The sequence below is a fragment of the Leucopleurus acutus genome (assembly GCF_964270905.1).
Source record: "Leucopleurus acutus genome assembly, chromosome: 3".
Lineage (NCBI taxonomy): Eukaryota > Metazoa > Chordata > Mammalia > Artiodactyla > Delphinidae > Leucopleurus > Leucopleurus acutus.
Window position 1 is genome coordinate 10,644,068 of NC_139145.1, and position 72,089 is coordinate 10,716,156.

At 39.6% G+C, this 72,089-nt stretch overlaps 1 protein-coding gene and 1 pseudogene across 3 annotated transcripts; both read left to right on the forward strand.

The window, feature by feature from the left end:
- The first annotated feature begins 6,080 nt into the window (after positions 1-6,080).
- On the forward strand, positions 6,081-38,991 carry LOC309958819 (putative KRAB domain-containing protein ZNF788). Of its 2 annotated transcripts, XM_082834959.1 has the most exons (3): positions 6,081-6,134; positions 37,166-37,292; positions 38,654-38,991. In XM_082834959.1, the coding sequence occupies exons 1-3, from the start codon at positions 6,096-6,098 to the stop codon at positions 38,665-38,667; spliced, it is 180 nt and encodes a 59-aa protein (XP_082691085.1). In that variant the 5' UTR covers positions 6,081-6,095; the 3' UTR covers positions 38,668-38,991. The 2 variants fall into 2 exon arrangements, 1 of the variants encoding a protein (XP_082691085.1); XR_014326054.1 differs by lacking the exons at positions 6,081-6,134; positions 37,166-37,292 and adding an exon at positions 38,214-38,277.
- A 32-nt stretch (positions 38,992-39,023) lies between these two features.
- LOC309959979 (olfactory receptor 2G3-like) lies at positions 39,024-48,433 on the forward strand (annotated as a pseudogene). Its single transcript has 2 exons — positions 39,024-39,573; positions 47,623-48,433. The product of its transcript is annotated as an olfactory receptor 2G3-like (transcript).
- The last annotated feature ends 23,656 nt before the right edge of the window (positions 48,434-72,089 follow it).

Consider the following 72,089-nt stretch of genomic DNA (forward strand, 5'->3'; position numbering starts at 1 on the left):
CTGTGACCCTTCTGTGGTATAAGAAAGATATTTGGTCTTTGTCCATGGTTCTTAGCAAAGACCTCCTAAAGCCCTTGGAATTTCCCATGTGATAAGGGTGATAGTAGCATCTTATGTTCTAATGAGGCAACTGTTTCCAGACCCATAGATGATTTCATGATGGGGGATGGTTACCAGGAAGAACAAGCTATGATTAGAGGCTTAGAGCTTTCAGCCCAGCCCATGCTCAAGCCCCCAATGTTGAAAACTCCATCAAAACCCCTAAACCTCGGGATTCAGAGATATCTGAGTTGGTGAACACATCACTGTGCTGGAAGGCTGTCATGCCAGGAGAGGGCATGAACCTTCCTACCCCTGTTCCCCTACTTTGCCCTGTGCACCCTTTCCATTCGGCTGTTCCTGACTTGTATCTTTTCAAATAAACTGATAATAATAAGTAAAGCATTTTTCTTAGTTCTAATAGTCATTCTATCAAATTAACAGACATGAGGGGTTATAGGGAACTTCCGAATTTGTAGTCAGCCATCCAGAAACGTGTGTGGCCTGGGCCTTGCATTTTCAGCTGGCATCTGACACGGGGGCAGTCTTGTGGTGTTGCAGGAAGGGGGATCCCTTCCTGGGCCTGAGAGTGGGCTCTTGTCTACTCAGAAATGAATTGTCCAAGAAGACACACATGCTGACAAAGCGAGAGATTTCACTGGGAAGGGGCGCCCGGGTGGAGAGCAGCAGGGTAGGGGAACCCAGAAGAACTGCTCTGCCACATGGCTCAAAGTCTCATGTTTTATAGTAATGGGGTTCGTTTCTGGGTTGTCTCTGGCCGATCATTCTGACTCAGGGTCCTTCCTGGTGGCACGCCCATCGCTCAGCCAAGATGGATTCCAGTGAGAAGGATTCTGGGAGGTTGGTAAGATACACAGACTGGCATCTCTTTTCTCCTTTTGACCTTTGCCGAATTCTTATGGTTGGTGGTAGCTGTTAGTTCATTCCTTACCAGAACCTCCTGTTGTAAGATGACTCATTGCAAGTGGTTACTATCGTGTCTGGCCAGGGTGGGCAGTTTCGGTCAGAGGTTCCCCCAACAACAGGACTGAGCCCTTCAACTGTGGAATTTGATGTTAACTTTGGTTAGTGGTAGAACTGAGTTGTAAGACACCCAGTTGGAATTGGAGAGCTGGTGAAGTGGTTTCAGAAAACACACCACGTTTAAACAAAACAAAACTCTCAACCTCACAAGTCTTTCTGAGGTCTCTCTCTCCCTCAACTTAGGTCAGGCAGAAAGGCTAGAGGGGACTCAAGTTAGCAAATTTCCCCTGTTGCCAAAAAAACCTTGGCTCTCTGTGCACTGATATTGAACAGAAATATGGAGACAGAGTTTTTGGAGGAAAAGAAAGATAGCTTTTAATTCTTTGCCAGGCAAAGGGGAAAACACAGCAGACTAGCACCTCAAGAACTGTGCCCTCACTTCCCGAGGAGTCAGAGGAGATCTTATAGGTGGGGCTCGAAGTCCGAGGGTGTATGATAAGGATCAAATCATGAAGGTCTTGCATTTTTCTTCTTCTTGCATTATTTTAAAACAGTCACAGCTGGAGTCAGGCAGCCCATCCCGGTAACTGGGCCTGTTTGTCTCTGGTTTACTGGCCTGTGACCTTCTTTCTGAAATGCAAAAAGCGACAAGGGGTGACTTGTAACAAGGGAGTGCAGGGAGCTTAAACACCAGGTGCAGGATGTAATTTACATCACACAGCGTTAGGGGGTGATAGGTGCAGGATGTAATTCACATAGTGTCAGGTAGTGATAGGTTAGCTTTGTGAAGGACTAATCTAGTTACAGACACTACAGATTAGTACCAGTTAAAATATAGCTAGACGTGATTAACTCTTTCAGACCTGTTGGTTTCTTCACTAGCCTGATCACTGTTCCCTTAACTTTCCTCGTTCTCAGGAGAGGAAAAACTTCATTTCTATTTTTGCTGCAACAAACTCCCCACTGCTAGTTCATTCCCTCCATATCAGTGGAGGAAGGGAAACGGGCGTCATTCTTGTCTGGCTGAGGACAAAACTTCAGTTTTGCTCCACTTGACAAACACCAGCTGTCTGGCCCAGGGGCCCATCCATCTCCTACTTCACCCTCCCACCACGTCAGTTAGGCACTGGCAAAACAGAATCTTTTGAGGACAGGCATTGTTAAGAGCAAAATATTGTGGGCGTATTTCAAATTTTCTATTTTACTGTCTCTCCAATTTTGGAGACAGCAGTCGGCCCTGTGATTAATGGTTTGATAGATCCGAGCCGTTAATTTCAGGTTTGTTTGCTTTTTCTGGTGAGGATTATAGGCATGTCCCCTTCTATGCTCTTTACATGCCAGATGAGAATCTAGAAGTCTGACTCCATTTTTTTATGTTTGACTGCTGACAACTTTTAAAGCCTCATCCTTCCTTCTCCTGGTGCCCCACATCTGTACAAGATGACAAGAAGCCCTGAGTGCTTACTTCTTTGGTGCTGGTAAGAGATGAAATCCTTGGTAGCCTCTGCCTTTATGTGCAAAATCTCACACTAGTCCGCCTCCTAATCTCAATTAAAACAAACAAACAAACAAAAACCTCAGGCAAAAATTTGCAGCAACATGGATGGACCTAGAGATTCTCATACTGAGTGAAGTAAGTCGGACAGAGAAAGACAAATATCATATTATATCGCTTATATGTGGAATCTAAAAAAATGGCACAACTGAACTTATTTATAAAACAGAAATAGAGTCATAGATGTGAAAAGCAAACATGGTTACTGGGGGGAAAGGGGGGTGGGGAAGGTTAAATTGGGAGATTGGGATTGACATATACACACTAACATATATAAAATAGAGGGACTTCCCTGGTGTCCAGTGGTTAAGACTCTCCACTTCCAATGCAGGAGGCACAGGTTTAATCCCTGGTCTGGGAACTAAGATCCCATGTGCAGCATGGTGTGGCCAAAAAATTTTTTTAAATTAAAATAAATAAAATAGATAACTAATAGAGACCTAATGTATAGCACAGGGAACCCTACTCAGTCCTCTGTAATGACCTATATGGGAAAAGAATCTAAAAAAGAGTGGATATATGTTTATGTATAATTGATTCACTTTGCTGTACAGCAGAAACTAACACAACATTGTAAATCAACTATACTCCAATAAAAATTTTTAAAAAAACAAACGAAAAAAACTCAGGCCAGGCTCCTGGCCTTGTTCTGTCAAGGCACTTCCCACCTGCTTTAAGAGGCCTTCCCTGCCCTCCCCAGACACTTCCATTATGGAAGTAATAAACTCTTTCATATGTTCCTGGCAGTAATGTGTTGTCAGTCAAACCTAGGGTAGGGACCCCCCTAACACAGTAGGTTACCATACCAGTTATAGAAGGGGTAAGGTATTGTCAACTGAAAAAAATATTCACAACCTGAAAGTTGAGAGTTGTGTTTTCTTCAGTGGACGTACTGAGGAGTCCAAGTCCGGAGGCAGCATTTCAAGTAACCCTGAGAAAACTGCTCTGAGGAGGCGAGAGGGGAGCTAGGATATATAGGAGTTTTGCAACAAAGGGCAGGTAGTAGGAACAAAAGATTACTGTTAATAAAAGAAAACTAGTTACAGTAAGTCCCCTACATAAGAATGAGTTCTGGTTCTAAGAGCACGTTCATCAGTCTGATTTGTTTGTAAGTCCAACAAAGTTAGTCTAGGTATCCAACTAACACCATCGGCTATATGGTACTATACTGAAATAGGTTTATAATACTTTTCACACAAATAATACATTAAAAAAAGAATAAAACATTTTTAATCTTACAGTACAGTCCCTTGAAAAGTACAGTAGTACAGTACAACAGCTGGCATACAGGGCTGGCATCGAGTGAACAGGCAAGACGAGTGACTGACTGGAGGAGAGAGAGGAGGTGGGAGATGGTAGAGCTGAAGGATCTTCAGCAATAGGAGGTGGAGGGCAAGCTGCAGTTTCACTCAAGCCTAACGTTGATGGAACGCTCATTTGCATCTTTGAAAGTCCGCAACTTGAAGGGTTGTTTGCAGGGACTTACTGTATCTCAAGTTAAGGAATTTAGCGCTTTTCTATGTATGGGAAGATGCAAGAGTCTGGGTTCACTGAAACCATTCCTTTGATATGCACCTCAGCTATCTCAGGTCAGTATCTTGTGTTTTCACATCCTGAGTTTCCTCCGGGCTCACCGGCTCACCTTTTCGGCGCTGCAATCGCTGATGACTGTGACATCCTTTGCTTACTGATATGGCAGGCAATATTTTATTTCTCAGTATCTTTATCAATACACTTTGCTTAATTGTTCTATTGATAAATACTCCAGATTTTTACGTATCAGTGCACGCCACCCTTTATTTTTAAAAGGTACAAATGATGATGAATTTATGTAATCCATTTTTTCTAAATATTGGGTTGGCCAAAATGTTCATTTGGGTTTTTCCATAAGGTGGAAAAACCCAAACGAACTTTTTGACCAACACAATAGATACATGGCTTGTTACTGTGGATGAAAAATGCTGCCTGCCATATCGATAAACAAAGGATGTTGCAGCCATCAAGTCATCAGCCATCAAGCCATCCCCAACTGTGCACCCTGAGGGGATTCAGGGTGGAAAAAAGGATACTGGCCCTAGATAGTTAAGGTGCACATCAAAGGAATGTTTTCAGTGAGCCCAGACTCTCGCATCTTCCCACATGTAGAAAAGCGCTAATTCATTAACTTGAGATATCTGGTTTTCTTTAATTAACAATAATCTTTTGATGTTCCACTACCTTGTTTTTATCGCAAAACTCCTATATATCCTGGCTTCTCCCTTACCTTTTTGGAGCCCCTCAGAGCTACCTGAGAGACGGCCTCCCAGGCTTGAGTCCTCAGGAAGTCTGCCACATAAAACATAATTCTCAACTTTTATATTGTGCATTTTTTTCAGTCGATATTACTAATTTTTGCTGCCAAAACCATGAATGAAAACTCAGATTGCCTCCTTACAGGGCAAAAAAACATATACAAATTATGTTATTTTCCAAACTGAATTTCTTCTTAAAATTTTTATCATAAAATATATTCAGGGAAAAAATGTACAAAATGTTTTGTGGTAAGATTTAGTAATAATATACACATCCTTGGAATCATCATGAAGATTCTTAAATGGCCTGTGGGCAGTGGTGAGGTGTCCTGATGTTCCCATCCCTGACTTATCTCCATCCTGCCCCATTCATGACCACTGTCCTGATTTGTTTATCTACATACCCTTACCATCTAAATATTTTTCACTCAGCAGTGTTCTTTCAGTTTTACGTCCTTTGACCTTTCGACAAACGAGTATTGATGGAATTCCATTGAAAAGGTGGTTTCTCTGCCTGTGTTTCCCACATGTTAGTGTTTGAGGCTTCAGGGCTGGTCTAGGACTGTGGGGTTCATCCTCCCACCAGAGCCAAGTGCCTCTGAGGCCAGGGGACTTAAAGTACCAGATGAGTGAGTGTGGGGAGGGGGGACAGAATTCTCCTAAAGGAAATGGTTAAAGATGAAAGTGGAACAGAGTCTTTTTTTTGGGGGGGGGTGGAGGGTGGGAGCTGCTCTGTGATCCACGGGTTGGATCCCAGACCAGGGATCCAACCCGTGCCCCCTGCAGTGGAAGCACGGAGCCCTAACCACTGGACGGCCAGGGAATTCCTGGAACAGCCTCATTATTACCGAATAGTGAGGACACAGAAGTGTCCATGTTTGTGAAGGGTCACAGTTCTGTGCCAGGCCTTAGTGGCCTTACGGTTTGACGATGTGTCCTTGGAGAGAACATTTCCCACGCACTGCCAGGACAAGGTTGGCTCAAAGACGCGACCTCCGCCCTCCTGTCACTCAGGCATGGGGGGGCGGGGCCCTGTGAACTGTCCAATCAGGGGAGTCGCCGATTATTTTACGTGGCGGTGCTGCTACGATGACGCCGGAGGCGTGGACTGCGTGCTCAGTGCCACTTGTTCTGACAGTGGCCGTATCAGCTCCTGCTGCCCTTAAAGGCTCCAGGTAGTTATGCCGCATTCTGTGTCTCTGTGACCGGCACTTGCCGCGGCGGTCATGGGGTGGACAACCGGAAACTCCAGAAACCGAAAAACGGTGAGTGTGCGGGGTCGGGTGTTGGGAGAGGGAGGCGGTGGGACTGATGGAACCGGGCCTCCCGTGCGGCCAACTCCAGAGTCTGCGGACCCGAGTCAGCCGGTGGCGCGCCACACAGCCTAGGGGCTGGGTCGACAGCCGGGACCCCCGGGTGTCCTGTCCTGTCCCTGCGAACCCGAGTCTCCCCCACACGGCGCTGTGGCCATAGGGAGGGACTCGGGGCAATCGTGATTCGGTCTCTGGGGTACACGTGTGGGAGCAGCTGTGGTCTGGGGGTGTCCGGTTCCCCCTTTCTCTCCAGGGGAATCATTTTACTCGCACTTTTTAAAATGTTTGAGGAACAGGATCTCAAATCCACTACCCTGTCCCCCCCAGCCTAGCTCTTCCTAGGTCTGGCAATAAATCCCTAAATTTACAGATGTTTCCCCGCATTCCCAAATGCCATCTTCCCCTCTGCAGTTCATAGTATCACTAATAACTGTTTTTCTCCGTGGTGCGTTGCAAACGGATGCAGTATTTTAATTGTTTAATCATTTATCAACGGAGCCATGGATGGCTCTTTTTAAAGATTTATTGTTACAGCTGTTTTACTTGAGAGGAAAGCAGAGACCCACTACCTGGAATATGTTATGTGGAATGCTTGTGCCTCTCCTCTCAAAATCTTCCTTGGTCACGGACATCCTATGGGAAGACCTTTGGGTGGAGGGTCCTCTTGAGAAACTCTCCTGGGTGATCTTTTTTCAGCACTGCTTCCGTTCCTGAGTTTCTCTCTTTGAAAAGATTTATTCACTTATTTGAGACTCAGTTTTTCAATAAGTGTAAATTTTATTTATTCAGTAGACCTGGGGAGACAGTATAAAGTTTTTCCAAAGAGGCAAGAAAGGTGAATTTCAGAAAAATATTTCATTATTACATTCTGTGTGTTAAAATTTTTGTTTCCTTTTTTTTTTTCCCCCCACCCTGAGTGGATGTAGTAATATTCTGAGGTCTTTTGGGTGATTTCCAATGGCATATCAGGACTTAGACTTGCAAAATCTAGAAGTGTTCCAATACGATTGTTTACAAATCAGTTTCTTTTTTTGGAATTAATTCATTGACATCTTCATTTTCCGACAGGAATAGGTGTTTGGGGATTTTCCTGTTGAAAAAATAAAATTGCATTACAGTCTTCTCTCTTCCTTTACACATAAATACTGGGTTGAGTGATTTTTCTGGATTATTGAATCACTGGGTTTATGTCATTTAAATTATCATTGGTGATCCAAAGTATTGTGACTGGAGCAGAGGCCTGAGGCCAGTGACTCCAAACTAAAGTTCCCATCTGGAGCCGGCAGTGGGGGGGTTTTCTTTGGCCTAGATGTTTTATGTTTGAGTTCTGCATCCATGATATAGGTGCACTCAGAGTGTATTTTGTGTATTAAAAAAGTCTGTGGTCAGGAGTTCTGTCTCCTGGACAAAAAGTTTATGAATTTGGGAGTTTAAGTCGGATCTTAAACTGAATCTACCTGAGAATTTCCTCACTTGTGAGAATGTGAGGAGAGTTCTCTCCGGTGACTGTTCAGGTGTCCCTACCCTCCTTCACCAGGGACTGAGCCACCTTAGGGGTTGTATCTCAACCTGGGTATCTAGACCCCAAGCTTGGGAATGTGTTTAACTTTCTGAATGTGGGTTTTCGTTCTTAACTGTGGGCAAGCAGACTTCTTACCTGAGCTGATTTGAATATTTGTGTTTCTTTTCTTTAGATGCCTTTATCTATTGGATATTTCAGTCCTTTAACTCTAGTTTCCCTTAGCAGTTTGCAATTTTATTTCCTTGGTGAGTGTATGTGATTTTTGATTTCTTAGGCTTTGAAAAATATAAGTTGATTGAAAAATACGTGTTTAAGGCAAGAAAATCCTGAAACCAAACAGAATTTCTGTGCCTTTTAGGCAACAGAATCTTAAGCTGTGAGATGGGTATGTTTAGGTTCTCAGGCACATTTTTCATTTTTAGATCAGTTTTTGTATGTGCTTGTCCCTAAAGAACTTTGATATTTAAAAGGCTGTACAATTCTTAAGGCAAGTGAATTTCAACTTGTGTTGATGAGTGGAAAAAAACTGTTGAATTTCTGTTTTGATTGATATGAGAAAAACTGCTCAAACTTAGGAAAGTCTTTGAAAATCCTAGTAGGTTTCTTCATGGATTAAATGCAAACCCCTAATGCATTATAATATGCTACTCATTCCTGACCATATCCTGAATGTGAAATATAGTGGAGGGACAAACTATGATGTCGTTTGTCCTTTTAGTTAGAAAGACATTTGAAGTTTTTCACTTTCTACAGTTTGCAGTTTTATACCCAATAGTGTTTAAAGAATTAAATTTAGAATGATTTCCTATGTAGAAAAATTAAAATTAATTTAAAAATAAATTTAAAGTAGCAACAGTTAATTAAAAACAGACTACTAGGTAGGAAAGTATGGTGTATATAAATTTCTCTTAATTTTAAATAATGTTTGTAAAGGATTTAAAAAATAGTGAGGTATGAAACAGTGAAATATCCGGTTTTTTAGAACATTTTAGGCTTACAGAAAAATTGATCAGAAAGTACAGAGTGTTTCCACTTGACCCCTCTGCATCCACACAGTTTGTACTATTTTTTTACATCTCATATTATTATGGCATATTTGTTACAATCGATGGATCAATATCGATGCTATAAAGTCCACTGTTTATATTAGCCTTGACTCTTTGTGTTATACAATGTAGGGGTTTTGGCAAATGTATCCATCATTTCTATAGAATAGTTTAACTTTGCTAAGGATACCCTGTGCTTCACCTATCCATTCATCCCTCCCTCAAACCCCCAAATCCTTACCAAGCAAAGATCTTTTTACTGGCTCATAGTTTTAACTCTTCCAGAATGTCCTAAACAGTAGGAATCATACAGTATGTAGCCTTGTCAGAGTGTCTTCTTTCACTTAGCGATATGCTTCTAAGTTTCCTGTTTCGTTCAGGCAAATTATGCTCAGAGACTGAGATTGTCTTTGCCAGTAATTTATTTAACACAGGTTCACTGCGGGAATTATAATTTATAATATTTCACAAGCCAATAGCAAATAGGATAATGTCTCTTAATAAGCCAGTAAAGACATAACGTACCCCAAACCAATGATAGTTTAATTACACTGTTGTTCCAGCCAAAGGGAAGATGAAAGAAATAAAGTCCAAATTTAGTTGAGTTGCACCTTTATATGAATTGGTTCGTGATAGTGTCAGTCCTTCCAACTAAAAGCTGGGTATCAGATGCCCGCTTAGATCCCTCCTTGCTGGGCAAAGGCACTAGTGTTGGCAGGCAAGGTAGGCTGCTTGGTCCAGGGACCATTTCATGGCTTGCACCATTGCCTATGAGGAGTAGGCTCGCCAAGGCAGAAACAAATATGTCCCTTCTCTTCCTGAGACTGCTGCTTGGTTTAACTCCACTGCTATCCAAGAGTAACCTGGCCACAGCAGGAGCAAGTGTCTCGTGATCCTCTGAGAGCTTTTTAGATTAACAAAGAGTAGCCTTGCCCAGACTGAACACCCACATTAAGTCCTCACAAATTCCTGGTATTTAAAGTTTAAATGTCCGTCACATGATTGTCACTCCTCCACATGTTCATAATGGTAAGCACAATTTTGATGGCGTCATCCTGACATGGCCTCCCAAAGTAAACAAATTCACTCTTGGACCAAAATATCTTTACTTGAGCCATAAACAAGTAGATCAAAACAACTTCACTTAAGCCATAAATGCATTAATTTGAAATTATAACAAACCAGTACACAGCAGCTTCCTCCTTTCTGTTGATAGCTCATTTCTTTTTATCACTGAACAATATTTCATCATATGGATCTACCACTGGTTGTTTATTGAACTATTGAAGTGTATCTTGCTTAACTCTAAGTCTTGGCAATTATGCATAAACCACCTATAAACACTGATTTGCATATTTCTGTGTGAAGACAAGTTTTTAACTCATTTGGGTAAATATAAATATACAAGGAGTATAATCTAGGAGCTAGATCCTATGATAAGGGTATACTTAGTTTTGTGAAAAAACCGCCTGTCTTCCAAAGTAGGCATACCATTTTCCATTCGCATCAGCAATGAGTAAGGATTCCTGTAGCTTTACATCTTCATCAATATTTGGTATTCTGAGTGTTTTGTATTTTACCCGTTGTAATAACCGTTTAGTGGTATCTATTTGTTTTATTTGCAATTTCCTAATGATATTTGATTTTGAGCTTCTTTTCATATGCTTATTTAACATCTGTATATCTTCTTTATTGATGTGTGTGCAAATCTTTTGCCCATTTTTCCCCCATGTTTGGGACTTTATTTTTTTTCCCCAGGGATTCTTGCTTATTTTCAATTTTGCCCTTTTTTTTTTTTTTGGCTGTGCCACACAGCATGTGGGATCTTAGTTCCCCAACCAGGGATCAAACCCACGCCCCCTGCATTGGAAGCGTGGAGTCTTAACCACTGGACCACCAGGGAAGTGTCCCGAATTTTGCCCATTTTTTAACTGGATTGTTTGTCATTTTACTGTTGCATTTTAAGAGTTCTTTAGACATGTTGGATACCAGTCCTTTGTCAGATAAGTGTTCTGCAAAGATTTTTTCCCCAATCTGTGACTGTCTTTATATTCTCTTACCACTGTCTTTTGTAGCACAGGGGATTTTAATGAAGTGAAGCTTATTGTTTTCTTTCTTGGATCTTGCTTTTGGTGTTGTATCTTAAAATTCATCAATTAACACAAGATCACCTTGATTTTCTCCTATGTTATCTTCTAGAGTTTTTTACTTTTGCATTTTACATTTAGAGCTATGGTCTATTTTAAGTTTTGTGTAAGGTCTGTGTCTAGGTTTACTTGTTTTTTGCATGTGGATATCTACTATTTCCAGTACTGTTTGTTGAAAAGACTTTCTTTTTTCCATTGAATTTCCTTTTAGTCCTTTATCAAAGATCAGTTGGCTATATTTCTCTGGGTCTATAAGAAAGCAGTTGACTTCTGTATTCTCAGTCTTTCTATACTCTCATTAATTCCTGGAGGGATCTCTGGTGTTATGGTTTCTTTCAGATATTTTACATAGAAAATCATGTCATACACAACAAAGACAGTTTTATTTCTTTCTTCCCAATCTGTATACATTTTATTTCCTTTTCTTGCCTCATTGCATTAGCTAGGTCTTCCAGTACAGTGTTGAATAGGAGTGGTGAGAGGAGACTTCCTTACCTAGTTTCTTACCTTACAAAAAAAAAGCATCTAGTTTCTCACCATTGTGATGTTGCCTACAAGTTTCATGAAGATGTTCTATCTCAAGAGCCTGAACTCCCCTCTATTCCTAGTGTGTTATCATAAGTGGATGTTAGATTCTATCAAATGCTTTTCCATTTTATTTACACTCCTTTCATTCCTGATATTACTAACTTCTGTCTACCCTTTTTACTCAGTTAGCTTGACTAGACCTTTATCAATTTTACTGATTATTTCAAAGCACACCAGCTTTTGGTTTTATTGATAGTCTCTATTCCTGCAATTTTTATGTCTTCCTTAATCATTTCTTTTTTTGGTCATTTTACTTATTTTTATTGAGATATGATTGGTATATTTCAAGTGTACAACATAACGATTTGATATTTGTATACATTGTGAAGTATTACCACAATAAGTCTAGTTAAACTAGCGTAACATCATCACACAGTTACAGTTTTTTTTCTTGTGATGAAAATTTTTGAAATTTCCTCTCAGCAACTTTCCGATGTGCAATAAAGTATTATTAATTATAGTCACAATGCTGCACATTATATCCCCTGACTTATTTTATAACTGAAAGTTTGTAATTTTTGATCTGCCTTCATCTATTTCACCCCCCCCTCAACAGCCCCCCCCCAACACACACACCTTCACGTCCCACCTCTGGCAGCTACCAGTCTATTCTCTATATCTGTGAACTTGGGGTTTTTTGTTTGTTTGTTTTGCTGCATGGCTTGCAGGATCTTAGTTCCCTGAACAGGGATTGAACCCAGGCCCACGGCCATGAAAGCACCACATCCCAATCACTGGACTGCCAGGGAATACTCAGGGTTTTCGTTCTTTGCTTCAGATTCCATATATAGATGAGATCATATGGTATTTTTCTCTCTGACTTATTTCACTTAGCATAATACCCTTAAGGTCCATCCATGTCACAAATGGCAAGATTTCCTTTTTATGACTGACTAATATTCCATTATATATATATATATATATATGTGTGTGTGTGTGTGTGTGTGTGTGTGTGTACACATTTTTAAAATCCATTCATCCATCATTGGGCACTTAGGTTGTTTCCATGTCCTGGCTATTGTAAATAGTGTTGCAGAGAACATGGGGGTGCAAATATTGGGTTGGCCAAAAAATTTGTTTGGATTTTTAAATTTTTTGAGGAACCTCCACACTGGTTTCCATAGCGACTTCATCAATTTACATCCCCACCAACAATGTGCAAGAGTTGCCTTCTCTGCACCTACTCACCAACACTTGTTAGTTTTTGTCTTTTTGATAATAGTCATTCTAACAGGTATGAGGTGATATTTCATTGTGGTAGTAATGTTGAGCACATTTCGTGTACCTACTGGCCATCTGTACGTCTCTGGATAAGTATCAGTTCAGATCCTCTGTTCATTTTTTTAAAATCAGATTGTTTTTGTGCTGTTGAGTTGTATGAGTTCTTTATATATTTTGGATAGTAATTCCTTATCACATTTGATTGCAAGTATTTTCTCCCACTCAGTAGTTTGCCTTTTCATTTTGTTGATGGTTTCCATGGCTGTGCAGAAGCTTTTTAGTTTGATGTAGTCCCACTTGTTCACTTTTGCTTTTCTTGCTTTTGTTTTTGGTGTCAAAACCAAAAAAATCATCTCCAAGACTGATATCAAAGAGGTTACTGCCTGTGTTTTCTTCTAGGATTCTTATGGTATCGAGGCTTATGTCAAGTCTTATACCATTTAAAAAAATTTTTTTATTGGAGTATTGTTGATTTACAATGTTGTGTTAGTTTCAGGTGTACAGCAAAGTAAATCAGTTATACACATATCCACTCTTTTTTAGATTCTTTTCCCATATACGTCATTTCAGAGTATTGAGTAGAGTTCCCTGTGCTATACATACAGTAGGTCCTTACTATCTTTTTTTTGAATTTATTTATTTATTTATTTTTGGCTGTGTTGGGTCTTCGTTGCTGCATGCAGACTTTCTCTAGTTGCAAAGAGCGGGGGCTACTCTTCATTGTGGTGCACGGGTTTCTCATTGTGGTGGCTTCTCATGGCGGAGCATGGGCTCTAGACGTGCAGGCTTCAGTAGTTGTGGCACGTGGGCTCTAGAGCACAGGCTCAGTAGTTGTGGCGCATGGGCTTAGTTGCTCCGCGGCATGTGGGATCTTCCCAGACCAGGGATGGAACCTGTGTCCCCTGCATTGGCAGGCAGATTCTTAACCACTGCACCACCATGGAAGTCCTCTATTTTTTATATATTAGTGTGTGTATGTCTATCCCAATTTTCCAAGTTAGTTAATTCATTTTGAGTTGATTTTTGTATATGGTGTAAGATAGTGGTCCAGTTTCATTCCTTTGCATGCAGCTGTCCAGTTTTCCCAAACCGTTTATTGAAGAAACTGTCCTTTCCCCATTGTATATTCTGGGTTTCTTTGCCAAAAATAAATTGACCATATACGCATGGGTTTTTTTCCTTAGACTCTTTATTCTGTTTCACTGATCTATATATGTCTGTTTTATGCCAATACCATACTGTTTTGTTTTTAGCTTTGTAATATAGTTTGAAATCAGGAAGCATTATGCTACCAGTATTGTTCTTTCTCAAGATTACTTTGGCTATTCAGGGTCTTTGTGGTTCCATACAAATTTTAGTATTGTTTGTTCTATTTTGTGGAAAATGCCATTGAAATTTGGATAGGGATTGCATTGAATTGTTCATTGCCTTGGGTAGAATGGACATATTTCCAATTCATGAGGGCAAAATATCTTTCCATTTATTTGTATCTTCAATTTCTTTCATCAGCACCTTATAAATTTCAGTATACAAGTCTTTCACGTCCTTGGTTAAATTTATTCTCAGGTATTTTATTCTTTTTAATGCAGTTGTAAATAGGATTGTTTTCTCTTTTTTTTTTGTCACTGAAGTAGAGAATTCTTTGTTTTTTTACAAAAGATAAAATTTAAGTTTAGACTGATGTTTCCACAGGACTACAGGATTTTAGTCTGTCTAGTAAATGTGTATCTCTTTTCTCTCAGACTGAAATTCCTGGTTTTCAAGAGTTTGATCTAATTAGAATATGATCTGATTTGCTAATTACTAATTGGCTTTTTTTTTAAATTGAAGTATACTTGATTTACAATGTTGTGTTAGTTTCAGGTATACAGTAAAAGTGATTCAGTTATATATAATCCTTTTTCAGATTATTTTCCATCATAGGTTATTACAAGATACTGAATATAGCTCCTTGTGCTAAATAATAGGTCCTTATTTATATCTATTTTATATATAGTAGCATGTAACTGTTAATACCAAACTCCTAATTAGTATTATTTTCTTAATTTCTATTTTTGATAATTCACTGTTAGTGTATAGAGATAGATTTTTGTATATTGATATTGTATCCTGCAGCTTTACTGAATTTGTTTATTGGTTCCAACAGATATGATGGAGTCTTTAGGGCTTTCTATATATAATGTCATGTCATCTGCAAATAGTGACGGTTTTACTTCTTTCTTTCCAATTTGGATGCCTTTTGTTTCTTTTTCTTGCCTAATTGTTTTAGCTTATCCAATACTATGTAGTGGACATCTTTGTCTTGTTCCTGATCTTAGAAGAAAAGCTTTCAGCTTTTCTGTATATTAATTTTGTATCCTGCAACTGTACCAAATTTATTAATGAGCCCTAGTAGTTTTTTGGTGTCACTAGGATTTTCTGTGCATAGTGTTATGTCATCTGCAAAGAGTGACAATTTTACTTCTTCCTTTCCAATTTAGATTCTCTCTCTCTCTCTCTCTCTCTGATTGCTATGGCTAGGACTTCCAATACTATGTTGAATAAAAGTGGCAATAGTGGGCATCCTTGCCATGTTCCTGATCTTAGAGGGAATACTTTCAGCTTTTCACTGATGAGTATGATGTTAACTGTGGGCTTGTAATATATGGTCTTTATTATATTGAGGTACATTCCCTCTATACCCACTTTATTGAGAATTTTTATCATAAATGGATGTTGAATTTTGTCAAATGCTTTTTCTGCATCTATCAAGATGACCGTGTGGTTATTATCCTTCATTTTGTTAATGTGGTGTATCACATTGATTGATACACAGCTGTTGAACCATCCTTGCATCCTTGGAATAAATCCCACATGAACATGGTGTGTGATCCCTTTAATTTGTTGTTGAACTTTGTATAATAATAGTTTCTTCAGGATTCTTATATTTACTTTCTTCCTGGCCTGTAATTTTCTTGTGGAGTCCTTGTCTGGTTTTGGTATGAGCAGAATGTTGGCCTTGTAAAATGAGTTTCGAAGTGTTCTGTCCTATTTTTTGGAAGAGTTTGCAAAGGATTGATATTAGTTTTCTCTAAATGTTTGTTAGAATTCACCAGTAAAGCTAGCTGGCCCTAGACTTTTCTTTGATGGGAGGTTTTAGATTACTGATTGAATCACCTTACTAGTAATTGGCCTTTTCAGATTTCCTATTTCTTCATGATTCAGTCTTGGGAGGTTGTATGTTTCTAGGAATTTCTTATAGGTTGTCCAATTTTGGGGGCGTGTAATTGTTCATAGAAGTCTCTTCTGATCCTTTGTATTTCTGTGGTACCTGTTGTAACATTTCTCATTTCTGATTTTATTTATTTGGATCTTCTCTTTTTTATCTTCATGAGTCTAGCTAAAGGTTTTTCAGTTTATCTTTTCTTTCTTTTTTTTTCTTTTTTTTTTTTTTTTTTTGTGATACGCGAGCCTCTCACTGTTGTGGCCTCTCCCGTTGCGGAGCACAGGCTCCGAATGTGCAGGCTCAGCGGCCATGGCTCACGGGCCCAGCCGCTCCGCGGCATGTGGGATCTTCCTGGACTGGGGCAAGAACCCGTGTCCCCTGCATCGGCAGGTGGACTCTCAACCACTGCGCCACCAGGGAAGCCCCTATCTTTTATTTCTTTAACATCTTTATTGGAATATGATTGCTTTACAATGTTATGTTAGTTTCTGCTGTATAACAAAGTGAATCAGCTATACGTATACATATATTCCCATACCCCCTCCCTCTTGCGTCTCCCTCCCACCCTTCTTATCCCACCCCTCTAGATGGACACAAAGCATGGAGCTGATCTCCCTGTGCTATGTAGTTACTTCCCACTAGCTATCTGCTTTACGTTTCGTAGTGTATATATGTCAGTGCCACTCTCTCACTTCATCCCAGCTTACCCTGCCCCCTCCCCGTGTCCTCAAGTCCATTCTCTCTGTCTGCTTTTTTATTCCTGTCCTGCCCCTAGGTTCATGAGAACCTTTTTTTTTTAGATTTCATACATGTGTGTTAGCATATGGTATTTGTTTTTCTTTCTGATTTACTTCACTCTGTATGACAAACTCTAGGTTCATCTACCTCATGACAAATAACTCAATTTCATTTCTTTTTATGGCTGAGTAATATTCCTTTGTATATATGTGCCACATCTTCTTTATCCATTCATCTGTCGATGGACACTTAGGTTGCTTCCATGTCCTGGCTATTGTAAATAGTGCTGCAGTAAACATTGTGGTACATGACTCTTTTTGAATTATGATTTTCTCAGGGTATATGCCCAGTAGTGGGATTGCTGGGTCATATGACAGCTCTATTTTTAGTTTTTTAAGGATCTTCCATACTGTTCTCCACAGTGGCTGTATTAATTTACATTCCCACCAACAGTGCAAGAGGGTTCCATTTTCTCCACACCCTCTTCATCATTTATTGTTTATAGATTTTTTGATGATGGCTAGCCTGAACGGTGTGAGGTGATACCTCATTGTACTTTTTTTTTTTCAAAATTTATTTTTGGTTGTGTTGGGTCTTCGTTTCTGTGCATGGGCTTTCTATAGTTGCAGAGAGCAGGGGCCACTCTTCATCACGGTGCGCAGGCCTCTCACTGTCGTGGCCTCTCTTGTTGTGGAGCACAGGCTCCAGACGCACAGGCTCAGTAGTTGTGGCTCACGGGCCCAGTTGCTCCACAGCATGTGGGATCTTCCCAGATCAGGGCTCGAACCCGTGTCCCCTGCATTGGCAGGCAGATTCTCAACCACTGCGCCACCAGGGAAGCCCTCGTTGTACTTCTGATGTGCATTTGTCTAACAATTAATGATGTTGAGCATCCTTTCATGTGTTTGTTAGGAATCTGTATATATTCTTTGGAGAAATGTCTATTTAGGTCTTCTGCCCATTTTTGGATTGGGTTGTTTGTTTTATTGATATTGAGCTGCATGAGCTGCTTGTATATTTTGGAAATAAATCCTTTCTCCATTACTTTGTTTGGAAATATTTTCTCCCATTCTGAGGGTTGTGTTTTCATCTTGTTTATGGTTTCCTTTGTTGTGCAAAGGTTTTTAAGTTTCATTAGGTCCCATTTGTTTCATTTTGTTTTTAATTCCATTTCTCTAGGAGGTGGGTCAAAAAGGATCTTGCTGTGATTTATGTCATAGAGTGTTCTGCCTATGTTTCCCTCTAAGAGTTTTATAGTGTTTGGCCTTACATTTAGGTCTTTAATCCATTTTGAATTTATTTTTGTGTATGGTGTTAGGGAGTGTTCTATTTCATACTTTTACAGGTAGCTGTCCAGTTTTCCTAGCTCCACTTATTGAGAGGGCTGTCTTTTCTCCATTGTATATTCTTGCCTCTTTTATCAAAGATAGGGTGACCATAGGTGCGTGGGTTTATCTCTGGGCTTTCTATCCTGTTCCATTGATCTATATTTCTGTTTTTGTGCCAGTACCATATTGTCTTGATTACTATAGCTTTGTAGTGTAGTCTGAAGTCAGGGAGCCTGATTCCTCAGCTTCATTTTTCTTTCTCAAGATTGCTTTGTCTATTCGGGGTCTTTTGTGTTTCCATAGTAATTGTAAAATTTTTTGTTCTAGTTCTGTGAAAAATGCCACTGGTAGTTTGATGGAGATTGCATTGAATCTGTAGGTTTCTTTGGGTAGTGTAGTCATTTTCAAAATGTTGATTCTTCAAATCCAAGAACATGGTGTGTATGTGTGTGTGTATGTGTGTGTGTGTGTGTATATATATATATACATATATACATACACACACACACACACATACACACACACATACATATCCATATATATATATATACATATATATATATTTACATATATATATACATATATATATATATTTACATATATATATACATATATATATATATATATACACACACACACATACACACACACATACATATCCATCTGTTTGTTTCATCTTTATTTCATCAGTGTCTTATAGTTTTCTTCATACAGGTCTTTTGTCTCCTTTGGTAGGTTTATTCCTAGGTATTTTACTCTTTTTGTTGCAGTGGTAAATGGGAGTGTTTCCTTAATTTTTCTTCCACATTTTTCATCGTTAGTATATAGGAATGCCAGAGGTTTCTGTGTATTGATTTTGCATCCTGCTACTTTACCAAATTCACTGATTAGCTCTAATAGTTTTCTGGTAGCATCTTTAGGATTCTCTATGTATAGTATCATGTCATCTGCAACCAAGGTCAGTTTTACTTCTTCTTTTCTGATTTGGATTCCTTTTATTTCTTTCTTTTCTCTTACTGCTGTGGCTAAAACTTCCAAATCTATGTTGAATAATAGTGGTGGGAGTGGGCAGTCTTGTCTTGTTCCTGATCTTAGAGGAAGTGGATTCAGTTTTTCACTGTTGGAAACGATGTTGGCTGTGTGTTTGTCATATATTGCCTTTATTATGTTGAGGTAAGTTCCCTCGATGCCTACTTTCTGGAGATATTTTATCATAAATGGATAGATTTTATCATAAATGAATTTTGCTGAAAGCTTTTTCTGCATCTATTGAGATTATCATATGGTTTTTATCCTTCAGTTTGTTAATATGGTGTATCACATTGATTGATTTGCATATAGTCAAGAATCCTTGCATTCCTGGGATAAACCCCACTTGATCATGGTGTGTGATCCTTTTAAAGTGCTTTTGGATTCTGTTTGCTGGTATTTTGTTGAGGATTTTTGCTTCTATGGTCATCAGTGATATTGGCCTTTAGTTTTCTTTTTTTGTGACATCTTTGTCTGGTTTTGCTACCAGGGGTCCTCCCCTCCACTATATTTTGGAAGAGTTGGAGGATAGGTGTTAGCTCTTTGCTAAATATTTGATAGAATTCGCCTGTGACGCCATCTGGTCCTGGGCTTTTGTTTGTTGGAAGATTTTTAGTCACAATTTCAATTTCAATGCTTGTGAGTGGCCTGTTTATATTTTCTATTTCTTCCTGGTTCAGTCTTGGAAGGTTGTGCTTTTCTAGAATTTGTCCATTTCTTCCAGATTGTCCATTTTATTCGCATATAGTTGCTTGTAGTAGTCTCTCATGATCCTTTGTATTTCTGCAGTGTCAGTTGTTTCTTTTCCTTTTTCATTTCTAATGCTGTTAATTTGAGTTTTTTCCCTTTTTTTCTTGATGAGTCTGGCTAATGGTTTATCAATTTTGTTTATCTTCTCAAAGAACCAGCTTTTAGTTTTACTGAGCTTTGCTATTGTTTCCTTCATTTCTTTTTCATTTATTTCTGATCTAATCTTTTTTTTTTTAACATCTTTATTGGGGTATAATTGCTTTACAATGGTGTGTTAGTTTCTGCTTTATAACAAAGTGAATCAGTCATACATAAACATATGTTCCCATATGTCTTCCCTGTTGCGTCTCCCTCCCTCCCACCCTCTCTATCCCACCCCTCCAGGCTGTCACAAAGCACCGAGCCAATATCCCTGTGCCATGCGGCTGCTTCCCACTAGCTATCTACCTTACTACGTTTGTTAGTGTGTATATGCCCATGACTCTCTCTCGCCCTGTCACAGCTCACCCTTCCCCCTCCCCATAACCTCAAGTCCGTTCTCTAGGAGGTCTGCGTCTTTATTCCTGCTTTACCCCTAGGTTCTTCATGACTTTTTTTTCTTAAATTCCATATATATGTGTTAGCATACGGTATTTGTCTTTTTCTTTCTGACTTACTTCACTCTGACAGACTCTAGGTCTATCCACCTCATTACAAATAGCTCAATTTCGTTTCTTTTTATGGCTGAGTAATATTCCATTGTATATATGTGCCACATCTTCTTTATCCATTCATCCGATGACGGGCACTTAGGTTGTTTCCATCTCCGGGCTATTGTAAATAGAGCTGCAATGAACATTTTGGTACATGACTCTTTTTGAATTTTGGTTTTCTCAGGGTATATGCCCAGTAGTGGGATTGCTGGGTCATATGGTAGTTCTATTTGTAGTTTTTTAAGGAACCTCCATACTGTTCTCCATAGTGGCTGAACCAATTCACATTCCCACCAGCAGTGCAAGAGTGTTCCCTTTTCTCCACACCCTCTCCAGCATTTATTGTTTCTAGATTTTTTGATGATGGCCATTCTGACTGGTGTGAGGTGATATCTCATTGTAGTTTTGATTTGCATTTCTCTAATGATTAATGATGTTGAGCATTCTTTCATGTGTTTGTTGGCAGTCTGTATATCTTCTTTGGAGAAATGTCTATTTAGGTCTTCTGCCCATTTTTGGATTGGGTTGTTTGTTTTCTTGTTATTGAGCTGCATGAGCTGCTTGTAAATTTTGGAGATTAATCCTTTGTCGGTTGCTTCATTTGCAAATATTTTCTCCCATTCTGAGGGTTGTCTTTTGGTCCTGTTTATGGTTTCCTTTGCTGTGCAAAAGCTTTGAAGTTTCATTAGGTCCCATTTGTTTATTTTTGTTTTTATTTCCATTATTCTAGGAGGTGGGTCAGAAAGGATCTTGCTGTGATTTATGTCATAGAGTGTTCTGCCTATGTTTTCCTCTAAGAGTTTGATAGTTTCTGGCCTTACATTTAGGTCTTTAATCCATTTTGAGCTTATTTTTGTGTATGGTGTTAGGGAGTGATCTAATCTCATACTTTTACATGTACCTGTCCAGTTTTCCCAGCACCACTTATTGAAGAGGCTGTCCTTTCTCCATTGTACATTACTGCCACCTTTATCAAAGATAAGGTGTCCATATGTGCATGGGTTTATCTCTGGGCTTTCTATCCTGTTCCATTGATCTATCTTTCTGTTTTTGTGCCAGTACCATACCGTCTTGATAACTGTAGCTTTGTAGTATAGTCTGAAGTCAGGGAGCCTGATTCCTCCAGTTCCTTCTTTCGTTCTCAAGATTGCTTTGGCTATTCGGGGTCTTTTGTGTTTCCATACAAATTGTGAAATTTTTTGTTCTAGTTCTGTGAAAAATGCCAGTGGTAGTTTGATAGGGATTGCATTGAATCTATAGATTGCTTTGGGTAGTAGAGTCATTTTCACAATGTTGATTCTTCCAATCCAAGAACATGGTATATCTCTCCATCTATTTGTATCATCTTTAATTTCTTTCATCAGTGTCTTATAATTTTCTGCATACAGGTCTTTTGTCTCCTTAGGTAGGTTTATTCCTAGATATTTTATTCTTCTTGTTGCAATGGTAAATGGGAGTGTTTTCTTGATTTCACTTTCAGATTTTTCATCATTAGTATATAGGAATGCCAGAGATTTCTGTGCATTAATTTTGTATCCTGCCACTTTACCAAATTCATTGATTAGCTCTAGTAGTTTTCTGGTAGCATCTTTAGGGTTCTCTATGTATAGGTTCATGTCATCTGCAAACAGTGACAGCTTTACTTCTTCTTTTCTGATTTGGATTCCTTTTATTTCCTTTTCTTCTCTGATTGCTGTGGCTAAAACTTCCAAAACAATGTTGAATAATAGTGGTGAGAGTGGGCAACCTTGTCTTGTTCCTGATCTTAGTGGAAATGCTTTCAGTTTTTCACCATTGAGGATGATGTTTGCTGTGGGCTTGTCATATATGGCCTTTATTATGTTGAGGAAAATCCCCTCTATGCCTACTTTCTGCAGGGTTTTTATCATAAATGGGTGTTGAATTTTGTCAAAAGCTTTCTCTGCATCTATTGAGATGATCATATGGTTTTTCTCCTTCAATTTGTTAATATGGTTTATCACATTGATAGATTTGCGTATATTGAAGAATCCTTGCATTCCTGGAATAAACCCCACTTGATCATGGTGTATGATCCTTTTAATGTGCTGTTGGATTCTGTTTGCTAGTATTTTGTTGAGGATTTTTGCATCTATGTTCATCAGTGATATTGGCCTGTAGTTTTCTTTCTTTGTGACATCCTTGTCTGGTTTTGGTATCAAGGTGATGGTGGCCTCGTAGAAGGAGTTTGGGAGTGGTCCTCCCTCTGCTATATTTTGGAAGAGTTTGAGAAGGATAGGTGTTAGCTCTTCTCTAAATGTTTGATAGAATTCGCCTGTGAAGCCATCTGGTCCTGGGCTTTTCTTTGTTGGAAGGTTTTTAATCACAGTTTCAATTTCAATGCTTGTGATTGGTCTGTTCATATTTTCTATTTCTTCCTGATTCAGTCTTGGCAGGTTGTGCATTTCTAAGAATTTGTCCATTTCTTCCAGATTGTCCATTTTATTGGCATAGAGTTGCTTGTAGTAATCTCTCATGATCTCTTTTATCTCTGCAGTGTCAGTTGTTACCTCTCCTTTTTCATTTCTAATTCTATTGATTTGAGTCTTCTCCCTTTTTTTCTTGATGAGTCTGGCTAGTGGTTTATCTATTTTGTTTATCTTCTCAAAGAACCAGCTTTTAGTTTTATTGATCTTTGCTATTGTTTCCTTCATTTCTTTTTCATTTATTTCTGATCTGATTTTTATGATTTCTTTCCTTCTGCTAGTTTTGGAGTTTTTTTGTTCTTCTTTCTCTAATTGCTTGAGGTGCAAGGTTAGGTTGTTTATTCGAGATGTTTCCTGCTTCTTAAGGTGGGCTTGTATTGCTATAAACTTCCCCCTTAGAACTGCTTTTGCTGCATCCCACAGGTTTTGGGTCGTTGTGTCTCCATTGTCATTTGTTTCTAGGTATTTTTTGATTTCCTCTTTGATTTCTTCAGTGATATCTTCATTATTAAGTAGTGTATTGTTTAGCCTCCATGTGTTTGTATTTTTTACAGATCTTTTCCTGTAATTGATATCTAGTCTCATGGCGTTGTGGTCAGAAAAGATACTTGATACAATTTCAATTTTCTTAAATTTACCAAGGCTTGATTTGTGACCTAAGATATGATCTATCCTGGAGAATGTTCCATGAGCACTTGAGAAAAATGTGTATTCTGTTGTTTTTGGATGGAGTGTCCTATAAATATCAATTAAGTCCATCTTGTTTAATGTATCATTTAAAGCTTGTATTTCCTTATTTATTTTCATTTTGGATGATCTGTCCATGGGTGAAAGTGGGGTGTTTAAGTCCCCTACTATGAATGTGTTACTGTCGATTTCCCCTTTTATGGCTGTTAGTATTTGCCTTATGTATTGAGGTGCTCCTATGTTGGGTGCATAAATATTTACAATTGTTATATCTTCTTCTTGGATCGATCCCTTGATCATTATGTAGTGTCCTTCTTTGTCTCTTTTAATAGTCCTTATTTTAAAGTCTATTTTGTCTGATATGAGAATTGCTACTCCAGCTTTCTTTTGGCTTCCATTTGCATGGAATATCTTTTTCCATCCCCTTACTTTCAGTCTGTATGTGTCTCTAGGTCTGAAGTGGGTCTCTTGTAGACAGCATATATAAGGGTCTTGTTTTTGTATCCATTCAGCTAATCTGTGTCTTTTGGTGGGAGCATTTAGTCCATTTACATTTAAGGTAATTATCGATATGTATGTTCCTATTCCCATTTTCTAAATTGTTTTGGGTTCGTTATTATAGGTCTTTTCCTTCTCTTGTGTTTCTTGCCTAGAAAAGATCCTTTAGCATTTGTTGTAAAGCTGGTTTGGTGGTGCTGAACTCTCTCAGCTTTTGCTTGTCTGTAAAGGTTTTAATTTCTCCATCAAATCTGAATGAGATCCTTGCTGGGTAGAGTAGTCTTGGCTGCAGGTTTTTCTCCTTCATCACTCTCAGTATGTCCTGCCACTCCCTTCTGGCTTGTAGGGTTTCTGCTGAGAGATCAGCTGTTAACCTTATGGGGATTCCCTTATGTGTTATTTGTTGTTTTTCCCTTGCTGCTTTTAATATGCTTTCTTTGTATTTAATTTTTGACAGTTTGATTAATATGTGTCTTGGCGTATTTCTCCTTGTATTTATCTTGTATGGGACTCTCTGTGCTTCCTGGACTTGATTAACTATTTCCTTTCCCATGTTAGGGAAGTTTTCAACTATAATCTCTTCAAATATTTTCTCAGTCCCTTTCTTTTTCTCTTCTTCTTCTGGAACCCCTATAATTCGAATGTTGGTGCGTTTAATGTTGTCCCAGAGGTCTCTGAGACTGTCCTCAGTTCTTTTCATTCTTTTTTCTTTATTCTGCTCTGCAGTAGTTATTTCCACTATTTTATCTTCCAGGTCACTTATCCGTTCTTCTGCCTCAGTTATTCTGCTATTGATCCCATCTAGAGTACTTTTAATTTCATTTATTGTGTTGTTCATCGTTGCTTGTTTCATCTTTAGTTCTTCTAGGTCCTTGTTAACTGATTCTTGCATTTTGTCCAATCTATTGTCCATTCTATCTCCCAGATTTCGGATCAACCTTACTATCATTATTCTGAATTCTCTTTCAGGTAGACTGCCTATTTCCTCTTCATTTGTTAGGTCTGGTGCATTTTTATCTTGCTCCTTTATCTGCTGTGTGTTTTTCTGTCTTCTCATTTTGCTTATCTTACTGTGTTTGGGGTCTCCTTTTTGCAGGCTTCAGGTTCGTAGTTCCTCCTGTTTTTGATGTCTGTCTCCAGTGGCTAAGGTTGGTTCAGTGGGTTTTGTAGGCTTCCTGGTGGAGGGGACTAGTGCCTGTGTTGTGGTGGATGAGGCTGGATCTTGTCTCTCTAGTGGGCAGGTTCACGTCTGGTGGTGTGTTTGGGGGTGTCTGTGGCCTTATTATGATTTTAGGCAGCCTCTCTGCTAATGGGTGAGGTTGTGTTCCTGTTTTGCTAGTTGTTTGGCATAGGTTTTCCAGCACTGTGGCTTGCTGTTCATTGAGTGAAGCTGGGTGCTGGTGTTAAGATGGAGGTCTCTGGGAGATTTTTGCCGTTTGATATTATGTGGAGCTGGGAGGTCTCTTGTTGATCAGTGTCCTGAAGTTGGCTCTCCTACCTCAGAGGCAGAGCCCTGCCTCCTGGCTGGAGCACCAAAAGCTTTTCATCCACACGGCTCAGGATAAAAGGGAGAAAAAGTAGAGGGAATTAGTAGAAGTATGAGGAAAGAAAGAAGGAAAGGAGGGTAGGAAGGAAGGAAGAAAGAAAGAAAGAAGCAAAGAAGGAAAGAAGGCAAGAAGGAAAGAAAGGAGGGAGGGAGGGAGGGAGGAAGGAAGGAAGGAGGGAAAGAAGGAAAAAAGACAGAAAGAAAGAAGATACAGTAAAAATAAAATAAAGTATAATAAAGTTATTGAATTAAAAAATTCTTATTTAAAAAAAAAAGGGACGGAAAGAACCTTAGGACAAATGTTGGCAGCAAAGCTATACAGACAAAATCTTACACAGAAGCATACACATACACCCTCACTAAAAGAGGTAAATGGGGAAAAATCCTAAATCTTGCTGTCAGAGACCACCTCCTCAATTTGGGATGATTCGTTGTCTAAAGGAGGGAAGGAAGGACGGAAAGAAAGAAAGAAAGAACGAAGGTAAAGTATAATATTGTTATTAAAATTAATTATTAAGAAAAAAAATTAAAAAAAAAACATGGACGGATAGAACCCTAGGACAAATGGTGGAAGCAAGACTATACAGACAAGATCTCACACAGAAGCATACACATACACATTCACAAAAAGAGGAAAGGGGAAAGAATCATAGATCTTGCTCCTAAAGTCCACTTCCTTAATTTGGGATGATTGGTTGTCTATTCAGGTATTCCATAGATGCAGGGTATATCAAGTTGATTGTGGAGCTTTAATCCGCTGCTTCTGAGGCTGCTGGGAGAGATTTCCCTTTCTCTTCTTTGTTCTCACAGCTCCCAGGGCTCAGCTTTGGATTTGGCCCTGCCACTGCGTGTAGATCGCTGGAGGGCGTCTGTTTTTTGCTCAGACAGGATGGGGTTAAAAGAGCCGCTGACTGGGGGCTCTGGCGCACTCAGGCCGGCGGGGACGGAGGGGCACAGAGTGCGGGGCGGGCCTGCGGTGGCAAAGGCCGGCGTGACTTTGCACCAGCCTGAGGCGCGCTGTGCGCTGTCCCGGGGAAGTTGTCCCTGGATCCCGGGAACCTGGCAGTGGCGGGCTGCACAGGCTCCGTGGAAGAGGGGTGTGGAGAGTGACCTGTGCTCGCACACAGGCCCCTCGGTGGCGGCAGCAGCAGCCTTAACGTCTCCCGCCCGCCTCTGGGGTCCGCGCTTTTAGCCGCGGCTTGCGCCCGTCTCTGGATTCCGCGCTTTCAGCTGCGGCTCGCGCCCGTCTCTGGATTCCGCGCTTTCAGCCGCGGCTCGCTCCCGTCTCTGGATTCCGCGCTTTCAGCCGCGGCTCGCGCCCGTCTCTGGGGTCCGCGCTTTCAGCTGCGGCTCGCGCCCGTCTCTGGATTCCGCGCTTTCAGCCGCGGCTCGCGCCCGTCTCTGGGGTCCGCGCTTTCAGCCGCGGCTCGCTCCCGTCTCTGGATTCCGCGCTTTCAGCCGCGGCTCGCGCCCGTCTCTGGGGTCCGCGCTTTCAGCTGCGGCTCGCGCCCGTCTCTGGATTCCGCGCTTTCAGCCGCGGCTCGCGCCCGTCTCTGGGGTCCGCGCTTTTAGCCGCGGCTCGCGCCCGTCTCTGGAGTTCCTTTAAGCAGCGTTCTTAAACCCCTCTCCTCACGCCCCAGGAAACAAAGAGGGAAGGAAAAGTCTCCTGCCTCTTCGGCAGGTGCAGGCTTTTCCCCGGACTCCCTCCCGGCTAGCTGTGGTGCACTAACCCCTTCAGGCTATGTTCAAGCCGCCAACCCCAGTCCTCTCCCTGCGCTCCGGCCTCAGCTCGCAGCCCCGCCCGCCCTGGCGGGTGAGCAGACAAGCCTCTCGGGCTGGTGAGTGCCGGTCGGCACCGATCCTCTGTGCGGGAATCTCCCCGCTTTGCCCTCCGCACCCGTTGCTGTGCAGTCCTCCGCAGCTTCGAAGCTCCCCCCTCCGCCTCCCGCAGTCTCCGCCCGCGAAGGGGCTTCCTAGTGTGTGGAAACTTTTCCTCCTTCACAGCTCCCTCCCACTGGTGCAGGTGCCGTCCCTATTCTTTTGTCTCTGTTTTTTCTTTTGCCCTACCCATGTACGTGGGGAGTTTCTTGCCTTTTGGGAGGTCTGAGGTCTTCTGCCAGCCTTCAGTAGGTGTTCTGTAGGAGTTGTTCCACGTGTATATGTATTTCTGGTGTATCTGTGGGGAGGAAGGTGATCTCCGCGTCTTACTCTTCCGCCATCTTCCGCCTTCTCCTGATCTAATCTTTATGATTTCTTTCCTTCTGCTAACTTTGGGGTTTTTTGTTCTTCTCTCTCTAATTGCTTAAGGTGTAAGGTTAGGTTGTTTATTTGAGGTAGGACTGTATTGATTGTTTCTTGTTTCTTGAGGTAGGATTGTATTGCTATAAACTTCCCTCTTAGAATTGTTTTCTTTGCATCCCATAGGTTTTGGGTTGTCGTGTTTTCATTGTCATTTGTTTCTAGGTATTTTTTAATTTCCTCTTTGATTTTTTCAGAGATCTCTTGGTTATTAAGTAGTGTATTGTTTCACATCCATGTGTTTGTATTTTTTACAGATTTTTTTCCTGTAATTGATATCTCGTCTCATAGCATTGTGGTCGGAAAAGACACTTGGTACGATTTCAGTTTTCCTGTATTTACCAAGGCTTGATTTGTGATCCAAGCTATGATCTGTCCTGGAGAATGTTCCATGAACACTTGAGAAGAAAGTGTATTCTGTTGTTTTTGGATGGAATGTCCTATAAATATCAAGTCCGTCTTGTTTAATGTATCATTTGAAGCTTGTGTTTCCTTATTTTCATTTTGGATGATCTGTCCATTGGTGAAAGTGGGGTGTTAAAGTCCCCTACTATGATTCTGTTACTGTCGATTTCTCCTTTTATGGCTGTTAGTATTTGCTTTATGTATTGAGGTGCTCCTATGTTGGGTGTGTAAATATTTACAATTGTTATATCTTCTTCTTGGAGTGATCCCTTGATCATTATGTAGTGTCCTTCTTTGTCTTTTGTAATAGTCTTTATTTTAAAGTCTATTTTGTCTGATATGAGAATTGCTACACCAGCTTTCTTTTGGTTTCCCTTTGCATGGAATATCTTTTTCCATCCCCTCACTTTCCGTCTGTATGTGTCCCTAGGTCTGAAGTGGGTCTCTTGTAGACAGCATATAAACGGGTCTTGTTTTCGTATCCATTCAGCCAGTCTGTATCTTTTGGTTGGAGCATTTAATCCATTTACATTTAATGTAGTTATCGATATGTATGTTCCTATTACCATTTTCTTAATTGTTTTGGGTTTGTTATTGTAGGTCTTTTCCTTCTCTTGTGTTTCCTGCCTAGAGAAGTTCCTTTAACATTTGTTGTAAACCTGGTTTGGTGGTGCTGAATTCTCTTAGTTTTTGGTTGTCTGTAAAGGTTTTAATTTCTCTGTCTAATCTGAATGAGATCCTTGCTTGATTGAGTAATCTTGGTTGTAGGTTTCTCCCTTTCATCACTTTAAATACGTCCTGCCACTTCCTTCTGGCTTGCAGAGTTTCTGCTGAAAGATCAGCTGTTAACCTTATGGGGATTCCCTTGTATGTTATTTGTTGTTTTTCCCCTTGCTGTTTTTAATATTTTTTCTTTGTATTTAATTTTTGATCATTTGATTAATATGTGTCTTGGCGTGTTTATCCTTGGATTTCTCTTGCATGGGACTCTCTGCTTCCTGGACTTGATTGACTATTTCCTTTCCTTTGTTAGGGAAGTTTTCAACTATAATGTCTTCAAATATTTTCTCAGTCCCTTTCTTTTTCTCTTCTTCTTTTGGGACCCCTATAATTTGAATGTTGATACATTTAATGTTGTCCTAGAGGTCTCTGAGACTGTCCTGAATTCTTCTCATTCTTTTTTCTTTATTCTGCTCTGCAGCAGTTGTTTACACTATTTTATCTTCCAGGTCACTTACCCTTTCTTCTGCCTCATTTATTCTGCTGTTGATTCTTTCCAGAGAATTCTTGATTTCATTTATTGTGGTGTTCATTGTTGTTTGTTTGCTCTTTAGTCCTTTTAGGTCCTTGTTAAACATTTCTTGTATTTTCTTCATTCTATGTCCAAGATTTTTGGATCATCTTTTCTTTCATTACTCTGAATTCTTTTTCAGGTAGGCTGCCTATTTCCTCTTAATTTGTTTGGTCTGGTGTGTTTTTACCTTGCTTCTTCATCTGCTGCATATTTCTCTCTTCTCATTTTGTTTAACTTACTGTGTTTGGTGTCTTTTTTGCAGGCTACAGGTTTGTAGTTCATGTTGTTTTTGGTGTCTGCCCCCAGTGGGTAAGGTTGGTTCAGGGGCTTGTGTAGGCTTCCTGGTAGAGAAGACTGGTGCCTGTGTTCTGGTGGGTGGGGCTGTATCTTGTCTTTCTGGTGGGCAGGGCTGTGTCCAGTGGTGTGTTATGGGGTGTTTGTGAACTGAGTATGATTTTAGGCAGTCTTTTTGCTAATGGGTTGGGTTGTGTTCCTGTCTTGCTAGTTGTTTGGCTTGGGGTGTCCAGCACTGGAGCTTGCTGGCCATTGAGTGGAGCTGGGTCTTAGGGTTGAGACAGAGATCTCTGGAAGAGTTCTCGCTGATTGATATTACATGGGGCCAGGAGGTCTCTGGTGGTCCAGTGTACTGAACTTGGCTCTCCCACCTCAGAGGCTCAGGCCTGGCACCAGGCCGGAGCACCAAGACCCTGTCAGCCACCCAGCCAGGTACGTGGGGAGTTTCTTGCCCTCTGGAAAGTCTGAGGTCTTCTGCCAGCATTTAGTAGGTGTTCTGTAGGAGTTGTTCCACATGTAGATATATTTTTGGTGTATTTGTGTGGAGGAAGGTGATCTCCACGTCTTATTCCTCCACCGTCTCTACTGGATATCTGTCTTATATTTTATTTTTTTATTTTTTTTTTCTGTCTTATATTTTAAAAGCTCTTAGTTTCATTGATTTTTTTTTTTTTACTCTCAGTCTTTTTCATTTATTTCCACTGTGATCTTTGTTATTTCCTTCATTTTATTAACTTTGGCATTTGTTTTTTCTTTTTTTCTAGTTCCTTGAGGTGTAAAGTTAGGTTTTTTGAGATCTTTTTTGTTTCTTGATTTATCATTGTCACTATGAACTTCCCTCTTGGAAATGCTTTTGCTGCATCCTGTAAGTTTCAGTATGTTGCACAATAGTCCCCCTTTATCTGCAGTTTTGCTTTTTACAGTTTCAGTTACCTGCAGTCAACTGTGCTCTGAAAATATTAAATGGAAAATTACAGAAATAAACATTTTAAAAATACATTAAACATTTTTTAAAATAAAGTTTTGAATTGTGCATTGTCCTGAGGAGTGTGATAAAACTTTGTCCCGTCTTGCTCCATGTTGCCTGGGATATGAATCATCCCTTTGTTCGTTGTATGCACACTGTGTGTGCATGTGTATGTATAGGAATAAACATTATATTTGTGGGGTTAAGTACTCTTCATGGTTTCAGGCATCCACTCAGTGTCTTGGAATGTATCCCTCACAGATAATGGGGTTCTACTATATTTCCAATTCATTTGTCTCAAGGTAATTTTTAAAATTTCTCTTTTGATTTCTTTAACCTATTGGTTGTTCAGTATCATGTTTAATCTCCACTTGTGAATTTTCCAGTTTTCTTCTCATAATCGATTTCTAGTTGTATTGCATTGTGGTCGGGAAAGATGCTTAATGTGACTTTAATCTTAAATTTATTAAGACTTGTTTTGTGGCCTAACATATGCTCTCTCCTGGAGAATGTTCCATGTGCCCTTGAGAAGATTGTGTATTTTGTTGCTTTTGGACAGAATGACTGGCCTAATATGTCACTGAAGGCAAGTGTTTCTTTATTGATTTTCTGTCTGAATGATGTATCCACTGATGAAATTGGGGTATTAAAGTCCCTTTCTGTTATTATATTGCTTTCTACTTCTCCCTTTAGATCTGTTAAATTTTGTTTTATATATTCAGATGTTTCTATTTTGAGTGCATAAGTGTTTACAAATGTTATATTCTCTTTTTGGATTTACCCCTTTATCATTATATAATGACCTTTTTTGTCCCTTATAACAGTCTTTGTCTTAAGCCTATTTTGACTGTTACAAGTATAGCTACCCCAGCTTTCTTCTGGTTTCCATTTGCATGGAATATTTTTTTTCCATTCTTTCAATCTTTGTGTGAACTTTTATCTCAGGTGAGGTTTTTGTAGGCAGTATATAGGTGAGTCTTTTTTTTTTTAAATCCATTCAGCCACTCTGTTTTGATGGGAGAATTTATTATTTCTTTTACATTTAAAGTAATTATTGATAGGTATGTCCTTATTGCTATTTTGTTCACTGTCTTCTGGCTGTTTTGTAATTCCTATTTTCCTGTCTTCTTTGCTTGCTTAGATTCCTGTCTTTTTTGGTATGCTTAGATTCCTTATCTTTATCTTTTGTGTATCTACCACAGGCATACCTCAGAGATATTGCAGGTTCAGTCCACTGCAATAAAGCAGTTATCACAATGAAACAATTAATCACATGAATTTTGGTTTCCTAGTGTATATAAATCTATGTTTACCTTATATCAAGGTCTATTAAGTGTATAATAGTATTATCTATAAAAAGTGTACATACCTTACTTTTAAAATACTTTAGAGCTAAAAAATACCAATCATCGTCTGAGCCTTCAGTGAGTCATTGTAGAAACATCAAAGATCATGGATCACAGATCACCATAACAAATAGTATAATAATTTAATAATTTGAAAGGAGAAAGGGGATTCATGATGACAGGGTAGGAGGATGTGGAACTCACCTACCCCTACAAACACATCAAAAAAACTTCTACAGTTCTCACAGAAAATTAACTGGAACCTGGTAGAAGAACTTTTTTTTTTTTGGCCCACGCCACACAGCTTGAAGGATCTTAGTTCCCCAACCAGGAATCGAACCCACGCCCCCTACAGTGGAAGCGTAGTCTTAACCACTGGACCACTAGGGAGGTCCCCAGAAGAACTTCTGTACAACCAAAGCTGCAAGAAAGATCTCCATGTAACTGGGTAAGACAGAAAAAAAGACATCAGGTTGGGATCTGTGGCCCTGGGAGGGATCTGAAAGGAAGAAAAGGTCCACACGGGCAGCCCTTCACCTTGGGGAGCGAGCAGGTGGAGCCACAGTCTGTGTGTCCCAGTCCTGGCATACTGCAGAGAGGAGACTAGCTCCCTTGGCTGCTTGGAGAACCACTAGGACAGTCAGAGGGCTGGAGAGGCCAAGACACTACTCGCAAGGATTGTGCACATGCTGGCTTGTCAACAATCAGGGCAGAGAGAGCCTCGCCACTCCCCAGTCTGAATTGGGCAAATACCCTGGCCCTGCACACTCCACGCCACAGCCTGGTGGGAGATCTGGGCCAACTGGGCCCTAAGGAAAGACTTGGTCTGGACACAAAGACCAAGGGTCTTGGGTGTGATCTTGGTGGGGCGGCTGGAAGCAACCATTGTCCTTGCGCACACAGGGAAGCACCCCAGGAATCCTGGGCAGATAGGCCCTGGGAGAGGACTCAGTCTAGCTATGCAGAGACAGCCCCGAGAGCCTGGGGTGTGATCCAGCAGGGCAGCAGCAGACATTGTCATGCATACAGGAACATGCAGCAGCTCATCTCTCATTACCCATAACTGGCGATTCCCTATGCACAGGGCAAATGAGAAAACCCACATCAAAGTGGGTAGAAGCTGAGGCACAATATTACCATAACCAACCCCCCCACACACATGGCACCCCACCTTTAGGAAGACACTCAAAACTCCAAGCTTCTCCTTGAGGAGCAAAGGGTTTAGACCCCACACTTGGCACCCTAGCTTTTAAGAGTCACACATGAAGACAAGCCCCCCAAACATCTAGCCACACAGCATGTGGGATCTTAGTTCCCTGATCAGGGATGGAACCCATGCCCCCTGCAGTGGAAGGGCAGAATCTCATAACCACTGGACCACCAGGGAAGCTCCAAAACATCTAGCTTTGAAAACCAGTGGGGCGTGTCTATGAGACCAACAAGGCTATAGTGAACTGAGAACAGTTCTTAAAGGGTCCTCTTTTCTAATGTTTCACCTGTTTATATCATTTTCAGACATAGCTTATTTTATTGCAATTCACTTTATTGCACTTTACAGGTAATGCATTTTTTGCAAGTTGAAGGTTTGTTGTAACCCTGTGTGAAGCAAATCTATTGGCACCTTTTTTTCAATAGCATTTGCTCACTTTGTGTGTCTGTCACATTTTGGTAATTCTCACAATATTTCAAATTTTTGTTACATTTGTTACGGTGGTGTGTGATCAGTAATCTTTGATGTTACTGCCATCACTTGCTGAAGGCTCTGATGATGGTTAGCATTTTTAGCAATAAGGTATTTTTAAATTAAGTTATGTACATTGTATTTTTATACATAACGTTAGTGCACACTTAACAGAGTACAGAATAGTATAAACATAACTTTACATGCACTGGCAAACCAAAAAATTCATGTGATTTGCTTTATTGTGGTAGTCTGGAACTGAACCCTCATTGTCTCCAAGGTATGCCTGTACCTTCTAATGAATTTCTTTTACTGTTTCTTGTAAAACCAGGTGTATTGATATCAGAGTTCCTCAGTTTTTCTCAGAAAGTATTTCTCCGTCACTTTTTCTTCCTGAGATGCAGCAGTCCTAGAGATTTTTTTTTTATTACAAAGGCTTATCGGCTTTTTAATATTTTTTTATTGAAGTATAGTTGATTTATAGTGTGTGTTCATTTCAGGTATATGGCAAAGTTATTCAGTTATTATATATATATTCAGTTATTTAATTTATATATATAATTATTTTCCAGATTCTTTTCCCATATAGGTTATTACAAAATATTCTCCCTCTCTTTTGAAGAATAATTTTGCTTGACACAGAGTTGTAGGATGGTGTTTTTTTACACTGTGCACTTTAAATATTTCATTTCATTCTCTTGCATAGTTGGGTTTTTTTGTTGTTGTTGTTTTGTTTTTTGGTATGTGAATGTTTACAGCACCTTTATTCATAATCACCAAAACCTGGAAACAACTCAAATGTCATCTGGTGAATGAATAAATTATAGTACATCTGTACAATGCAATCCTACTCAGCAATAAAAAGTAATGAACTATTAATATATGCAACAACATGGATAAATCTTATATATATATTTATTGCTAAGTGAAAGAACCCAGATTCCAAAGGATAAATACAGTTTGATTCCAGTTATATGATATTTCTTGCTTGCATAGTTTTTGAAAAGAGGTCTGATTTAATTCTTATCCTTAGGTAAAACTAAGGTTTGTTTTTTCCCTCTGGCTTCTTTCAGAATGTTCCCTTTGTCTTTGATTTTTCTCCAGTTGAAAATGATGTGCTTGGCAGTGAAGTTTTGTGTTGTTTTTTTGTTTTTCATGTTTTGTGTTTTTCTTAGTTTCCTGGATCTGCAGTTTGCTGACTATCACTAATGTTAGGAAAATCTCAGTGATGATTGCTTCACTTATTTTTTTGTTCCTTTCTGCTTTTCTATCAGGTATTCTCATTGTGTGTATTTTACACCTGCTGTCATTGTCCCAAAGTTCTTAGATGTTGTATTCTTTTTTGTCTTTGCATTAGGCCCTGGTGAAATAGTCTCTTCTGAGGATAGGCCTTGTTAAGAATAGCTGTTTTGGGGCTTCCCTGGTGGCACAGTGATTGAGAGTCCGCCTGCTGATGCAGGGGACATGGGTTCTTGCCCCGGTCCGGGAAGATCCCACATGCAGCGGAGCGGCTGGGCCCATGAGCCATGGCCACTGAGCCTGCGCATCCGGAGCCTGTGCTCCGCAATGGGAGAGGCCACAACAGTGAGAGGCCCACGTACAGCAAAAAAAAAAAAAAAAAAAAAAAAAAAAGAATAGCTGTTTCAAAATAGCTTCTTTCTGTCTTTCCAATTTTGGAAACTGGTTTGCTCTGTGTCTTCAGTTCTTTGTTTTTGTTCTTGTGAGGTTAGGAATGATAGTTTCTAAGTTCATTATACAATGAACAAGAAAAGAGAAGTCTCTGTCTCCAGTTTTTTATGTTTAACTGCTGACAGCTTTGAAGCCTCATCCCTCCTTCCTCCTCTTGTGACCCACATGTATCCATGATGATAGGAAAGCCTTAGTTTCCTTCCTTTGGCAGTGACAAGAGATTCAATTCATGCCTGCTCCTGCCCTTGTGTGTGAACTCTCTCTTCAGCCCACCCACAACCTCAACTAAATATTAAGTTCATGTACTTTTCCTTGCACTCTCAAGCCATTTCATACCTTCTTGAGAGGCCTGCCTTACTCCTCAGAGACCTCAATTATGGAAGTAATAAACCCTTTTGTACACTATTGGCAGTGTGTGGTGTCATCAATTTACATATTCCTATATTTAGGGCTGGGCCGTTATGCTTCTGTGCACCATATGGGAGCTTAGAAATGAGACATGTTGGGAGGATTGCCTCTGGAGTGGCTGGCCAGGAAACTTCCACCTGAAATTAGAGAATGGAGGTTTTACATTCTTCGGAGGAAAGCGCTGTGAATCCTTTATGCATTATATAATCATGGGCAGATTCACCATCAGACCTTTATGGAGTGTAGTGAATTCCTGTGCAAAATGCAGCTCTTAACCTGTTCCTCAAGGTTATTTAGCAAGGGCTTTGACCAAAAAGAAATCTTTTGGCACTTTATCATTTCATTATGTGTGCTAAAAACTGGCAAGAAGCAGCTCTGAGGCTCATTGTGTATAGGGTTTTGTTGAGGTCTAAGTAGTTTTGTCTTTTTAGCATGTCATATCATGTGAAGTTGTCTGAGCCTTAACTTCTGAATAACTTCCTAGCTCCATGAATGGGACAGAGAGAGAATGGAGAAACTGAGTCTGCAATAAATTTTACACAAGCTAAAAGTACTACTTCTTTACAAGAATATTTTAATCTAGCCAATTGCACCTGGCTATTTCTAATCACCTGGAGTAATTCTCAGGCCAGTATGGCAAACTGATCCTTTTCACAAGTTGGATTTCCACAGGCCTCCTGGAGTGTCATGTTTGGTGATGGGAATAGAAGAAAAAGCTTCCAGTTCTTCACTGTGTCTTATTCCTTAAAAACTCCTGCATATTTGACCTCATACATCAGTGGAGTGTACAGAGTTAAATGGTGTGTAATAACAAGGAGATGAGTTTTTTTTCACAAGAGATTGATGTGTTTAAAATGATATTTGATTCATTTGTGTAGCATTTCTCTCATTTCTCCAGGGTGCTCTAGACCCTGACATCAGAGAGCAATAACATTTAAAGTGATCACAGTGAAAATGAATAAATAATTTGCATGTGTTCATTATGCTGTTAAATTCATGAAGAAGTAAGTAAGGACATAGAGTCAGTTTCTGGTGACCAAGACATAAAATAAATGTTTGAAGGTGACAGAATCATATGTAATCTTCCTATAAATTGAGTATAAATCCCCAGTTCTGTCAGATTCACACATCTTACTGGAAACATATTTGGGATGTTTTAGGACTCAGTGACCTTCGAGGATGTGGCTGTGAACTTCACCCAGGAGGAGTGGGCTTTACTGAATCCTTCGCAGAAGAAACTTTACAGAGATGTGATGCAGGAAACCTTGAGGAACCTGGCCTCAATAGGTAAGCACGACAACATTCCTTCACTTCTTCAGTTAGAGAACAAGTATTTCTTGCCCATCAACACTGTTCCAAGATGTGGAATATGGAAAAGGAATACAGTAGTCCCCCCTTATCTGCAGGGGATACATTCCAAGACCACCAGTGGATGCCTGAAACTGCAGATAGTACTGAATCCTATACATACATACCTATGATAATAAATTTAATTTAGAAATTTGGTGCGCAGTAAGAGATTGATAATGATAACTAAGAACAGAACATGTATAATAGACATGAACTTAACATGCATAAGTGTTAAGTGTCCATAACTTTTGCAGTTTGAGATGAGACAGCAAAACTAAGAATTTCTTTTTCCTTCTTCAAAATTTCATGATAGAAGTTTCATCTTTCCTATAGATCTTAGCAACATCACTGTATGATTTTTTTCTTCCCTTAAATCAATAACTTTCATTTTTTCACTTAAAGGGAGTACTTTATAACTTTTCTTTGGCATATCCTAATTACCAATGTCATTATTCTTGCGCTTTGGGGCCATAATTAATTAAAATAAGGATTACTTGAACACAAGCACTGCAGTACCACCACAGTGATCTGAAAACTGAGATGGCTACTAAGTGACTGATGGGCAGGTAGCATATACAGCATGGATACACTGAACAAAGGGATGATTCACATCCTGGACAGGACAGAGCAGGACGTTGCAAGATTTCATCATACTACTTGGAAGAGTGCACAGTTTAATATTTTCAGACTGCAATTGACCATAGGTAACTGACACCACAGAAAGCAAAACTGTGGGTAAGGGGGGACTGCTGTACATTGGTAAATAAACTAAGCATGGTCACAGCTCATCGTGGACCTAAAATCTAATATTTTTCTATAATTTCCAATAATTTGCATTATTTTTCTGGGTCTGCATTTTAGGAAAAAAATGGGACAATCATAACATTGAAGATTGGTACAAAACCCAAGGGAGAAGACTAAGGTGAGTCACACACAGTAGATAGCAGTGTGCCACATGAGAATCCTGGTATGTCATAAACTTTTTAAAATAAACGAAAAAACAACCCCAGCTTCAAAGTTATCCTTAAATTTTTTTCACCAAAAACATTTACTTAAACATGACATAGATGTCCAGTGTTTTATGTCCAATATATTAATATTACTGTTTTCATAATAGCTATGTCAAATCCTCTTACAGAGCTTTCAGTATAAATCACCCTCAAAAAGTTCAGAAAGGGCAAAAAACCTTCACTTTTGCTATAAAATATAATTCTAATACCCTACTAATAAATGTGAAATTGGTAAAGAAATCATTAATAATTTCTCATTTAAAAAAAAAAAATTCTCATTTTTTACAGAAGTCATATGGTAGAAAAACTCTGTGAAAGCAAAGAAGGTAATCAAGATAGAGAAACTGTCAGCCAGATTCCAAATCTTAATCTGAACCAGGAAACTCTTTCTGGAGTAAAACCATGTGAATGTAATGTGTGTGGGAAAGTCTTCATGCGTCATTCATTCCTTAATAGACACATCAGATCTCACAGTGGACACAAACCATATGAGTATCATAAAGATGAGGAGAAGCCATATAAATGCAAGGAATGTGGGAAAGCCTTCAGTTACCGCAAATCTGTTCACAGACATGAAAGGACTCACACTGGAGAGAAACCCTATGAATGTAAGGAATGTGGTAAAGCCTTCACATGGCTCACAACCTTTCGAAGACACATGATAACACACACTGGAGAAGGACCCTATAAATGTAAGGAATGTGGAAAAGCCTTTAGTTGTTCCACTTCATTTCGAGCACATGAAAGAACTCACACTGGAGAGAAACCCTTCGTATGTAAACAGTGTGGTAAATCCCTCAGGTCTCCTCTAGGTTTGCGAATACATGAAAGAAGTCACACTGGAGAAAAACCCTATGAATGTAAGCAGTGTGGTAAAGCCCTCAGTTGTCCCAGTTCCTTTCGAAGACATGAAAGGATTCACACTGCAGAGAAACAATATGAATGTAAACAATGTGAGAAAACCTTCAGTTCTCCTCTAGGTTTGCGAATACATGAAAGAATTCACACTGGAGAGAAACCCTATGAATGTAAGGAATGTGGTAAAGCCTTCATATCTCTTTCAAGCATTCGTACACACATGATAACACACACTGGAGATGGACCTTATAAATGTAAGGAATGTGGGAAAGCCTTCATTTGTCCCAGTTCGTTTCGATCACATGAAAGGACTCACACTGGAGAAAAACCATATGAATGTAAACAGTGTGGTAAAACTTTCAGTTGGCCCAGTTCCTTTCGAATACATGAAAGAACTCACACTGGAGAGAAACCCTATGAATGTGCAGAATGTGGGAAAACCTTCATTTATCGCACAACCTTTCAAGGACATGTGAGAAAGCACACTGGAGAGAAACCCTATAAATGTAAAGAATGTGGGAAAGCCTTCATTTCTCCCTCAAGTGTTCGAACACACATGATAATGCACACTGGAGATGGACCTTATAAGTGTAAGGAATGTGGGAAAGCATTCAATTTTCCCAGTTCATTTCGAATACATCAAAGAACTCACACAGGAGAGAAACCCTACGAATGTAAGCAATGTGGCAGAGCCTTCAGTTGTTACACATCCTTTCGAACACATGAAAAAACTCACACTGGAGAGAAACCTTATGAATGTACAGAATGTGGGAAAGCCTTCATTTATCGCACTACCTTTCGAGGGCACATGAGAATACACACTGGTGAGAAACCCTACAAATGTAGAGAATGTGGGAAAGCCTTCAGTCGACCCAATTCCTTTCGAAGGCATGAAAGATCTCATACTTAATAGAAACCTCTCTTTAATGTAAGCAATGTGGGGAAGACATCAGTTGGCCTTCATTCTTACATGTGAAAACTCCCACTGGAAAGAAACCCTGTATGTGTAAGAAATCTGAGAAAGCCTGATACAAATTAATCCATGTATAATGTTCCAGAAAAAAATAACATGAAAGAATAATTTTTAGAGTTATATTGTCTTTATCAGTGCCTCATTCTTAAAGGGGATTTCTCGACTGGATATTTACTACTTACACGTTCAAAAATGAACACTGAAGTGAGAGAATTCTGTAAGTACTCTGTAAGCAATACTACGTAATGATTAACAGGTATTGTTTTGTCCTTAAATCAATTAACATTTTTCTCTTTTCATTTTGAAGCCTGTTTGTTCCATGGTTGAATTGACATGTATTTCTAATATGCAGGTTGGTTTAATTTTTATGTTTTGATTGTTTTGTGTGGGGCTATTGATAAATGACATTTTGGTATTTGTTGGGATTTTCGTACTGGCCTCCTGTAGTGCCAGGTATTGGATATTCCTTACCCATATATAGCCCATCCTTCTTATGAGAAAATCTACTCTTGTTTTGGCTAGAAGAGCCTTATTTCATTTTCCTTGCTAGTAAAAGATGGCATAAATTTATAAATATCATAGTGTATATAGTCTCATGTGAATTTCTATGTTTTGCCCTTTGCTCTTCCAGCTAGGATTGAATAATAAAGAGTTTGCATTAACACATTATTGACCAGGGGATTTTGCAGAAACTAACACCTGTGGCCGGCAATTTGTTACATAAATGAATATTGAAACACCCACGTTTGAGTAAATATCAACAACGTTTTTTGCACTTAAATTTTTTTGCACCTTAAATTTGAATTTTGCACCTTAAATTTGAATTTAAATTTGAATTTAAATTTGAATTTAAGTTTGAATTAAGTTTGAATTTAAGTTTGAATTAAGTTTGAATTTAAGTTTGAATTTAAATTTGAATTTAATTTGAGTAAATATCAACAACTTTTTTTGCACTTAAATTTTTTTGCACCTTAAATTTGAATTTTGCACCTTAAATTTGAATTTTGCACCTTAAATTTGAAATTTATTTGAAACTTTGTACATGTCTTACTAAAGCATTCTAATATTTCTTTAGAGTGTGATAGGTGTATAGCAACACCTCTGTGCAGGGGAACAGAACGTCTATTACAAACATACTGTGTTTCACTGCACTTTCCCCTAGAAGAGCAGGCTTTCTGGCGGCATTTTTTTTGGTCCTATGGGTATTATTTCCTCTAGAATATGTTCTTTTATTTTACTTGATAGTCAACAAGGTGGATCTTAGCGGGGTACTCTTTCAGTCTTTATGTGTCCCTAGATCTGAAGTGGGTCTCTTGTAGACAGCATATATAAGGGTCGTTTTTGTATCTATTCAGCCAATCTATGCCTTTCGATTGGAGTATTTAATCCATTTACATTTAAGGTTAATTATCGGTATGTATGTCCTTATTGCCATTTTGTTAAATGTTTTGGATTTTTTTTTTGTAGGACATTTTTCTTCCTTCCCTCTTTTATTCTCTTCTCTTGTGATTTGATGACTATCATTAGTGTTGTGTTTGGATTCTATTTTCTTTCTTGTTTGTATATCTATTATAGATTTTGAGATTTTGATATAGTAGTCTATATATATATATATATATATATATATATACACACACACACACATATAGTGCTATATATATGTATGCAGCATGTATATATAGTATACATATATATGTTTTAAGTTGCTGATCTCAATTTCAGATGCATTTCAAATATCCTGCATTTGTACTCTCCTCCTCTCATGATTACTGGTTTAGATTTCATATTTGTGTGTGGATGACTTCCTACTTTTATTCTATGTTTGCCTTTACTGGAGAGCTTTCCCATTTCATAATTTCCTTGTTTCTAGTTATGGCCTTTTCCTTTCCTCTTAGAGAAGTTCCTTTAGCATTTGTTGTAAAACTGATTTGGTGTTACTGAATTCTTTAGCTTTTGCTTGTCTCTAAAACTTTTGATTTCTCTGTCAAATCTGAATGAGAGCCTTGCTGGGTAGAGTATTCTTGGTTGTAGGTTCTTCCCTTTCATCACTTTAAATATATCATGCCACTCCTTTCTGTCCTGAAGAGTTTCTGCTGAAAAATCAGCTGATAATTTTATGGGAATACTCTTGTATGTCATTTGTTGCTTTTCTCTTGTTGCTTTTAATATTTTCACTTTATTTTTACTTTTTGTCAATTTGATTGCTATGTGTCTCAGCATGTTCCTCCCTGGGTTAATCCTGTATGGGACTCTCTGTGCTTCCTGAACTTGGGTGACTGTTTCCTTTCCTGTGTTACGGAAGTTTTCAGCTATTATCTCTTCAAGTATTTTCTCAGACCCTATCTGTCGCTATTCTCCTTCTGGGACCACTATAATGTGAATGTTGGTGTTTAACATTGTCTCAGAAGTCTCTTAAACTGTCCTCATTTCTTTGCATTCTTTTTTCTTTATTCTGTTCCATGGCAGTGATTTCCACCACTCTGTCTTCCAGCTCACTTATCTGTCCTTCTGCCTCATTAATTCTGCTGTCGATTCCTTCTAGTGTATTTTTCGTTTCAGTTCTTATATTCTTCAACTCTGATTGTTCTTTATGTTGTTGGAAACTTCTTGTAACTTGTCACTCTGTGCATCCATTCTTCTCCCAAGTTCTTGGATCATCTTTACGATCATTACTCTGACACTTTCTCAGGTAGATTGCTTATCTACATGTCACTTCGTTTTTCTTCAGGGTTTTATCTTGCTCCTTTGTTTGGAACACATTCCTGTGCTCTCTCATTTTGTCTAAATTTCTACTTGTATGTTTATGTATGTGGAAGGTTAGTTATGCTTCTCAACCTTGGAGAAGTGGTCCTCTGTAGGGGATGTCATATATATCCAGCAGTACACTACCTTCTCATCACCCAAGGTCCAGGGACCATCTGGTCCCAAGATTGGTTCTGAACTGTTTGTGAACTCAGTTCCACAGGCTGCAGGACTCTAGTTTTCTTGCTTCTGGTATCTGTCCCCCAATGAGTGAGGCTGGTCTAGAGGCTTGTGCAGGCTTCCTGGTGGAAGTGGCTGGTGCCTGTCCACTGATAGTTGGAGCTGGTTCTTGACCATCTGGTGGACAGGGCCATGTCAAGCAGCATGTCTAGAGGTGGCTGTGGGCTTAGGAAGTCTTTAGGCAGCCTGTCTGCTGATGGGTGGGGTTATGTTTGCACCCTTTTTTTGTTTGGCCTAAGGCATCCCAACACTGGAGCCTACAGACTGTTGGAGGGGCCAGGTCTTGGTGCCAAGTACCAAAGATGTCTGCCTCCAGCCAGAATTCACATAGATGAATGCTCCCTGCTATGTCTACCACCAGCTTTTATGACCCCAGAGAGAGCCACAGCTGGCCCCTATCTCCCCAGGAGACCCTCCAATACCAACTAGGTCTGGTCCAGGCTCCTATGAAGTCACTGCTTTTGCCCTGGGTCCTTGTGCATGCAAGACCTTGTGTGTGCCCTTCAAGAGTGGAGTCCTGTGGAGCTTCAGCCATCAAGACCCACTGGCCTTCAAAAGCTAAATGCTCTGGGTGCTCCTCCTCCCATTGCCAGACACTCAGGCTGGGAGCCTGACATGGAGCTCAGAACCCTCACTCCTATGGGAGAACTTCTGCAATATAATTATTCTCCAGTTTGTTGGTTGCACACTTGTGGGGTTTGGGACTTGATTATATTGCAAGTGTGCCCCTCCTACCATCTCACTGTGGTTTTTTCTTTGTCTTTGGATGTAGAATATCTTTTTGGTAGGCTCTGGTCTTTTTTATTGATGGTTGTTCCACCATTAGTTGTGATTTTGGTGTTCTCGTGAGAGGAGGTGAGCTCAAGTTTCCTCTACTCCACCATCTTGTCTTGACCACCATTTAAATCTTCAATCTTCCACCCCAAGTGTTTCCATCTTCTTTTTCTTGTTCTGTCAGGAATACCTAGCCTCTTAATAGTTCTATAAACATATAGAATATTTGTAACATGTTGATAATTAAACCAGAATTGGGATGTACATGCCAAAACTGCCCAGTTGTTTGTGTGGTCACTTCTAAAGAACTTGTTCTGCTTCATCCTCGATCTGACTAGCAGCCAAGCTGCCAAAGGGCAAGAGCAATGACCCTACCAGGACACTCAAACCCTGGCTGAGAAAATAGGTGTCTACCATATTTTTCTTGTTGATGTTTTAATCACTTTAACCCGGCTAGTCTTCTCACCTCCATCACCAATGAAGTCAATTTCTCATGGCTCACCAAAGATTCTTATTTAAAAGGCAATAATGGCAAATATTGTTCTCCCTATGCTACAGCAACTTCCATTGATACTGCTGAGGCAGCACCTTTACCTATGACTACTTTTCCCAAAGAGGCTGAATTATGTACTCTGATATGGTTTTGTACTTCAGCCAAGGACAAAACTGCCAATGTCTATATTGATAGTACATAAGCTTTTGGAGTGGCTCATGATTTTGGAAAGTTTTAGAAGCAATGTGGCTCCTTACTTCCAGGGAAAATAAAATTTTAAATGGCCCCTATGTTCAGGAATTATTGGATGCAGCACTTCAAACTGACACTTCAGCTATTATTAATATTTCAGGTCATCCTAAACTTGACTCTCTGAAAGCTAGGGAAATCACCTTGCTGACATTTCCACGAGGAATGCTGCCCTTTAAGGACCCAACAGCAGCCAAAACTCTCATGGTCCAAAGGGATATTTCTCTAAATTACAACACAGAAAATCTCACTAGAGAAGCCCAGCAGTGATCCTCAGAAAAGGAAAAGCAAGATGGAAATTCAACAACTGTTGGTTTGATAAAAGAGAAAACTAGGTTTGGACCTAACACTCTAAAATTCTCATTCCTCACCCCTGTGCCTGCATTAAACCATAGGTTTATTGACAAGATAACAATGTTCATGAATCAATATTTGTGGGGAATTATTTAAAATCCTGCAAAAATGCCTAACTCAGTTGATCCATTTGTCCAAAGCTCAACCCAGGGAAGCTTGTTCATACTGTTTCCTGATTTTTTAAACTGATTAATTAACCATTTGAGGTCTGGCACATGAATTTCATACAACTTCCCCAGTCTTATGGATATAAATATGTTTTAGTCATGGCTTGTTCAACACTGAACTGAAGCCTTCCCTTGCAGACAGGTTACTCCCTCTTTTGTGGCTTAAAACCATTAGGAAAAGATTGTCCCCACCTGGGAAACTCTTCTCTCACTGCATAAAGGTCAAAGAATCCTTTTTAGTGGTCAAGTACTTCAACACATCTGTGCTGTTTGGTCAGTTTTACAAAACTGTCACTGCACTTACCACCCTCATTCCTCTGGTTTAGGTGAAGGTATGAAGTCCCAATTGGAAAAAATTGTAGAGGCCCTCCAAATAACTTGGCCAAAAGCATTGCTATAAATTCTCCTCTTGGAACTCATAAATGCTCATTGTTTGAGATAGCCACAGGATACCCAATGCACTTGACTCTTGCCTCTTTTGACCCACAACTGCTAAATGGAGAGGTACTCCAATATTGTGAAGTCCTAATTTCTTCTACTAAAAGTAAGCATGTTTTGGTAAAGCGATCTTTTCACAGTGCACTCATGGGCGACAAAGGTCTTAAGCCTCACACTTGCAACCTGGATATTTGGGGATTTTAGAAATGAAATCTCCAGAACAGGGGTGCGCAACCCCCGGGCCACAGACCAGTACCGGTCCGCAGCCTGTTAGGAACCAGGCCAAACAGCAGGAGGTGAGCGGCGGGTGGGCGAGCAAGCGAAGCTTCATCTGCCGCTCACTCGCATTACCGCCTGAACCATCCCCCTGCCCCCGATCCGTCTGTGGAAAAATTGTCTTCCATGAAACGGTCCCTGGTGCCAAAAAAGTTGGGGACAGCTGCTCCAGAAAGACTATCTTCAAACTCGCTTGTAAGACCTCTATCAGGTACTGATAACCAACCTTTGTTTCACCAAATTTCAGGAAATAGACTCTTGGATTCACAAACACACCTAAAGAAAGCACGAAACTTTGACTCAAACTGACAGCCATCTGTTGACCTGAAAGTAAAGATTTCCCAGAACTGAAGCAGCTGACATCTGATGAGATAGCTTTCCCAAGATATATAGACCAGGTCTGTTGGAAGTTCCTCTTTGATGATGACACAATGCTAAAGATGATCACCAATCTCTGTAATCTTGTTAACTTAGGGACTTCACATAATAAGTACTTCAGCATTCTCCTTCTTACAACTCCCTGTGATTCAGATGTGAACGTCAATAGGTTTCAAATCTGTGCAATTTCCATTTGATGTAGGACAGTACATCCAGGAATGTCCTTCTTTGCCTTGAGGGATAAAAAGTCACTGGAACCAGAAAACCTGACTCTCAATCAGTGATGCTTTCAGAGAACAATCTTGATCAAAAGGGAGAAATTTGTCAAGAAATAATAAAAGGAAATCTCACTTAAGATAGTCTGGATGTCAGACAGGGAAGCTTTTCACACCTATAAAAATAACAGAGCCCAAAACGAAAAAGACTTCCTCTTCTTCCTTCAAGAGCTCAGCCAATAAGAAACTGTCACAACCTACCCAATGAAAAGCTACTGTACTTCAAACTCTTAATTTTTCCAGTGGACTCTGTTTACTAGAGCTATCTCAACTTCATTTGCCCCTATTTAAAACAGCTCTCTCCATTTTTTGTGGGGGACATGCACATGTCTCACCATGGTTGCAAATCTGGAAATGCAGTTACTTCTTGATCTTGACTAACCTCATGTTTGCTAAAGAAACAACTAGTCATCTATTTGTTTTATGTCAACAGAATATAAAGCAAACTGGTATTTGTGAGGGAAACAAGAATAAATTACCTTATTGGTTTCATGAAACCAATTGAAACTATATACAAAAATTTTATCATTGTGGCTATGTCAGTTTGGTCCAACACTCACTGCTTATTTTAATATCACAGTCACTATTGTATCATACTCATTGCCAGGGCGAATTAATTTATCACATCAACTACCATATCCCAGTTTTCGTTTCATTTTTATTATAACTTGATTTTTTCTCTCATTGTTCCTACACTAATCAAGAGTGTACCAATTAAGAGTGGATATCTAAGTGAAATAGAAACTATAGGCTTCCTAGATAAATATTTAATTAATGGGATCAAGTGAAGCACCTAAAAGACCTTAATGTACTTTTAGGCTACTTCCATCAAGTTTTTGCATTCTTTGTGACTTTGGATTTACATTTAAATCATTTAAATTATTTTATACATCAGGAAATTTGAGTTCTCATTGTTTGGAATTGTTAGAAAAACCTATGAATTAGTAGGGACTATTATGTAAAAATTGACTAATTTTTGTCCATCTGTTTTGGCAATATAGAGAGAATACTTGATTTTATTTCAGTTGCTATGAAATAAGAAGATGGTGAAAATAATGTCAGCTCAGGGGAAGACATTATCTTAGTTGACTTCTCAGAGTATCCCCAGGTTGAGTTCATCCTTTCTTTGTTTCTGGGTTCTACGTGATGACACTCACAGGCAACGCAGCCATCATCTTAATTTCCCTCCTGGATAGCAGGCTCCACACCCCAATGTACTTCTTCCCAAACCTCTCAATTTTGGACATGCATTTTACTAACTGCGTTGTTCCTCAAATAATGGTAAGCTTGTGGAGAAGTTAAGAATATCAGCTACATAAGCTGCATTGTTCAGTATTCTGTGGCTTTGGCTTTTGGCTCCATGGAGTGTGTGCTTTTTACTGTATTGGTTGTTGACCATTACGTTGTCATCTGCTGGTCCCTCCACTCTGCTACAATCATGCACCAACAGATCTGTCACCTTCTTGCCGCCATGTCCTTGTTTACAGGGCTTGCCAACTCTCTCCTTCAGGCTTCACTGTCCATTGTTTGGCCTCTATGTGACCACTGCTGTGTGGATTATTTTCTTTTTGATGTCCTGGTCATTATCAAGCTCCTTGTGGACACTGATCCAACTGAATTGAAGATGTTATGTTAATCACTCACTGATCACTCATTGAATATCCTTACTATTCTAGCCTGCATCATCATTACTTCCTATGCCTGAACAACCATGTATGTTGTGGGAATGCCCTCTGCTGGCAAATAAACACTGGAACTTGTGCATCCCACCTGAGGGTCATCTTACTGTTCCCTAGAACCATCATGTTCATGTATATTCAGCCTAAAAGAGAGGAGAAAGGAGAAAAATAATACTTGCAGTAATAATGGCTGAAAATGTTCTAATTTGGTAAAAGATATGAATCTCCATACCTAAAGGGTCAATGGACTCTAATTAGGATAAACTAGGGAATCAAAGCCAGGACATATTATCATCAAACAGTCAAAATACAAAGACAAAAGCAGACTCTTGAAGCAGCAAGTGAAAAACTAATCGTCACGTATAATAGTTCATCAATAAGATTAGCAGCTTATTTCTCATTAGCAATGACAAAGGACAGGATGCACTGAAAAGCCTGATTTAAATGCCATATTTAAAGTACTAAGAGAAGAAAATATGTCAAACCAGGCTCTACATCTAGTAAAACTATCTTTAAATATGAATGATAAAGATGTTCCAAAGATAAGCAAAAGTTGAGGGAGATAATCATTAGCAGATCTGACTGACAAGAAATGCTAAAGGGGAACCCTGCAAGCTGAAAAAAATGTCACTTGAGAACTACTCAGTGTCATGAAGAATAAATGCTGGTAAAGGAAACTATGTAGATAAATATAAAAGCCAGTATGATTGTATTTAGGTTCGTAGGTTCTCTTTTTTTCCTATATAATTTAAAAGTCAAATTAGTAAAACTTTCACATAAATCTATGTTAATAGACACAAGTATATAGAGTTGTGACAGTAAAAATATAAAGGATATATGTTTAATACATAGGGTTTTTTTTAACATCTTTATTGGAGTATAATTGCTTTACAATGTTGTGTTAGTTTATGCTGTATAACAAAATGAATCAGCTATACGTATACATATATCCCCATATCCCCTCCCTCTTGCGTCTCCCTCCCACCCTCCTTTTCCCACCCCTCTAGGCGGTCACAATCACAAAGCACCGAGCTGATGCTGTGCTATGCGGCTGCTTCCCACTAGCTATCTATTTTACCTTTGGTAGTATTACATAGTTTCTTATACTATAGAAACTATGTTGATATTAATTCAAACTAGATTATTCTAAGTTTAAGGTGTTAGTTTTGACCCTCAGGGTAGCCATTAAGAAAATAACTAAAATAAGTGAGAAGAGAATTAAATGGTACACTACCAAAATAAAAACAATTAATTTCCAATTAAAAGGCAGAGAGAGACAATAATTAAAAAAAAAAAAACGTAATTTAACTACATATCATCTACAAGAAACACACTTTAGATCCAAGACACAAGTAGGATAAAAATGAGAGGATGGAAATAGCTTCTATATAAATAGTAAACAAAAGAATGCTGAGGTGGCAATCCTAATCTCAGACAACATAGAAACTCAGGTGAATTTCTTAAATAAGACAAACTAGGAGATTGTATATTGACAAAAGGACCAATCCATCAACAATAGTTTGTGGTATTTGGTAGCTTATTCAGGGGAACAGTTAAAATACCCACTGTACAGGGCTTCCCTGGTGGCACAGTGGCTAAGAATCAGCCTGCCAATGCAGGGGACACGAGTTCGAGCCCTGGTCCGGGAAGATCCCACATGCCGCGGAGCAACTAAGCCCACATGCCACAACTACTGAGCCTGCGCTCTAGAGCCCATGAGCCACAACTACTAAAGCCCACACACCTGGAGCCCGTGCTCCACAACAAGAGAAGCCACCGCAATGAGAAGCCCACGCACCGCAACGAAGAGTAGCCCCCGCTCGCCACAACTATAGAAAGCCCGCGTGCAGCAATGAAGACCCAACACAGCCAAAAATAATATAATTAATTAATCAATTAATTAATTATTTTTTTAAATACCCACTGTACAGAGTGTACAAAGAGTGGCTTGTGCAGGATCCAAATCATTTGGTGATTTGGCAGACATCTGTACCAAAAAGGGCAGTGCTAGAGTCATTTACAATCTCCCAGAGAGGTTTGAAGTTGCCACTTGTGGAATCTACAGAGTTTGTTACAACATTTTCCTAGTATGTCACCAAGGGAAGTTCCAAGGTCATGTTTGTTTTCAACGCAAAGAGAACATTTTTCATTAATTGTCTTTATCTGGTCAAGGGCCGGTCCTTGAACTTCTATACAGGTGGTCTGGGTCCCAAATAACTCACCAGAAGAAAATAATGCAGTGATTATTTTTCAGTCTTGGATACCATAGCTTGTCATTCATCCATATTTTCTACTTTAGTCCACCAGGTGTTCAATCAGCAGGAATGAAGACCAGTTCTGGTTCTTTTGCTCTATCTAGATTTGATATAACCAACAGTCAGATTGATTAGTTAACCTGACCAGTGTTTAGTAAACAGGCATAAGGGAGCGTTTGGTTTGTGCTCAGCATGCTGAAAAAGTAAGGGTTAATAAGAGCAACACACAGTTTGAAAAAGAGTCTATAGTGGACCCGGAGATGGAAACAACCTAAGTGCCCATCATCGGATGAATGGATAAAGAAGATGTGGCACATATATACAATGGAATATTACTCAGCCATAAAAAGAAACGAAATTGAGCTATTTGTAATGAGGTGGATAGACCTAGAGTCTGTCATACAGAGTGAAGTAAGTCAGAAAGAGAAAGACAAATACCGTATGCTAACACATATATATGGAATTTAAGAAAAAAAATGTCTTGAAGAACCTAGGGGTAAGGCAGGAATAAAGACACAGACCTACTGGAGAACGGACTTGAGGATATGGGGAGGGGGAAGGGTGAGCTGTGACAAAGCGAGAGCAAGGCATGGACATATATACACTAACAAACGTAAGGTAGATAGCTAGTGGGAAGCAGCCGCATAGCACAGGGATATCAGCGGGGTGCTTTGTGACCGCCTGGAGGGGTGGGATAGGGAGGGTGGGAGGGAGGGAGACGCAAGAGGGAAGAGATATGGGAACATATGTATATGTATAACTGATTCACTTTGTTATAAAGCAGAAACTAACACATCATTGTAAAGCAATTATACCCCAATAAAGATGTTAAAAAAAAAATAGTCTATAGTGGAGACCTAGAGAGTGAAGTAGGACAGTGAGAGACAAGTACTCTCCAGGCAGTTTTCTAATACATGATTAATAAATATGGGTAATGTGTTCATTATTCAGAAAAAGGTTGTTTGTTTGTTTGTTTTTTAATATGTACACCATGTTAGTCTACTGATGGAAAGGTTAATTTTTCTTCCATATAACATATACAGTCACTTCATATATCAATAGTAGCAATGCAAATTCATTTGCCTGTGTGGCCCAGATATTTATTGGGACATCTATTAAAGGTCCATCCAATTCAGAAGGATTTAAATCAGGCTGACTTTCCAGTAAGGAAAGCAGGAGGTGTTGGAACAGGGAAGAACAACTCTGACTCCATATTAGATCTATTCCTCTTTACTTTAAACTTTGTGCCTTGTTGCCTGTGCTTAGTCATGCTGGCTCTGCACCTTTTGAATGTTGCCTATAGCCTTAGGTATACAGGATAGTCTATTCTCAGGGCTCTAACCTTTAAGAGTCCATTCATACAGAGATAAAAAGTTGCAGAACAGAGAATAGCATTTGTCTTGTTGGGGGGTTACAGGAACATCATGACCTGACTTACATGGACAGCTGCAAGAACAAAAGAGTTAAACACCAAGAAGTTTGCCACAACCAAACACACCCCTACCTCACCTTGCTTTTTTTTTTTTTTTTCACCTTGCTTTTAAAAGTGCTTTGTTGAAACCTTCCAGAGAGTTTCGGTTTGTTTGGCCTCACTGTGCATTGGGCACATGAACTTGCATTCGGTAACAGTGTGAGGCTTTATCTGAGGGCAGGGAAATAAAAGCCCCTCCCATTACATTTTATAGCGGCATTAAATTTACATTAAAATCTCCACCAAGAAGTTTACTGGTGAACAGGTGGAAACTAGAATGGCCCAGTGCATGTTATGGGGGTGGGGAGCTAAAGATATTGGGGTGGACTGAAATATTGGCAATGAAATAGTCTACCCAGAGTTTCCAACTGCTTGAACAAAATCACAGGTAGAGGCAACTCCACTGAGCAGATGGTAGAGGACGTTGCACCAGTGTCAATTAAGAATCCAGTGCCTGATTCTGTGTTTTAGGTTTAATGATAAGCTATGGGGTGCAACAGAGGAAGAGCTGACCCTGTCATTTGGGGGGGAACTGTCCCTCAGAAGGAGAAAAATGAACCTACTGGCAGTCCTGGGGCACAAAGGGATTGCTTCTTAAACCTTTCTCTTAAATTCAGGACAATTTCTCTTACAACCTCCTGATTTCTTACAATATCTGCAGTTGTCTGGAGGCAAATAGGAAGAGGGCTTCAAATTATTCTCAGCTTTATGTTTTTGTTTCTCTAAATATTCAAGTTGTAAAGCAAGAATTGTGGCTATTAAACTTTTTTTCTACATTCCTAGAAGCTACTTTCAAAGAATTGAGTTGTATCCTCAATTACCACACTTGCAGTTATTTTGAATTTGCTGTCCAGTATCAGGGTGAAAAATTCTCACTGGAGCAGATATTAGTGTTTCCTGTGCTCTGGGCTTCTGTTTTCAATGCAGTTTTCTGCTAAAAATTTTGTATAAAACATTCAACAAAAGCTTCTGGATTCTTTCCTTTTTGTTTTTTGAATACATAATTCAACCTTAGACCAACTAAATTTATGGGCAAAGGCCTTTAATATTTTTCCTATCGAACCTTGAATATTAGCTTCTATTTAGGTCATTTCTACTTCGGTTGACTGGGAGAGGTGCTGGCCCCTCTGTTCCTCTCTGAAGGGGTTTTGTTTACCCAGAGTGTCATCTGGCCTACCTAATAGATACAGTATAATTGTGGGCTGGAAGAAAACCCTCTAGCAGTCAATTAAGGTCGCTATGATTGGGGTTGTGAATAACAACTAATCTTTCCAATTCTGCCCTGAATTGATTGGGTCTTCTGAGACTGGAGGTAAAACGTTTTATAATTTAAAGATCTGATGTTTTACAAGGGATCTGAAATTTTGGGGATGGGGTACAGTATACTTCTACAAAGGACATTGCATAGGAATGCCTGAAGCTGGCAGAGGCTGGTTAGCAAGACCTGGAAATTAGGAGTTATAAGGGACTGCAAAGTGAGCTTTATTGTGCTTCTCAGGTACTCAGCTGAATTCACTTCTGACTGTCAGCATTTACAAAATAATCTGTATTCCCCAGGACTAGAGGTCAACCCAATGTGCTCTCCGAAAAATCTTTTTAAAAAGAGAAATCAAAACAACCAGGTGAGTGCTTTATGGGAAGGTTGCAGGAGTTTTAAGATTTAGGAGAACTGGGTGAGGTGATAGAGCTGGGTTTTGAGGGACAGGTCATACCAGGATCCCAGAGGTCCAAATGATCTTATGGAGGCTAGGTGCAGGGAGCTGGGATTGAAGAGGAGTATAAAAGGGAAGAGAAGGGGAATTTACTTCAGATTTTTTTTTTAATTTGTTCTAAGTCTGGCTTCTGTTAATTCATTTTATTAAAGGATTCCCTAAGAATAGCATCATACCATTTTGTGTTCTCTTTTCAATTAGATCTTCCTGTAAATACCAGTATGAGAGTTGTTTATGATGAGGGGGACGTAGTGAAAGACTAGCATTGACATATATACACTACCAAATGTAAAATAGATAGCTAGTGGGAAGTAGCTGCAAAGCTCAGGAGATCAGCTCTGTGCTTTGTGACGACCTAGAGGGGTGGGATAAGGAGGGTGGGAGGGAGGCTCAAGAGGGAGGGGATATGGGGATATATGTATACATACAGCTGATTCACTTTGTTGTACAGCAGAAACTAACACAACATTGTAAAGCAATTATACTCCAATAAAACTGTGTAAAAAGAAAAGATTTTCAAACATAGAAGTTTTCCAGTTAAAACGATTCATTATCCTGTCACTGACGAATGGGATTTCCACTAGTATGTTTATTTCAATAATGATTCGATCCAGTAAGACTTCTTATGGAAAGACACAGAGGTAACTTTTTAGACTTAGAATAAATCTTTACCATGTATAAAACAGGCATCCCTAATGTGGGTGCAGATGATGTCTCCCCCATGATCCAAAGTTCTACTCCCAATATAGTCTAAGACAGTAAAGACTTCTGTTGCACATGTGGTAAGGATGGTGTAATCAAATGTTGTCTCTGTTCTGTCATGACAATGTGAGATGCCTCCAGTCATAAATCTACTCATCTTTGGCACCAGGCAGTGCTACTGGAATGAGACTTTCTCAGCAATGAATGTTGAGACAAGAAATGCCTCTATAGACTAGGACCCCTTATGACAAATACCTGTGAAATCTGGCATTGCCACATGAAGAGAGAGATACTTGTGATTTCCTGTCTCATGCCCCAGTCTATTTGGCCACCAAATAGATCCACCCCAATAAGTGCACATTTCAGAATGCAGTGACCAGATACAATATTCTCACTGGTCATAAAGTCAAGCTCTCACAATATAGACCAAGATGGAAGGAATAAACTCTTCTGTTTTTTACATGAGGGACCCACAGCAACATTTGTCTAAACAAACACTAGTGGGTGACAACCATGAACTCACCAGTTTGTGAGGCTGGCTTGAACAGCAATTTTATAAAGAACCTATGCCTGCTATTCTGCCCTATGGTTCTTCCTCCTTAGGACAAATGACACAACACAGAGAGACAAAGAAAAGCAGAGACATTTTCTGGGAGGAAATGACCAATAAAAATGAAGATCACTCATTTACCATATTTTTATTTGAGTTGCTATGACAAAGGAGAAAGTTCCACACATATTTTCTCCTGCTAATCTAAGTTTATAGAGAAAAATGACTTTTATCAGTTTCACTTCCACTGGCATTTCCAGGCAGAGATCCAGAAGGCTAACCTGTTAACAACTTTTACCTTCTGCCAGCTTAAGTTTGTGGTCACAGTACCTCTCAATTCTGTAGCCCTAAGGGGAAGAGAGTGGGTCCAGCTAGTATCCTGGCAACTAAAACAACTGTTGGGAAGGAGGAAAAGTTGCCCTCACCCCTTCTTAGTTCTTTCAGATGGTTTAACAATTAAATTGACACCAGACAGATTAACAAAGAAATAAACAAATTTAATTTATATGAACAGAGTTCTCATAGAAATGAGACTTTTGAAGAGACTAAAGCAGCCACTCATATATCATTTTTAGAGAAAGAAACAATTATTTGTGAAGATTTAACAAAACAGAGGGGTTTGTGCTTTGGGCAGCAAACTTATGAAGAAGTAACAAACTTTGTTTACATAGCTTCCTTAGCCTAGAATTCCCAAATCTGGTGATAAGGATGCTTTCTATTATCCTGTTATACTGACAGTACCTTCACATGGGAGATTTGATTTCTTTCCTCTTCCAGGAGAGGGGGAGCAGAGAGTGCTTGTAAATATAATTTTGTTTCATCAGCGGTTTCTCAAGGAAATTTAGTTTACTATATCCGATATACCATTGTAGCCTATCTTGGGGCAGCCTGTCCTGAGGACCGAGAGGGACATCCAAATGATCCTAAGTATGAATTTTTGACAATCATTATAAAAAAGGTAAAAGAGTGCCCTATCCACATGCAACTGTCTCAAACATGTTTTATTCAAGAAGCTTTGCCTTTTATCTCACTATGTTCCCTGAACTAGATGGTTTAAGAAATAATCAAAGGAAAAATTATTAATGCACTTTTAGAATTTTACCTAACTAAAGTTATGGGGTGAGAAATTCTTTTGTTTGTTTGTTTCTTTTTTTTGGACAGACTTTTTTTTCACATCTTTATTGGAGTATAAATGCTTTATAATGTTGTGTTAGTTTCTGTTGTACAACAAAGTGAATCAGCTATATGTATACATGTATCCCCATATCCCCTCCTTCTTGAGCCTCCCTCCCATCCTCTATATCCCATCCCTCTAGGTCATCACAGAGCATCGAGTTGATCTCCTTGTGCTATGCAGCAGCTTCCCACTAGCCATCCATTTTACATTTGGTAGCGTATATATGTCAATGCCACTCTCTCACTTCATCCCAGCTTCCCCTTCGCCCCTGTGCCCTCAAGTCTGTTCTCTACTCTGCGTCTTTGCTCCTGTCCTGCCACTAGGTTCATCAGTACCGCTTTTTAAAATTCCATATATATGTGTTAGCATACAGTATTTGTTTTTCTCTTTCTGACTTTTCTCTTTCTGACTTTCTGACTTCACTCTATGTGACATTCTAAGTTCATCCACCTTACTACAAATAACTCAGTTTTGTTCCTTTTTATGGCTGAGTAATATTGCATTGTGTATATGTGCCACTTCTTCTTTATCCATTCATCTATTGATGGACATTTAGGTTGCTTCCATGTCCTGGCTATTGTAAATAGTGCTGCAATAAACATTGTGGTACATGAATCTTTTTCAATTATGGTTTTCTCGGGGTATATGCCCAGTAGTGAGGTTGCTGGGTCATATGGTAGTTCTGTTTATAGTTTTTTAAGGAACCTCCATACTGTTCTCCACAGTGGCTGTATCCATTCACATTCCCACCGACAGTGTGGGAGGGTTCCCTTTTCTCCACACCCTCTCCAGCATTTACTGTTTGTAGATTTTTGAAAATGGCCATTTTGACCAGTGTGAGGTGATACCTCATTGTGATTTTGATTTGCATTTCTCTAATGATTAGTGATGTTGAGCATCTTTTTTTTTTTTTTTTTTTTTTTTTTTTTGCGGTACGCGAGCCTCGCACTGTTGTGGCCTCTCCCGTTGCGGAGCACAGGCTCCGGACGCGCAGGCTCAGCGGCCATGGCTCACGGGCCCAGCCGCTCTGCGGCATGTGGGATCTTCCTGGACCGGGGCACGAACCCTTGTCCCCTGCATCGGCAGGTGGACTCTCAACCACTGCGCCACCAGGGAAGCCCAAGATGTTGAGCATCTTTTTATGAATTTGTTGGCCATCTGTATGTCTTCTTTGGAGAAATGTTTATTTAGATCTTCTGCCCATTTTTGGATTGGGTTCTTTGTTTTATTGATATTGAGCTACATGAGCCGCTTGTATATTTTGGAGATTAATCCTTTATCAGTTGCTTCATTTGTAAATATTTTCTCCCATTCTGAGGGTTGTCTTTTCATCTTGTTTATGGTTTCCTTTGCTGTGCAAAAGCTTTTAAGTTTCATTAGGTCCCATTTATTTTTGTTTTTATTTCCATTTCTCTAGGAGGTGGGTCAAAAAGGATCTTGCTGTGATTTATGTCATAGAGTGTTCTGCCTATGTTTTCCTCTAAGAGTTGTTTTTTTTTTTTTTTATGGCTGCGTTGGGTCTTTGTTGCTGCACGTGGGCCCTCTCTAGTTGCGGCGAGCGGGGGCCACTCTGCATTGCGGTGCGCAGGCCCCTCATTGTGGTGGCCTCTCTTGTAGTAGAGCATGGGCTCTAGGCGTGCAGGCTTCAGCAGCTGTGGCACACAGGCTTAGCTGCTCCGCGGCATGTGGGATCCTCCCAGACCAGGGCTCAAACCTGCATCCCCTGCATTGGCAGACGGACACTGTGCCACCAGGAAAGCCCATCCTCTAAGAGTTTTATAGTGTCTGACCTTACATTTAGGTCCTTAATCCATTTTGAGTTCATTTTTTGTTGTTGTTGTTTTGGTTTGGTTTGGTTTTGGGTTTTTTTGGCCGTACGCAGGCCTCTCACTGCTGTGATCTCTCCCATTGCGGAGCATAGGCTCTGGACGCGCAGGCTCAGCAGCTATGTCTCACGGGTCCAGCCGCTCCACGGCATGTGGGATCCTCCCGGACCGGGACACGAACCCGTGTCCCCTGCATCGGCAGGCGGACCCCCAACCACTGTGCCACCAGGGAAGCCTGAGTTCATTTTTGTGTATGGTATTAGGGTGTGTTGTAATTTCATTCTTTTACATATATCTGTCCATTTTTCCCAGCACAACTTATTGAAGAGGCTGTCTTTTTCCATTGTATATTCTTGCCTCCTTTGTCAAAAATAAGGTGACCATATGTGTTTGGGTTTCTCTCTGGGCTTTCTATCCTGTTCCATTGATCTATATTTCTGTTTTTGTGCCAGTACCATGCTGTCTTGATTACTGTAGCTTTGTAGTATGGTCTGAAGTCAGCCTGATTCCTCCAGCTCCGTTTTTCTTTCTTAAGATTGCTTTGGCTGTTCAGGGTATTCTGTGTTTCCATAAAAATTGTAAAATTTCTTGTACTAGTTCTGGGGACAATGCCATTGGTAATTTGATAGGGATTGCATTAAACCTGTGGATTGCTTTGGGTAGTATAGTCATTTTCACAATATTGACTCTTCCAATCAAGGAGCACGGTGTATCTCTCCATCTATTTCTGTTATCTTTGCCTTTTTTTTTTTTTTTTTGGCTGCATTGGGTCTTCGTTGCTGTGTGCAGGCTTTCTTTAGTTGCAACGACTGGGGGCTACTCTTCCTTGTGCTGTGCAGGCTTGTCATTGCATTGGCTTCTCTTGTCGCAGAGCACAGGCTCTAGGTGCGTGGGTTTCAGTAGTTGTGGCACATAGGCTCAGTAGTTGTGGCTCACGGGCTCTAGAGTGCAGGCTCAGTAGTTGTGGCACACGGGCTTTATTGCTCCGCAGCATGTGGGATCTTCCTGGACCAGGGCTCTAACCCATGTCCCCTGCATTGGCAGTTGGATTGTTAACCGCTGAGCCACCAGTGAAGCCCTGTTTCTGTCATCTTTGATTTCCTTCATCAGTATTTTACTGTTTTCTCAGTACCGGTCTTTTGCCTCCTTAGGTAGGTTTATTCTTAGGTGTTTGTTTTTCTTTTCTTTTTTGAATTTTATTTTATTTATTTATATTTTACAACAGGGTCTTCTTAGTTATCCATTTCATACATATTAGTGTATATATGCCAATCCTAATCTCCCAATACATCACACTACCACCAGCACCAACCCGCAGCTTTTCCCCCTTGGTGTCCATACGTTTGTTCTGTACATCTGTGTCTCAATTTCTGCCCTGCAAACTGGCTCATCTGTACCATTTTTTCTAGGTTTCACATATATGTGTTAATGTACAATATTTGTTTTTCTCTTTCTGACTTACTTCATCTGTATTACAGTCTCTACATTCATCCACATCTCTACAAATGACCCAATATCGTTCCTTTTTATGGCTGAGTAATATTCCATTGTATATATGTACCACATCTTCTTTATCCATGCCTCTGTCGATGGGCATTTAGGTTGCTTCCATGACCTGGCTATTGTAAACAGTGCTGCAATGAACATTGGGGTGCATGTGTCTTTTTGATTTATGGTTTTATCTGGGTATATGCTCAGTAGTGGGATTGCTGGGTCGTATGGTAGTTCTATTTTTAGTTTTTTAAGGAAACTCCATGCTGTTCTCCATAGTGGCTGTATCCATTTACATTCCCACTAACAGTGCAAGAGGGTTCCCTTTTCTCCACACCCTCTCCAGCATTTATTGTTTGGAGATTTTTTGATGATGGCCATTCTGATGGGTGTGAGGTGATACCTCATTGTAGTTTTGATTTACATTTCTCTAATGATTATGATGTTGAGCATTCTTTAATGTGTTTGTTGGCAATCTGAATATCTTCTTTGGAGAAATGTCTGTTTAGGTCTTCTGCCCATTTTTGGACTGGGTTTTTTATTTTTTTGATATTGAGCTGCAAGAGCTGCTTGTAAATTTTGGAGATTAATCCTTTGTCAGTTGTTTCATTTGCAAATATTTTTCTCCCATTCTGAGGGCTGTCTTTTCATCTTGTTTATGGTTTCCTTTGCTGTGCAAAAGCTTTTAAGTTTCATTAGGTCCCATTTGTTTATATTTGTTTTTATTTCCATTTCTCTAGGAGGTGGGTCAAAGAGGATCTTGCTGTGATTTATGTCCTGGAGTGTTCTACCTACGTTTTCCTCTAAGAGTTTTATAGTGTCAGGCCTTACATTTAGGTCCTTAATCCATTTTGAGATTATTTTTGTATATGGTGTAGGGAGTGTTCTAATTGCATTCTTTTACATGTAGCTGTCCAGTTTTCCCAGCACAATTTATTGAAGAGGCTGTCTTTTCTCCATTGTATATTCTTGCCTCCTTTATCAAAAAGAAGGTGATCATATATGCGTGGGTTTATCTTTGGGCTTTCTATCCTGTTCCATTGATCTATATTTATGGTTTTGTGCCAGGACCATACTGTCTTGATTACTGTAGCTTTGTAGTAAGGGGCCCTGAAGTCAGGGGGCCTGATTCCTCCAGCTCCGTTTTTCACTATCAAGATTGCTTTTGCTATTCGGGGTCTTTTGTGTTTCCATACAAATTGTGAATTTTTTGTTCTAGGTCTGTGAAAAATGCCAGTGGTAGTTTGATAGGGATTCCATTGAATCTGTAGATTGCTTTGGGTAGTAGAGTCATTTTCACAATGTTGATTCTTCCAATCCAAGAACATGGTATATCTCTCCATCTATTTGTATCATCTTTAATTTCTTTCATCAGTGTCTTATAATGTTCTGCCTACAGGTCTTTTGTCTCTTTAGGTAGGTTTATTCCTAGATATTTTATTCTTTTTGTTGCAATGGTAAATGGGAGTGTTTTCTTAATTTCTCTTTCAGATTTTTCATCATTAGTGTATAGGAATGCAAGAGATTCCTTTGCATTAATTTTGTATCCTGCTACTTTACCAAATTCATTGATTAGCTCTAGTGGTTTTCTGGTAGCACCTTTAGGATTCTTTATGTGTAGTATCATGTCATCTGCAAACAGTGACAGCTTTAATTCCTCTTTTCTGATTTGGATTCTTTTTATTTGTTTTTCTTCTCTGATTGCTGTGGCTAAAACTGCCAAAACAATGTTGAATAATAGTGTTGAGAGTGGGCAACCTTTTCTTTTTCCTGATTGTAGTGGAAGTGCTTTCAGTTTTTCACCATTGAGGACGATGTTGGCTGTGGGTTTGTCATATATGGCCTTTCTTATGTTGAGGTAAGTTCCCTGTATGCCTACTTGTTGGAGGGTTTTTATCATAAATGGGTGTTGAATTTGTTGAAAGCTTTTTCTGCATCTATTGAGATGATCATATGGTTTTTATTCTTCAATTTGTTAATATGGTGTATCACATTGATTGATTTGCATGTATTGAAGAATCCTTGCATTCCTGGGATAAACCCCACTTGATCATGGTGTATGATCCTTTTAATGTGCTGTTGGATTCTGTTTGCTAGTATTTTGTTAAGGATTTTTGAATCTATGTTCATCAATGATATTGGCCTGTAGTTTTCTTTCTTTGTGACATTTTTGTCTGGTTTTGGTATCAGGGGTGATGGTGGCCTCGTAGAATGAGTTTGGAAGTGTTCCTCCCTCTGATATATTTTGGAAGAGGTTGAGAAGGATAGCTGTTAGCTCTTCTCTAAATGTTTGATAGCCTTTGCCTGTGAAGCCATCTGGTCCTGAGCTTTTGTTTGTTGGAAGATGTTTAATCACAGTTTCAAGTTCAGTGCTTGTGATTGGTCTGTTTATATTTTCTATTTCTTCCTGGTTCAGTCTTGGAAGGTTGTGCTTTTCTAAGAATTTGTCCATTTCTTCCAGGTTGTCCATTTTATTGGCACATAGTTCCTTGTAGTAATCTCTCATGTTCCTTTGTACTTCTACAGTGTCAGTTGTTTCTTCTTCTTCATTTCTAATTCTATTGATTTGAGTCTTCTCCCTTTTTTCCTTGATGAATCTGGCTAATGGTTTATCAATTTTGTTTATCTTCTCAAAGAACCAGATTTAGTTTTATTGATATTTGCTATTGTTTCATTTCTTTTTCATTCATTTCTGATCTGTTCTTTATTATTTTTTTCCTTCTGCTAACTTTGGAGGTTTTTTTGTTCTTCCATCTCTAATTGCTTTAGGTGTAAGGCTAGGTTGTTTATTTGAGATCTTTCTTGTTTCTTGAGGTAGCATTGTATTGCTATAACCTTCCCTCTTAGAACTGCTCTTGCTGCATCCCATAAGTTTTGGGTCCTCGTGTTTTCATTGTCATTTGTTTCTAGGTGTTTTTTGATTTCCTCTTTGATTTCGTCAGTGAACTCTTGGTTATTTAGTAGTGTATTGTTTCATCTCCATGTGTTTGTATTTTTACAGTTTTGTTCCTGTAATTGATATCCAGTATCAAAGCATTGTGGTCGGAAAAGATACTTAATACGATTTCAATTTTGTTAAAAATACCAAGGCTTGATTTGTGACCCAAGATATGATCTATCCTGGAGAATGTTCCATGATCACTTGAGAAGAAAGTGTATTCTGTTCTATTTGGATGGAATGTCCTATAAATATCAATTAAGTCCATCTCGTTTACTGTGTTATTCAAATCGTCTGTGTCCTTATTTATTTTCATTTTGGATGATCTGTCCATTGCTGAAAGTGGGGTGTTAAAGTCCCCTATTATGATTGTTTTACTGTAAATTCCCCCTTTTATGGCTGTTAGCATTTGTCTTGTGTATTGAGATGCTCCTATGTTGGGTGCATAAATAGTTACAATTGTTATATCTTCTTCTTGGATTGATCCCTTGATCATTATGTAGTGTCCTTCTTTGTCTCTTGTTATAGTCTTTATTTTAAAGACTATTTTTTCTGATATGAGAATTGCTACTCCAGCTCTCTTTTGATTTCCATTTGCATGGAATATCTTTTTCCATCCCCTCACTTTCAATCTCTATGTGTCCCTAGGTCTGAAGTGGGTCTCTTGTAGACAGCATATATATGGTCTTCTTTTTGTATCCATTCAGCCAGTCTATGTCTTTTGGTTGGAGCATTTAATTCATTTACATTTAAGGTAATTATCGATATGTATGTTCCTAATACCATTTTCTTGTTTTGGTTTGTTATTGTAGGTCTTTTCATTCTCTTGTGTTTCCTGCCTAGAGAGGTTCCTTTAGCATTTGTTGTAAAGCTGGTTTGGTGGTGCTGAATTCTCTTAGCTTTTGCTTGTCTGTAAACGTTGTAATTTCTCTGTCGGATCTGAATGAGATCCTTGCTGGGTAGAGCAATCTAGGTGGTAGATTTTTCCCTTTCATCACTTTAAATATGTCCTGCCAGTCCCTTCTGGCTTGCAGAGTTTCTGCTGAAAGGTCAGCTCTTAACCTTATGGAGATTCCCTTGTATGTTATTTGTAGTTTTTCCCTTGCTGCTTTTAATATTTTTTCTTTGTATTTAATTTTTGATAGTTTGATTAATATGTGTCTTGGCATGTTTCTCCTTGGATTTTATCCTGTATGGGACCCTCTGTGCTTCCTGGACTTGATTGACTATTTCATTTCCCATATTAGGGAAGTTTTCAACTATAATCTCTTCAAATATTTTCTCAGTCCCTTTCTTTTTCTCTTCTGCTTCTGGGACCCCTATAATTTGAATGTTGGTGCGTTTAATGTTGCTTTCCATCCTCTCACTTTCTGTCTGTATATGTACCTAAATCTGAAGTGGGTCTTTTGTAGACAGCAAATATATGGGTTTTATTTTTGTATCCATTCAGCCATTCTTATCTTTTGATTGGGCATTTAATCCATTTAAATTTAAGGTAACTGCTGATATGTGTGTTCTTATTGCCATTTTGTTGTTTTCAGTTATTGGTGGGGCTTTTTTTCTAGTCTTTTTTTTCTTCCCTTTCTCTTTTGTTCTCTTCTCTTGTGATTTGATGACTATCTTTAGTATTGTGTTTGGATTCCTTTTTCTTTTTTGTGTGTGTATCTATTTTAGATTTTTGGTTTCTTGTTACCATGAGGTTTTCATACAGCAGTCTATATATGCAGGATTGTTTTAAGTTGCTGGTCTCTTAATTTCAAAAGCATTTCCAATATCTTGCATTTGTACTCTCCTCTTCTCGCAATTGCTGGTTTGGTATCATATTTGTGTGTGGATGATTTCCTACCCTTACTGCATGGTTGCCTTTACTGGTGAGCTTCCCCATTCATAATTTTCTTGTTTCTAGTTGTGGCCTTTCCTTTTCCAGCTAAACAAGTTTCTTTAGCAAATGTTGTAAAGCTGGCATGATGGTGCTGAATTCTCTTAACTTTTGCTTGTCTGTAAAGCTTGTGATTTCTCCATAGAATCTGAACTAGAGCCTTGCTGGGTAGAGTATTCTTGGTTGCAGCTTTTTCCCTTTCATCGCTTTAAATATATCATGCCACTCCCCTTTGTCCTGCAGAGTTTCTGTTGAAAAATCAGCTGAAAATATTATGGAGATTCCCTTGTATGTTATTTGTTGCCTTTCCCTTGTTGCTTTTAACATACTTCTTTGTCTTTAATTTTTGTCAGTTTGAATAATGTGTCTCTCAGCATGTTCCTTCTTGGGTTCATCTTATATGGGACTCCCTGTGCTTCCTGGACTTGAGTGAGTTTTTCCTTTCTCATATTAGGGAAGTTTTCATTATAATCTCTTCAAATATTTTCTCATACACTTTCTCTCTCTCTTCTCCTTCTGGGACCCTTATTTTGCAAATGTTGTTGTGTTTAATGTTGTCCCAGAGGTTTCTGAGACTCTCCTCATTTCTTTTAATTCTTTTTCCTTTATTCTGTTCCATGGCAGTGATATCCACCATTATGTCTTCCAGCTCATTTATCCGTTCTTCTGCCTCATTTATTCTGCTATTGTTTCCTTCTAGTGTATTTTTCATTTTAGTTATTGTATTGTTCAACCCTGTTTGTTTGTTCCTTATATCTTTTTGTTAAACATTTCTTGTATCTTCTCAGTCTGTGCCTCCATTCTCTTTCTGAGATCTTCAATCATCTTTACTATCATTACTCTGAATTCTTTTTTGGATAGATTTCCTATCTCCACTTCACTTAGTTGTTCTTCTGGGGTTTTTTCTTGTTCCTTCGTTTGGAACATGTTCCCCTGCCATATTATTTTGCCTAATTTTCTGTGTTTGTGGTCTCTGTTCCACAGGTTGCAGGATCGTATTTTTTCTTGCTTCCGGTGTCTGCCCCCTAGTGGGTGGGTGAGGCTGTTCTAAGAGGCCTGTGGAGGCTTCTGGTGGGTGGAGCTGGGTTTTTTCCCTCTGGTGAGCAGCACCATGTCAGTGGGTGTCTTTAGAGGTGGCTATGGGCTCAGAAAGACTTTAGGCAGCCTGTCTGCTGATGGGGGCGGGGGGCGGCTGTGTTCCTGCCCTGTTGCTTTTTCAGTCTGAGGCATCCCAGCACTGGAGCCTACACTTTGTTGGGTGTGACCAGGTCTTGGTGTCAAAATGGTGACATCCAGGAGAGCTCAAGCTGATGAATATTCTCCAGTACCTCTGCCACCACTGTCCTTGTCCCCACAGTGAGCCACAGCCTCCCCCCACCTCCCCAGGAGATCCTCCAACACCAGCAGGTAGGTCTGATCCAGGCTACTATGAAGTCACTGCTTTTTCCCTGGGTCCCAGTGTGCATGAGACCTTGTGTGCACCCTCCAAGAGTGGAGTTTCCGTTTCTCCCGGTCCTGTGGAGTTCCTGATCTTCAAAGCCAAATGCTCTGGGAGCTCCTCTTCCCAATGCCAGACCCCGAGACTGGGGATCCTGATGTGGGGCTCAGAACTTTGCTCCTGTGGGGAACTTCTGCAAGTTTCCAGTTTGTGGGTCACCTACCCAGTGGGAATGGGATTTGATTGTATTGCAAATGCTCCCTTCCTAACTGTCTCATTGTGGCTACTTCTTCGTATTTGGATGTATATTATCTTTTTTGGTAGGTTTCAGCCTTTTTGTAGATGGTTTTTCGGCAGTTAGTTGAGATTTTGGTGTTTTCATGAGAGGAGGTGAGCTGAAGTCCTTCTACTCCACCATAATGTCTCTGGTCTTCCTCCAATTTGATGGAATTTTTTTTTTTTGCGGTACGTGGGCCTCTCACTGCTGTGGCCTCTCCCGTTGCAGAGCAAAGGCTCCGGACACACAGGCTCAGTGGCCATGGCTCACAGGCCTAGCCACTCCACGGCATGTGGGATCTTCCCAGACCGGGGCATGAACCCATGTCCCCTGAATCGGCAGGTGGACTCTCAACCACTGCGCCACCAGGGAAGCCCTAATTTGATGGATTTTTGATAACTGGCCCAGGGTTAAGAGAAGTCAAAAGAGAAGATCCAGAGGATGGGTGACATGACTGAGAGACTGGACCCCTGCAATGTGAAGCCTCACACAGGCCTGGTCCATGACCCAGAGAAGGTGAAGAAGGAGATCTGGCAGGAGCTAGAGGAGCTGTAGACCTGAAAACTGCCCAGCACCCACAAGATAAGGAACCACAGGCACAATTTAGCACACTGCTTGGGGCTATGGGCCACCTCAGAGCACTAATATGGCAGCAATTCCACTCCCAGTAATTCCACACAAAGACATATCATAATTAAAATTGCAAAAGTTAAAGAGAGAGAATTCTAAAGGCAACAAGAGAAAAACAAAGAGACATTTACAAGGGAATTCCCATAAAGCTTTCAACTAATTTCTCTGCCAAAACTTTGCAAGCCAGAAGGGAGTGGATGACATATTCAAAGTTCTGAAAGGGAAAAACCTGCAACAAAGATACTCTACCCAGCAAGATTATCATTTAGAATATAAGGAGAGATAAAGAAGTTCTCAGGCAAGCAAAAACTAAACGAGTTCAACAACACTAAACCTACTCCAAAAGAAATGTTGAAGGGTCTTCTCTAAGCGTAAAGAAATTAAGAATCTATAGAGGAGAGAAAATCCCATTAGGAAAGCAAATATATATTAAAAACTGAGGATCAACAACTCAAATAAGCTAGTACAAAGTTTAAAAGACAAAAAATTATAAAAGTAACTATAACTACAATACACAGTTAAGGGACAAACATAAAGATGTAAAATATGACTTCAGAAACAGAAAATGTGAGGTGGGGGAGTAAAAACATGAGGAGGGAGAGTAAAAAAAGTTTCGAACATGTCTGAACTTAAAGGAATACCAGTTTAAAAACAAGTAGATAGGGCTTCCCTGGTGGCACAGTAGTTGAGAGTCCACCTGCCAATGCAGGGGACATGGGTTCATGCCCCGGTCTGGGAAGATCTCACATGCCACGGAGTGGCTGGGCCCGTGAGCCATGGCCACTGAGCCTGCGCGTCTGGAGCCTGTGCTCTGCAACGGGAGAGGCCACAACAGTGAGAGGCCCGCATACTGCAAAAAAAAAAAAAAAAAAAAGTAGATATAATTATAGGTTAACATATGTGAGCCCCAGGATAATCAAAAACCTATAATTGACGCATGAAAACTAAAAATGAAGGAACACAGCATACTTCTAAACAAAGAAACAAATCACAAGGGAAGAAACAAAAAGAAAAAGAAATAAGCAGAAAGGAACTACAAAAACAAGTGGAAAACAAGTAATAAAATGGCAGTAAGAAAAAAATGGCAGTAAGTACATATCTATCAATAAGTAGTTAAATGTCAATAGACTAAATGTTCCAATCAAAAGAAATAGGGTGGGACAGAGTCAGGATGGCAGCATGGGAAGACACGCAGTTCATGTCTCCCCACAACGAGGGCACCTGCCAGACACTGTTGGGGGACCTCGATGTCCAAGGAGATGGGAGGAACCCACAAGCGACCAAGTAGGATATGGGGTGACTGAGCTTGGAGAAGTGGAGCCTGGACAGGACCGATGCCCCTGAGGGGTGGCTGGGAGGGGGAAGGGGTTCCCACGCCTGGAGGGACCCTCATGGGCTTGGATCAGGGGGGAGCTCACCTACCGTTGCCCCTGCCCAACTGGCCCGGGAAGACTGGGGCTCCCAGGCCGGGTCTCCTGCCCTCCAAGGACCCCTCAGGGCAGCACTGGTCCTGGGGGCGTAGAAGGGAGGCCAGAGGAGAACAGGAGAGGAAGGCAGGAGGGGCCCTCCAGGACCAGAGGAGCATGAGAGGTGCAGAGGGCATTTGCTCTGCCCACTCGGGCCCAGGAAGCCTGCTGGACACCCAGGCCGGGTCCCACACCCACCGAGACTAGAGGCACGCCTGGGACCCTTCTGTTGCTTGACCCTAAGCCCCACCCCCCACTCCACACAAGGACCTTTAGCAGCCCTGTGGGTCCTAAGCATAGGCTGTGCCCACTGCCTAAACCCTATCCCAGCCTAATCCCCATACCCACAGCCAAGGCCTTTTCCCCTCTTTTTTTTTTCCCCCTCTTTTTTACTATTGTGGTTATGTTTAACATTCTGGTTGTTGTTTCATCTATATTTTTATTTTTATATTCTTTCTAACATATCTGTTAGTTTCCTAGTCTAATTTTATTTTTTAATCTTTGTTATTCTGCTCCTTTATTTCTTTTTTTTTTCTTCTTTGTCACCCTGTGCAGCTGGCGGGATCTGGTTCATGAGCAAGGGGTCAGGCCAAAGCTCCTGCAGTGGGAGCTCTGAGTACAAACCCCTGGACTAACAGAGAACATCAGACTCCAGGGAATATTCATCAGAGTGAAGTCCCCCAGAGGTCCTAATCTCAGCAATAAGACCCAGCTCTACCCAACAGCCTACAAACTCCAGTGCTAGAAGCTTCAGGCCAAACAATGAGTAAGACAGGAAAAAAAATCCCACCCTACAAAAAGAAAAAAATGAGATGGCAAAAAAATATGTCACAGATAAAGGAACAAGGTAAAAATCTACAAGACCAAATAAGGAAATACATAATCTGCCTGAAAAAGAATTCAGAGAAATCATAGAGAAAGTAGAAAAAAAAGAAAACACCAAAGTTAATAGAAAGAAATCATAAGGATCAGATCAGAAATAAATGAAAAAGAAATGAAGGAAACAATAGTAAAGATCAATAAAACTAAAAGTTGGTTCTTTAAGAAGATAAACAAAATTGATAAACCACTAGCCAGACTCATCAAGAAAAAAAGGGAGAAGACTCAAATCAATAGAATTAAAAATAAAAATGGAGAAGTAACAACTGACACTGCAGAAATACAAATAATCATGAGAGATTACTACAAGCAACTCTATGCCAATAAAATGGACAACCTGGAAGAAATGGACAAATTCTTAGAAAAGCACAACATTCTGAGACTGAAGCAGGAAGAAATAGAAAATATAAATAGACCAATCACAAACACTGAAATTGAAACTGTGACTAAAAATCTTCCAACAAACAAAAGCCCAGGACCACACGTCTTCACAGGGGAATTCTATCAAACATTTAGAGAAGAGTTAATGCCTATCCTTCTCAAACACTTCCAAAATGTAGCAGAGGGAGGAACACTCCCAAACTCATTCTACGAGGCCACCATCACCCTAATACCATCACCAGACAAAGATATCACAAAAAAAGAAAACTACAGACCAATATCACTGATGAACATAGATGCAAAAATCCTCAACAAAATACTAGCAAACAGAATCCAACAGCACATTAAAAGGATCGTACACCATGATCAAGTGGGGTTTATCCCAGGAATGCAAGGATTCTTCAATATAAACAAATCATTCAATGTGATACACCATATTAACAAATTGAAGGAGAAAAACCATATGATAATCTCAATAGATGCAGAAAAAGATTTTGACAAAATTAAACACATATTTATGATGAAAACTCTTCAGAAAGTAGGCATAGAGGGAACCTACCTCAACATAAGAAAGGCCATGTATGACAAACCCATAGCCAACATCGTTCTCAATGGTGAAAATCTGAAACCATTTCCTCTAAGATCAGGAACAACACAAGGATGCCCACTCTCACCACTATTATTCAACATAGTTTTGGAAGTTTTAGCCACAGCAATCAGAGAAGAAAATCAAATAAAAGGAATCCAAATTGGAAAAGAAGAAGTAAAACTCTCACTGTTTGCAGATGACATGATACTATATAGAGAGAATCCTAAAGATGCTACCAGAAAACCATTAGAGCTAATCAATGAATTTGGTAAAGTAGCAGGATAAAAAATTAATGCAAAGGAATCTCTTGCATTCCTATACACTAATGATGAAAAATCTGAAAAAGAAATTAAGGAAACACCCCATTTACCACTGCAACAAAAAGCATAAAATACCTAGGAATAAACCTATCTAAGGAGACAAAAGACCTGTATGCAGAACATTATAAGACACTGATGAAAGAAATTAAAGATGATACAAACAGATGGAGAGATATACCATGTTCTTGGATTGGAAGAATCAACATTGTGAAAATGACTATACTACCTAAAGCAATCTACAGATTCCATGCAATCCCTATCAAATCACCAACGACATTTTTCACAGAACTAGAACAAAAAAAATTCACAATTTGTATGGAAACACAAAAGAACCCGAATAGCCAAAGCAATCTTGAGAAAGAAAAATGGAGCTGGAAGAATCAGGCTCCCTGACTTCAGACTATACTACAAAGCTACAATAATCAAGACAGTATGGTCCTGGCACAAAACCGTAAATATAGATCAATGGAACAGGATAGAAAGCCCAAAGATAAACCCATGCACATATGGTCACCTTATTTTTGATAAAAAAGGCAAAAATATACAATGAAGAAAAGACAGCCTCTTCAATAAGTGGTGCTGGAAAACTGGACAGCTACATGTAAAAGAATGAATTTAGAATACACCCTAACATCATACACAAAAATAAACTCAAAATGGATTAAAGACCTAAATGTAAGGCCAGACACTATAAAACTCTTAGAAGAAAACATAGGCAGAACACTCCATGACATAAATCACAGCAAGATCCTTTTTAACCCACCTCCTAGAGAAATGGAAATAAAAACAAATATAAACAAATGGGACCTAATGAAACTTAAAAGCTTTTGCACAGCAAAGGAAACCATAAACAAGATGAAAAAGCAACCCTTAGAATGGGAGAAAAATATTTGCAAATGAAGCAACTGACAAAGGATTACTCTCCAAATTTACAAGCAGCTCATGCAGCTCAATATCAAAAAAATAACCCAATCCAAAAATGAGCAGAAGACCTAAATAGACATTTCTCCAAAGAAGATATACAGATTGCCAACAAACACATGAAAGAATGTTCAACATCATTAATTATTAGAGAAATGTAAATCAAAACTATAATGAGGTATCACCTCACACCAGTCAGAATGGCCATCATAAAAAAATCTCCAAACAATAAATGCTGGAGAGGGTGTGGAGAAAATGGAATCCTCTTGCACTGTTGGTGGGAATGTAAATTGGTACAGCCACTTGGAGAACAGTATGGAGGTTCCTTAAAAAACTATAAATAGAACTACCATATGACCCAGCAATCCCACTACTGGGTATATACCCTGAGAAAACCATAATTCAAAAAGAGTCATGTACCACAATGTTCATTGCACACTACTTACGATAGCCAGGACGTGGAAGCAACCTAAATGTCCATTGACAGATGAATGGATAAAGAAGATGTGGCACATATATACAATGGAATATTACACAGCCATAAAATGAAATAAAATTGAGTTATTTGAGTGAGGTGGATGGACCTAGCGTCTGTCATACAGAGTGGAGGAAATCAGAAAGAGAAAACAAATACCGTATTCTAACACATATATGGAATCTAAAAAAAAAAAAATGGTACTGATGAACCTAGTTGCAGGGCAGGAGTAAAGATGTAGATATAGAATGGTTTTGAGGACACTGGGAGGGGGAAGGGTAAGCTGGGACGAAGTGAGAGAGTAGCATTAACACATATACACTACCAAATGTAAAATAGATAGCTAGTGGGAAGCAGCCACATAGCACAGGGAGATCAGCTCAGTGCTTTGTGATGACCTATAGGGGTGGGATAAGGAGGATGGGAGGGAGGCTCAAGAGGGAGGGGATAT

Bases quoted from the DNA above. Each gene is read 5' to 3' on its own strand.
- LOC309958819 (XM_082834959.1), top strand. From the start codon at position 6,096: ATGGGGTGGACAACCGGAAACTCCAGAAACCGAAAAACG. The intron at 6,135-37,165 runs GTGAGTGTGCGG...GGGATGTTTTAG, and splicing joins ACTCCAGAAACCGAAAAACG to GACTCAGTGACCTTCGAGGA.